At 55.1% G+C, this 68,792-nt stretch overlaps 2 protein-coding genes and 2 long non-coding RNA genes across 13 annotated transcripts; 2 read left to right on the forward strand and 2 right to left on the reverse strand.

The window, feature by feature from the left end:
• Nucleotides 1-4,422: 4,422 nt before the first annotated feature.
• Nucleotides 4,423-42,904, forward strand: ASB2 (ankyrin repeat and SOCS box containing 2). Of its 6 annotated transcripts, none has more exons than XM_027570630.2 (10): nucleotides 4,423-4,729; nucleotides 14,033-14,311; nucleotides 21,673-21,762; nucleotides 25,248-25,414; nucleotides 26,242-26,397; nucleotides 28,445-28,690; nucleotides 31,666-31,837; nucleotides 37,726-38,290; nucleotides 39,029-39,182; nucleotides 42,202-42,904. In XM_027570630.2, the coding sequence occupies exons 2-10, from the start codon at nucleotides 14,106-14,108 to the stop codon at nucleotides 42,336-42,338; spliced, it is 1,893 nt and encodes a 630-aa protein (XP_027426431.2). In that variant the 5' UTR covers nucleotides 4,423-4,729; nucleotides 14,033-14,105; the 3' UTR covers nucleotides 42,339-42,904. The 6 variants fall into 6 exon arrangements, with proteins under 6 accessions (XP_027426431.2, XP_027426432.2, XP_027426430.2 ...); XM_027570631.2 differs by having other exon boundaries at nucleotides 4,429-4,729; nucleotides 14,069-14,311; XM_027570629.2 differs by having other exon boundaries at nucleotides 4,429-4,729; nucleotides 14,082-14,311.
• Nucleotides 8,353-24,161, reverse strand: LOC113909463. Its single transcript, XR_003515747.2, has 4 exons — nucleotides 22,908-24,161; nucleotides 16,070-16,193; nucleotides 9,741-9,803; nucleotides 8,353-8,987 (listed from the first exon to the last, which is right to left on the reverse strand). It is a non-coding gene; the product is annotated as an uncharacterized LOC113909463 (long non-coding RNA).
• Nucleotides 42,905-46,930: 4,026 nt separating the features above from the next.
• Nucleotides 46,931-54,922, reverse strand: FAM181A (family with sequence similarity 181 member A). Of its 5 annotated transcripts, none has more exons than XM_027572911.2 (3): nucleotides 54,774-54,847; nucleotides 53,829-53,965; nucleotides 46,931-48,345 (listed from the first exon to the last, which is right to left on the reverse strand). In XM_027572911.2, exon 3 carries the CDS (start codon nucleotides 48,256-48,258, stop codon nucleotides 47,380-47,382), a length of 879 nt encoding a protein of 292 aa, XP_027428712.2. In that variant the 5' UTR covers nucleotides 48,259-48,345; nucleotides 53,829-53,965; nucleotides 54,774-54,847; the 3' UTR covers nucleotides 46,931-47,379. The 5 variants fall into 5 exon arrangements, with proteins under 5 accessions (XP_027428712.2, XP_027428713.2, XP_027428709.2 ...); XM_027572912.2 differs by lacking the exon at nucleotides 53,829-53,965 and adding an exon at nucleotides 49,066-49,182 and having other exon boundaries at nucleotides 54,774-54,843; XM_027572908.2 differs by lacking the exons at nucleotides 53,829-53,965; nucleotides 54,774-54,847 and adding exons at nucleotides 49,066-49,182; nucleotides 52,462-52,679.
• Nucleotides 49,500-60,069, forward strand: LOC113910581. Its single transcript, XR_003516098.1, has 3 exons — nucleotides 49,500-49,634; nucleotides 53,713-53,840; nucleotides 59,718-60,069. It is a non-coding gene; the product is annotated as an uncharacterized LOC113910581 (long non-coding RNA).
• The last annotated feature ends 8,723 nt before the right edge of the window (nucleotides 60,070-68,792 follow it).

Here is a 68,792-nt window from a genome sequence, read left to right on the forward strand (position 1 = left end):
ACTTAGCTGGCGTTTCCTCTCCTCCTCTCTCTCTCTCCTTCCTGGAAGAGGTATCACTGTCATAGGAAAATGTGCTGGTGTTGGCATCCTCTTTGGGCCCTGCTAGGTGTAGGGCTCTATTAACTACCTCTCCATCACATGCACGCATGCACATGCATGCACGCACACCTCTATTTATGGGAATTCAGATTAAAATAAACAAGGAGGGAAGACTGGAAGAGATGGGCCAGGTGTGTGTGTGTGTGTGTGTGTGTGTGTGTGGCCAAGAGTAAGGCTGAGGCTGGCAGGCCGGGCTCCAGCCCTCCCCAACTCAGACCTAGAAGCTGTGTGGCTTGAATGTTAGCACAGACATTCAACACCTAATGAGCATTTACTATGTGCCAGGCACTGTTGTAGGCACTGACAACAGCAAGACTATTCTACATGGGAGAGACAGGCAATAAAGAAATGATGTAAATCTGTAATTAGTAAGGAGGGGTGGTAAGTGTTATAGAGAAAAATAAAACAGGACAGGGGACTAGAGAGGGAGGGAGGGAGGGTTCTTTTTACCATCAGAAAGTAGAAGCTTCCTGGTGCCATGTGTGAGCCCTGGGGGCTTTTTTTTGCAGGTCACATTCTTCTTCTTGCTTCCCTGTAGGTTGACCGGTTGTTTGCTTTCGGCTCCAGCATCTACCCATCCCTCTTTTACCCCTTTCTGTCCTCATAAAAACGCTCCCTGGAGGGCTGTTCCACGGGCCCACCTCTGGGGTCTTAAACAAAGTTGGAGACCCTGGGAGGGCTCCAGAGATCACAGAGGCCAGGGATTCTCCAATGCTCAGTGCCATTTGTCATCAGGGACATGCAAATTAAAGCTGCAACAAGATGTCACCAAAGCCCATCAGAATGGATAATATGAAAAAAGTCGGAGCGACTGGAACTCTTATACATGGCTGACAGGAATGCAAATTGGTACAACTTTGGAAAACTGATAGTTTTACTAAAGTTGAACACAGGCCCATCCATAACCCAGGGACTCCCATCTGAGGTGCATACCCAACAGAAATGGGCACATGCATGCACCAAAAGATGTGTATTGGAATGTTCATAGCCCTGTATTCCTAACTGTCCCAAACTGCCCAGATGCCCACCAGCAGTAGAACAGATAAGCTGTGGTATATTCAGCAGGGAATATCACATGGCCGTGAGAAGGAACAACCCAGAACATGGACGCATCTCACAATACACCATTGAATGAAAGAAGGCACCGCTGTGATGACATTCATATGACATTCAGAACAACCTTTACTGTTAGAGGTCAGGGGAGTGGTCACCCACCCTTGGCAGGAGGAGATGGGTGGTGGTGTCGAGGCGGGGCAGAGGAGGGGTGCGAAATGGGGGGCTTCTGAGGTGCTGTTAATATCCTCTCTTTGATGCAAATCCTGGGGGTCTTCCATTTGTGAAATTCCATTGAGCTGTACACGTGTGTGCACTTTTCATGTGCATATAATGTGTTAATAAAAACTTGTAAGAAATCAGTGCTGTTCAGGCCTCAACTCAGATGAATTCATAAGGATGTCTGGGGTAGAGGGGCGCCTGGGTGGCCCAGTTGGTTAAGAGTCTGACTCTTGATTTCAGCTCAGGTCATGATCTCAGGGTCATGAGATCGAGCCCCACGTCAGGCTCCATGCTGGGTGCAGAGTCTGCTTAAGATTCTCTCTCTCCCTCTGCCTCTGTTCCTCCCCCCCTCACTCTCTCTCTCTCCTTTCTAAATAATAATAATAATAATAACAATAAAGAATCTATGGGGTAGGGACACCTGGGTGGCTCAGTCCTTAAGCATCTGCCTTCGGCTCAGGTCACGATCCTGGGGTCCTGGGATCGAGCCCCACATCGGGCTCCCTGCTCAGCAGGAAGCCTGCTTCTCCCTCTCCCACTCCCCCTGCTTGACTTCCCTCTCTCACTGTCTTCCCTGTCAAATAAACAAATAAAATCTTAAAAAAAAAAAAAAAAAGAATCTCTGGGGTAGAGTCAGCCCAGCCTGTTTGTTCTGGAGGGAGCTGCCTATGATGTCAATAGACAGGCCAACCTGTCTTTGGCCTGGGCTTTGTGGACTTAACTGCAACGTCAAGCCTCCCAACTGGGATGAGTAAGGACCAGGGGAAAAGCAAACGTTCACCAATTGACTTTCATAACCTTGTGGGGTTCCTTGTTCTGCCCCAATATTTGGATTCCCTGTTGCGTGGGGGGAGAGGGCAGGGGGGTGGTGGGCAGAGCCGTGGCTGAAAGCACTGCTTTTTATGTTAGGCAGTTGTGGTTCAGATCTAAACAATCACTTATACATCGTGGGATGATGGACAAGTTCCCCAACCCCCTGAGCCTCAGTTTCCTCATCTGTGAAGCAGGGGTGATGACAGCACCTGCCAGGAAGGTTGTATGAATACAGCAGGATGATGCCATTTATTTTTTTTAATTTTATTTTATTTACATTCAAATTGCTAACATAGAGTGTGTCATTATTGTCAGCGGTAGAGGTCAGGGATTCAGTGGTTGCACGCAATACCCAGGGCTCATTCCATCCGTGCCCTCCTTAATGCCCGTCACCCAGTTACTCCAGCCCCCCCTCCAATGATGCCATTTATTCGTGGAAATATGTCCGGCCAGCCCCTCCCCCTGCTGGCCACCCCCAGCGCACTTTCTGTTCCCTGTGACCCTTTACCCACAATTTAGGATCTGGATTTTCAAAAGCTGAGTGAAGACATAAGGCAACAGGATTTGGAGAGTGAGTTTCTCCAGCTCACTCCACTATGAGAGGTTTGTCTGGATTGGGAGGGAGAGGTAAGGCAGAAGGCCACTTGAGAGGGGACGTGGTGCCTGCCCATGGCCCACCCCTCCCAGGGCACATCTGGGGAGGGGGTCTGGACAGTTAGAGAGCAGAAGGACCTGTGCCCCACCCCTTGCTGGGAGCCCATGGAAGCATCAAGACCCCAGGGATGCACTCCACGGGACCCACTAGAAATTCCTCCGGCGGAGGACAACCCCCAAACAGTAAAGAGAACTGGATGGCCCCTCAATGCCCTTCCCTCGTCGCCCCCCCCCTCACTGTGGCATAGGGGCCTGGGAGGGGCCGGGCATGAGCTAATTTTGAGGGGCCACCAACAATAGTAGCCTGGGGGGTGGGGCAGCCCCAGCTGGGGCGATACAGGTGCCAGAGCCGAGCAGCTGGGAGACAGCCTGGGACTGACGGTGTCCTCCAGTCCCCAGCACCAGATCAGACGTCCAGAACTTCAACCAGAACCCAGGGTACCCTGCGTTCACTGAAATTTAGAATGTTCACTGAGGGGGAATGTTCTAAGAGACTGTAAAGGCATCCTGCCTTTGACTCTGTAGGAAATCATGCTAGGGGGTCGTAAATCCAGTATCCTCCAAGGGGAATGGGCCTTTGAAATTGAATTTTTTTCCATTTAGAAGAATAGACGAAGTGACATTTCCAGCCCCCTCCCTCACTCCAGCAGGTGGGGATGTAAGTGTCTGGCAGCGTGCCAGGAGCATCCTGGATACTCAGTGCATGTGGCTGAGCATGTTGTCTCTGCCACTGCATGCTGACATTTTGTGCCATTCGATCTATTCCAGAAAACAGGGTCTTCCTTCCCTGGCCGTGTGCTGGCAGAAGGGTTCCCTCTGCTTTGTGCTGCTACTAAGGCCGGTGCACGCACTAGTTTGTTTGTTTGCTTGTTTGTTCCCCTGCCTTTTGCAACCCAGCCCCACCCCATGCATGACAGCCCGCTGGATCCCTGAACCTCCAAGGCAGGCTCTGCCTCTGGAGCATGCTCAGCGGTGTTTGCCAAGCCCGCTTACCCCAAACCCAAACACCCTTCCCTCCCGCTCTCTTCTCTCTGCTCCTGTTCATCTTCTGCCTCCCTGCCTTCCCTCCATCCACCCTTCTCCCTGCCCTCTTCCCAGCCTCCCTGCCTCCCCCACCTTCCCCTCTGCTCCCCCTTCTGTCCCCGAGCCCCTGCTGCTCTCTCCCTCTTGCTTGTCTGTCTTCCACGATCCCCTTTTCATCCCTGGATTATCTCAGGGTCCCTCTCCCCTTGCTTCTCTGTTTTCCCCAATTACTTCTCCTTTCTCCTCTCCTGTATGCCTTCTCCCCTCTCCTCCTGCACGGCTTCCTTTCCTTCTTCCTCTCCATCACCTTTTTGCAATTCCTTCCCTTCTCCTGTCCCCTAGTGTCTCCCCCCCCGCCTCCGCTCTGTCTCCTAATCTCCCAGCTCTGGCTCCCCACCCTCTTTCCCTCTCTCTCTGTCTCTCACCCTCCCTATCTCTCTCCTCTCTCACTCCCTCCTGGGGAGTTCCAGAAACATACCCATATATGGCCTCCATGTCAAGGATCACAAATGACGACGTCACGTGAGGGCCAGTGCTCTGAGATGCTCTCTGCCGCGAGGTCCGTAATTGACGCACCGTGGATGGACGGAAGGCGGCAGGGCGGCCTCCTCCGGGCGATCTTCAAATAGGACATCTGAGAGGCACAACATCTTATAGTTTGGCTGGCCATCACTGGTCATGCGGTGGGCCCAAAATAAACTCCCTGCTTCAAAGGAAAGCGTTTCAGAACTGCCTGGCAGAGCGGCCAGGAGCTCAGGGCCAGGGCAGAAGGAAAACTCAGGGAGCATGTTCTGAATTAAGACACTCTCAAGAAAACCCTTTTTAGTACCCCTGAATTGTGTGCCCCTGTTTCAGAGCCTAACAGGTAATGCATGCTTTCTACTTTCTTACACAGACTTCGAGAAAGATTGTTTGGCTGGGACTTAACCACTGTGTTGCTTGTTGGTGACTTCTTATTGTCAAGACTCCTTGCCTGCGTCTCTCTCTCCTGTCTCTTGTGTAGAAAGCATGCCGGGGACTTTCACTTTGGACCTGGGGGCCAGAGAATCGGCCATATGCATGCACTTATGCATTCTCCTGAGGACGCTCGCTCAGAATATCACACTGCTGTGCACTTCTAAACATGGAAATGGAATGGGGTTATCAGTGGTGCTATTGTGGGTGCCGTGGACCTAGGGCAGTATCTGTGGGGGACAGATGGCTTTCAGAAAGGCTTTTAGGTCAGGTGGATAGATAGCTATGTTTATGCCTGTGGCCATCAATGTCCCATGGCACTTAGGGAGTGCCTCTGTGGGCACAGTTTCGTGGGGTGATAGAAGCCAGGTGCCGGGAGCTGTACCTGCAACTGTTTGGGCTCGGGGGGTTGGGGGATGTCCATTCTGCAAACAGAGACTGTGACACAATGTAAAGAATGAGATGTTCCATGAGATTTAACAGAGCGCCATGGGATTGCAGAGATGCAAGAGTACCTCGTGTCTGTGTGTGCGTGCGTGTGTGCGTGTGTGTGTGCGTGCGTGTGCGTGTGTGCGTGTGCGTGTGTGTGTGTGTGTGTGTGTGTGTGTGACCATGAGGACATATCCAGGGACGAGAGAGCTTTTAAAAAAGCTGGGTGGATGTCACCAGGCAGAGGGGCAGGGAGAGGGACCTCCAGGCGGAGAGGCAGCTCCGGCAAAGGCCGACACTTCAGGGTGGGTCGGGGGTGTCAGTGGGAAATGCAGAGTGGCTACAGCAAAGGGTCATGAAGGGGAGAGGTGGGGACAAAACTGGCGGGGAGGGGAGGGAAGCCAGAGGGAGATGCAGCTCCCACCAGGCCAGGCAAGAGGATGGAATATTTTCCAAATGTTTTTAAGCAAAGGGGGTGCAGGTGGGATCTGATTTCAGGTAGCTCCTCAGTAGCCAGGGGAATGGCCTGGAATGAGGGGGAAGAGAGACGGCGCCAAGTAGGGAGGCCAGGTAAGTGACGGAGACACGGGGCAGGCCAGAGGCCAAGCCGCCCGCACAGGAAGGACAGCAAGGCTCTCCTCAAGGAAGGAAAACTCAAGGGGCGTGAGGCAGGGGTGGGGACAGCTCTGGGGCCCAGGCAGAGGCAGCTGGGGCCAGCCTAGCAGCCACAGTCCCTGCCCTCTGCAGCGGAGGCCGGGGGCAAGGGGGGGTGGGGTGGACGGGAGCGGGGCAGAACACAGGGATGAGGCAGATGCTCCTGTCCCTTCCAAAACAGTTGGATGGGTCCCGACAGCTGGTGGCAGGCCTGTTTACAGCTCAGCCTCCTCCGGGAGCTGGCATCGGCCCCTACCTGGTGCTGTTCTCGTTTGCATCATCCATTCTTGCACAAACAGACCGGCTGTGTGTGCCCGGGATCCTCCGCCCCCTGGTGACCTTACAATGAATAACACAGTGATTGATACCCGTGGGCGTTCATGGAGCACTGACTGTGAGCCAGGCACTGGCCCAGGGCTTCAGGTGATTTCTCTTCTTGACTCTTCTCAAGGGCATCCTGACTTAGAGGTGATGGTTACTCCCATTTGCTAGATGGGAAAACTGAGTTTCTGAGAGGTTCAGGGTCTTGCCTGGAGCCAGACAGCTAAGACGTGTTGGAGTCGGGGATCCCATCCCGGCCTGTTGGCCTCTGGTGTCCGCATTCGACGCCACGGCCTCCCTGGGGCCCAGCACAGCAGTAAACAGCCCCGTCCCTGGCACAGTCGGAGTGTAACAAAGTTCCCGTACATTGTGGACAGGCTAGATCCAAGAGTGTTTTCCCGAAGGAGGCACAAAAATATCTCTGGACCCGCCCAGTGTCCTCCCACTTCTGAGCCGCAGAGGGTCAGGCTGCCCAGAGGAGATGGTTGTCCCAGGACTGGTTTGTATCATTTTTATCCTTAGCACCATCTCTTGGACTAATGAATACCCAGGAATATCAAGGAAGCCTTAAGAGCTTTGCAGCGGAGGGAGAGGTTTCCGGGGGGGGGGCGGGGGGTGACGTCAAAGTGAACTGAGTCCCAGTTTGCTCGATTTTTTAAAGAAAGGGACACAAAGCAGAGGGGTAGACAAAGAGTGAGGAAACGCAGGCAAGCCGAGAGGAGGAGAAGATTGAAATAAAGGCAGGAGAGGAGGGAAAAAACAGAAGGGAAAAAGATTTTGGTGAGATCCCAATTTAAAGATGTCCAGCCAGCCCTGCAGCCGGGCCCAGGTGAGCGGAGCAGGGCTGGGAGGGCCCTCTTGTCCTCACGGCACCTTGCCACTGTGTGGCCTGGAGTTAGAGCTTCCAGAACCTCCTGCTCCCCGGGGGCCGCGCTCTCCCGGCGCCCAGGACAGGGCTGGGCAAGGCTGCGCTTGGGCTGCCGAGGCTCAGAGCGGCACCAGAAGCCCTGCCCCTCTCACCCCTACCCCAGGCTTCCCGCACCGGTGCAGAGCCCCGCATTCACTGAGCCTTGGGCGGAAACTGGGTTGGGGTCTGGAATCCGGCACCTAGACCTATAGGTGGCCGAGCGCCGCTGAAGGGCCTGGCTGCCGCAGGAGAAGCACAGGGAGTTGGGCCAGGAGGGGTGTGGAGGGCCGGGCTGGGCAGGAGGTGAGAGAAGAGCCTTCCATTTGGGAGGCTGAGGCAAAGGCTTGCTGCCGGGGTCCCGGGACCACTGGGAGCGCCTCACGCAGATTCAGGGCGGCAAGGAGCACTCACCTCCCCTCAGATGGAGCCTCAGTCTCCCCTGACCCATCATCCACTGGGCAGAGTCCCACCTGGGTGACCGTGGCCACTCCCGAACCCTCTCCCGGGGGGCCTCAGCTTTCCCTCCATACAATGGGGAGAGTGCCTGTGTTGGGGGGTGGGTTGGCTTAAGTGTGCTGCCGGGAGCAGTTCCCCTCCGTAACTTCCAGCAATCCTGGCCCAACCTTGGAAGCTGAACGCGGGCCTGAGGAAAGCCAGGAGCTTGAAACCAGCAGCAAGGGCTCTGGGATTAGCAGAGTTGGGCGGGCCTTCTTAGAATCTTTAGAGTCTGAACAAAAGGCCCGAACTCCCAGCAGCTGTGAGGCCTGTCAGCACGGCCCCACAGCAAATACCCACCCTGGGGCTTTGACCTGAGCCCCTCCGGGGGGTGGGGAGGGGGCAAGCAAGGTGGCCTGGATTCCATCCCGCATCTCCCCAAGGCTGCTCACCTCTTATCCAGAGCAGAAACTTCCAGAGTGAGTGACCCCTGGCCACTGCCCTAAATACTCATTGTCAGAGGGTCCAAAGAAAAGAAGGGCAGGCAGGCCCGTTCTCAACCCATGTGCCAGTTACAACTCAGTCTTCCCGTCCGCACAATGGGAAGAGTCCTACCCCACCCACACCAGGTACTGAGAGGGTCAAAGGGTGCAGTGCATGAAAAAGACCAAGAGCACCAGCTGTTTTTATGATTGGGATTTTATTTATTTTTAAATTTTATTTACTTATTTGAGAGAGAGAGCACGAGTGGGGGGGAGGCAGAGGCAGAGGGAGAAGCAGACTCCCCGCTGAGCAGGGAGCCCGATGCGGGGCTCCATCCCAGGACCCTGGGATCATGACCTGAGCCGAAGGCAGATGCTCAACCAAGCCACCCAGGCGCCCCATGATGGGGATTTTAAAGCAGTAAGACCCAGGAAGGGGAGAGAACATTTTAATTGTTCACAGCCACGAGCCCTCAAGCTGGAAGAGTTTCCATAGATTTTCTGGGACCCCTCTGCAGCCTGGGGGAACGACAGATCAGAGAGAGAAGTTTTGACAGAAGGTATTGAGCACTGCAAGGAGTAGGGTCAAGGACCCTGGGGGCCGAGTCCCCACTTGCAGCTGGCTGTCAGGATCGCGTGGGGCCGAGGAGAGAGGGGAACTGTTTGAAGTTGGCAGATGGACGGAGCGCGTATTACATATATGCATATGTAAGGTAGATGTGCCTGTATCCCCAAATGCCCAGATACACCAAGTCCTTCTGAATACACACCGTCTGTCTCCAGTGGGACTCCAGGCCTTTCCTCAAACCCACAGAACCACAGGCCTCTGCTGTTGTTTACACGGGGTGAAGATAAGGGTCAAGTCAGATGCGGCAGCCTCTAGTCTCTTTCTTGTCAGTTTTTCCCTGGTGTGCCTCGGTTTCTTCATCTGTAGAGTGGGACTAATAATACCACAGACTTATCTCGTGGCTCAAACTAACAACGCATGTGAGACCATAAATGAACCACAAGGGAAGGCAGTATGGTGTTCGGCAAATACCCGCTGTGATCTGTGGTGACAGACGGGTCTGACTACGGTGTGTCGTGTAAGAGCTAAACTGAAAAGTCCACGCTCCCCTCTCGCCCCTGAGAGTCACATGTGACCCTAACCGGAATACTTACGTGGCACCTACCACATGGCCGGCCCTCGTAAATGAACTAAGTGCTCACTAAATACCCACAACGGTCACTTGTAGGCGGCCCCTTCATTCATAAACTTGAGCCCGGGACTGAGAGGAGAGTGGAGGGGTTGTAACTCCTTCCACAGCCCGGAGGACAGCAGGTGGTGTGAGCAGGAAGGGAGGAGGCGGCAGGAGGGGCCCTGGGGAGCGGACGATGTGGAATTAGTGGGCAGAATCCATCCTGCACCCCGGCTGCTTTGGGGAACGCCTGGAGACCTCCCTCCCTCCCCGGCGCTGACCCCATTACTGGCCCCTGCACCCACTCAGCAGGGCTCTGCAGGGGTCCCAGGGGGCCCCCCAAGACAGCCCGGGGTGGGAGTAACCGGCTCCCCGTCGCCCAGCCAGTAGGGGGCAGAGCCAGGGTCGAACCCAGGCGGTGGGACACCGGCGGCTGCCCCACCTGCCAGGCACAGTAATCTTCTCGATAATAGCTGTGCTATTCATTCATTCATTCAGCCAACATTTCATACATACCTACTGTGTATCTGGCCTTGGGTTATGTCCTGGGGTCATGACACGAATGTGACACACACAGTCCTGCAATTTAGAAGTTTCTAGATTCAGTGGGAGGATAGGTCCAGAGCAGGCCGTTAGAGCAATGGGACGCAGCTCCGGATGCCTCCGACATCAGATCAGGGGGCTTCCTGGTGGAGGAGATGCTTGAACTGCATCTGGAAGAATGACTAGCCAGGCGACAGGCAAGAGGGACGGGAAGGTGGATGAGCAGGGCTCCATCTACAAACAGCCTGAGGACGGGAAGGAGACTGTCCAGGCTCACGCTCCTCTCCCAGGTCCCCAGCTGAAGGGGAGCCTGGTGTGCCAGAGGATGGCTGTCGGTCCCCCTCCTTGTCCCTTGCCTTCCTGGCCATGCCCCTACCATCAGTTTTCCAGTAAGACATTCCAGGAGCCACTCCTCCCACTGTAACCCCCCAAACAGCCCCAGAGACCCCACCCCACGCACAGGAGCCCAGACCCCACTGCCATTTCCCAGACAGACCCTGGCTGTCAGCCAGCCGGGACTTGTGGGGAGGGAAAGAACTGGTGGTGGGGGGTGGGGAAGAAGCCACTTTTCCAATGCTAATCCTCAGCACAGCCCTGAAAGGGCCATGTTTCTATGCCCATTTCACAGATGTAGAAACAGAGGCCCAGCTTAGAGGAGCATTGACTACGGATGGACTGGGTACTGCTCTGAGTGCTTTGCATGTGCTAACTCAAGGAACGGTCACAGTCACTGTTGTCCCATTTTACAGATGCCTCCTGGGGGGAGGGTTCCCCTGGAGGCAATGTTTGGGGCACTGCAAAGGGGGTAAGGGAGGAGCCCCTGGAGGCCCCAGGGGTTCCAAGCAGGCCTTGGACTGGGGCTGTCCAGAAGACGTTCTGGAAGAGGAGGCACTTGCTCTGGGTCTTGAGGAGCGAGGAGGGATTCTGAGAGTTTAGAAAGGGAGGAGACGGGTCAGCACAGGACGAGCAAGAGCCCTGGGGTGGGAGCCGCAGGTGGGTTGGGGGAAAAGTGTGTCTTTGCCTTACCTGGAAGATCAGGTGTGCGGAGGTAGAGGCTGAAGGGAGAGTGAGAACTAGATTCGACGGGCCGGGAGGCCCGGGCCATGGGTGCAGGTAGAGGAAGGACTTGGTGAGGCCTGCGGTGTGGGACACGGAGGGGACGATGGGTGGGTGGGGCTGGGACACCACATGAAGGCCACCGCTGGGGTGGGCAGGAGGAAGTCCGCGCCTGAGCCCGCCAGAATGGGTGCAGAGAAGCAGACAGAGGGCAATGATTGATAACCAGGCAGACTGCGGCAGGGCACAGAATCTTCGGTCCCGGATGCCGTCGTGTTGCTAATCCACTGTCTTCACACCCACAGTCTCCTCTCGCTGTGCTTGGAAAGCCCAGATCTGCTTAATAATAACCTTGCCGCTGTTTTATAGAGCAAGACTTGCTGCTCTTAGGGCTGTTACCAGAGTTAGAAGAGTATCTATCAAGGGCTTAGCCTGGTGTCAGGTCGCGCCCCTTGCCCCACCCCCACACAACAGGAGTCCCATCTCTACTCCTGCTTTATGATTGATCCTTCTCCAAAGTGGTGGTTCCTGGGCACCCGAGGAGCTTTTCAAAGAGGGGTAATAGCTGGGCCACACTCCCAGAGATTCTGACTTAATTGGTCTGAGGCGGGGTCCAAGCACCAATACCCTTTAGAACCTATTTTATATACTTTTTAATTATTATTTTTCTTTTTAAAATTCTTCTTCTTCTTTTTATGTAGGCACCACACCCAATGTGGGGCTTGAACTCACAACCCGGAGATCAAGAGTCACTTGCTCTTCTGACAGAGTCAGCCAGGTGTCCCTACCTTTTAAGTAGATGTGTTATTGCAGGATAATGGGCTCACAGAGGAGTGTACAAATCATACTTGAACAGGTTCCTTACAAAGGGAGCCAACCAATCATGGAGCCACTTAGATCAGGAAATACGGAGTGACTGGCTTCCCAGAAGTCTCCCTCATGTCTCCTCCCAGTTAGTAACCACCAAAGGTCCACCATAGTTTAGTCTGCCTGAAACTTTACATAAATGGAATTATGTACATATATTCTTCATTATCTGACTTCTTTTGCTCACTACGGTTGTGTGAGCTTCATCCTGCGATGAGCAGTGGTACTTTATCTGTTTCACTGGTGCACACTCTCGTGGTAGTATACCAAAACGCAGTAATCCATTCAAATGCTGATAGACATTTGGGTAGTTTCCACTTGGTTTTATTATGAGTAGTGCTGCAATGAATATTTTTGAACTTGTCTTATGGTGAACACATGTACATGGTTCTCTTGGCCAGGGAGCTAGGAGTGGAATTTTGGGGTCACAGGTTGTGTTGGTTCAGCTTTAGCAAACACCGTCAATTTTCCAAAGTGGTTTTACCACCTGACACTCCTACCAGTGGTGGTGAGCGTTCCCGATGCCCCACATCCTCCCCAACACTTCTTAGTGCTCATCTTTTCCACTTGAGCCATTCTTTTTTTTTTTTTAGAGAGAGAGAGTGTGTGCAAGTGGGGCGGGGGAGGGGCAGAGGGAGAGGGTGAGAGAGAATCTCAGGCAGGGGCCACGCCCAGCCAGGAGCCCAATGTGGGGCTCAATTTCATGATCCCGAGATCATGAGTTGAGCCAAAATCAAGAGTCAGACACTTAACTGACTGAGCCACCCAGGTGCCCCCTCCACTTGAGCCATGCTGTTGGGTAGACAGTAGTACTGTATTAGGATCTTAATTTGAGTGTTCTCCCAAATGCTTAGAAAGTCAAGCATCCTTATGTTTGGTTATTGGCCACTTGGGTATCCTCTTTGTGAAGTGCCTGGCCTAGCCTTTTGGGGGTCAATTAACTAGAGCCACAAGAATGCTGGGTAGCAGAGCACCCCAAATAAGCCCTGATTCTCATGATCTGAGGCTGCAGGTCACCGCAGAGGGGCTGACGTAGGCTTCAGGGTGCTGGGTCTGCTGGGTGGGGCTCCCCTGTGCAGGTTGGGCTCAGGCTGCCCCAGGTCGGTTCACTCTGGGGCCCAGCTAACGGGCGGTGCCTCCAGTGGGGAGCTCTTCTGGCGATGCAGAGGGGCAAGCCCCACACCCAAGCCCCTGTTAAGGGGCTGCTTTATCGTGCCCCCAACATTCATTGGCCAGAGCAAGTCACATGGCCAAGCCCACTCTCAGTGGGAAAGGGAGGGGAGATACCCTGCCGCCAAGGAGAGGGGAGTGAATATTTGCCAAACAAACCAAATTATAGCACTGGTATTTTGGGTATTTTTTAAATGGCCTCATGTGGTTCTCATGTCCTGCTAGGGCTATGAACCATTGACCTACAGTCACACTGCATGTCAGCCAGTCAAAACAAAAAGCAGGCTTAGTTGAGGTTACTTCATTTCCTAAAATCAGTTGATTCAACCAAAGTTCATTTCTCCCTGAGGCACTTTTTTGTAAGGAAGGGAGTCCTTGGAATTCACATGGCAAGTTACTGTCATGATTGATTTTAACTAGATCATGCATACTGAAGCGGCAGGCCCATGTCTGATTTATCTCCAACATTCTCAGCCCTAGCACAGCACAGAGATGAGGCGAGATGCTAGCATAGGATGTTGTTGGATAACTGGAAGGAAGGAGTGTAAGCACTGTTGTGTAAGCCCCCTGAAGTCAGGGATATTTGTCCCTTGGTATCATTGTTGTGTCCCCAGTGCTTAGAGGAGTGCAGGACACAAAGTGGGTGCTCACTAAGTAATCTCTCGGTTAATGAAGCATGCATGCATGTGTAGACAAGCTGTCTGGAATGGAAAAATGAATGGTGGATGAGTGGATGGTAAGTTGGGTAGGTAGAGGTATGAATGGATGGATGGATGGATGGGGGGGGTGGATGGATAAATGGACAGGTAGGTGGGCAGATAGATCAGGAGATGGATAATGGTTGGATGGATGGATGATCAGGTCATTGGGTAAATGGACAGATGTGGATGGGTAAATGGGTGGATAGTAGACAAGTGGACACATGGGAGAATGAATAAATGGAGAGGAGGGTGAATGATTGGCTGGATAGTGAGAGAGTTGGGTAGATTGGTGAGTAGATGAGTGGATGGATAGATGTGTAGATGAATGGGTGGCTGGGTGGTTCAAATGACAACATGAATGGATAAAAACTGATTGTGAGCTTGCCAGAGGAAAGCACAGCATTCCCTGTTGCTAAACATAACTCTCTTGCAAAACTGTTAGTGACCAGGATGGTTTTGGTCTCCTCACAGGGCTTTCTGATTTGCCACTTCCTCCTCCTCATGGAGTGTCTCTTCTCAGGGCCAAGGTGAGAGGCGAGAGAGGATGACCACGGAGATCAGTGCTCGGGGCAGACAGCGTGCCATTGGGCATGAGGAATACAGTCTGTATAGCAGCCTGAGTGAGGATGAGCTGGTCCAGATGGCCATCGAGCAGAGCCTGGCTGACAAGACTCGGGGCCCAACCACTGCTGAGGCCACTGCGTCCACGCGTGTCAACCGCCAACCCGCCCATTTCTACCCATGGACCAGGTGAGCGAGGAGAGGCCAACTGGGGCCCCTGTAAGGTGCAGCTCCCAAACACTGTTAACCCAAGACCAAAGTCTCCTGGTCTGTAAGGTACATTTTTACACCTTAATGACTTACATTTCTTATCTAAACCCTTCCGAGCTTTGGTGGTGCCAAGCACCGCGGTAGGTGCTCTACCCACTTGACCTCGTTTAACTCTCTTGAGGACCTTCCAGGAGGCTCTGTGCTATATTCCCATTTTATAGACGAGGAAACTGAAGCTCAGGGGTAGTAACTAGTCAGCAGCTGCACAGCTGGTAGATGGTGTTGCAGAGACTGGAACGATCTGGTTGCCAAGGGCATGGCTTGGCTTTGTACCACTGGCTTTATGTTTGAATGCTGTGGAGCTGATGTTCCGAGTCCAAGCAGAGCTCCCAATCCTATCTATGCAGCCTCCCTGGGAAAACATGTCTGAGAAGCAAGTGACATCTGCCTGGCAAAGCCACCCTATCTCCTCGCTCTGGCTCCCCCATCTCAGCGTGACCTCATCATTCCGGTGGCAGGACCACCTAGGGCAGCCCCGTGTTGTGCCCATAGAAATAGGACGCGAGCCACACCTGCAGTAACATATGCAATTTTGAATATCCTAATAGCCATGCTAAAAAGTAAAGGCAAACAGGTGAAATTAATTTAGGTCTCAAATATTATCATTTCCACATGTCATCAACATCAAGTCTTTGGAATCCAGTGTGTATTCTGCACTCTCAGAACATCTCAATTCAGACTAGACGCATCTCAACAGCTCACTAGCCACATGTGGCCAGTGGCTACCGTCCTGGACAGTGCAGATCCAGAGGGTACCTTCTTTGTAGGAGGTGGGAGCCCAGAGAGGTAATTAAGCATTGGATCTTAAAATGCTTTTAGAAAGGAAATAGATACCTTTAAAAACGCTTTTGTTCATCACTGAGTCCAAGTCAAGTATGTATTTGGGGGTGGGTGGCTGAGGGAAGGGAGTTGCTGGATGATTGTGTTCTGTGGCCTTGGGACCTGGGCCTCAAATCTCATCATCTCCAGCCACCAGCTGACTTGCTATGTGGCCTTGGGCAAGTCCCTTAAGCTCTCTCAGCAACACACAGACCATCTCTAATGTCCAGTCCCAGCTGACAGTGATGCAGGTGGGTGGCTGTGCATCCCAGCCCTGTCCCCTGATGGTACCCACCGGGAGTTCCCCAAGTGACTTTAGCCCTTGCTGAGGCTGGACCTCCTCTGCCAGGCAGACGGGGCAAAAGCCTGGGATGCCCCACACCGAGCAGCCCCTCCTAAAGGGGAAGGCAGGTAGCCTCCTTGGGCGGCTGGAGGAAGTAGGAAGGCTCCAGGTTACTGAGTTGCCCCTGAGGGGGTCCCATTCTGGAACCCAGCCTGAGAAACAGAAGCGAGGATGCAGAGCCAAGGACTCTTCATGGCCAGTGCTCTGGGAGGCCCTGGTTCCTCTTCTGGCTGCTTCAGCCTCAGTCAGACCACAAGTTCCTCTTTCTCAGGAGGGGATCAGATAGAGAGAAGAGCATCCCCCTCACCCTGGGGCATCTGCAGCCTTCTCCCCAGTGTGGGAGCCTCCCGGGGAATCCTGGGGACACTTACATTAGCACTGAGTTGAGCTCATGAGGTCCGGGTCCTGACCTCTTCCTTCCTCTGGTGGGTGAGGAAGCAGAGACCCAACATGGGACGCAAACTCTTACCAGCCTCCTGAGAAAAAAGCTCTCACAGAGAAGGAAAATGACTTACCCAGGGTCGTGCAGCCCTCACCTAAATTCCAGGCACAAGTAATGTAGGGTACAGGGTTCAACGTGCATCTTCTCACTCTGGATGTGCGCTGAAACCTCCCCGATTCAGTTCTGCCCTTCCATCTCTGGAAGAAGATGGGTCCTGCTGGGGGAGCCGATCCCTCCTCCCCCAGATGCACACCGAGGGCTTCCCATATGCCCAGCATACAGCCACTCAGTTAATCCTTAAGCCATGCAGCGAGGCCATTTCTGTGCCCGTTTTATGCACGTGCACTCCACGGGGCCAGAAACAGAAGCAATGTCTGCCCCCAGCTCTGAAGTTCAGACACATAACCGGCTCTGCCCATACTGCAAAGGCCTCTTTCTGTTCCTCTTCCCTCTCCATGTGGAAGTGGGTTTGGGTCTCATTTCGGCCACCTCGTAGCCACAGAGATTCAGGGTCCCCAGCAACAAGAGACACCCTGGCTCGTGCTCACGTTCCCAGATGCGGCATTTCAGAAAGTACAGGACCCGATAGAGTTCTTTGTCCCTTTTACCCCCACATATCACAGTTTCCATCCAAAGGCCCCGGAGCAGGTTTAGGAACAGGACATCATACACATCCCAGGGGCTGTCTCGGATTTCATGTCACCTCCTCGGCAAATCCTGCCTGACCACCATCCCAGGTCAGGCAGGTCGCCCCCTTTCTCGCTCTCTTGGCGGGGCGGTTTCCTTCATCACCCCAACTTACAGTTTCTATGTCTTTGTTTTGGCGCCGAGAGCAGAGGCCTTACCCATCTTCCTTCCTGTGAAGGCTCCTGCCTACCAGACAGCGCCTGGCCCGCAGCAAACACCAAATAGCTCTCAGTGAGGGAATAATGCATGAATAAAGGAATGTGAATGAAGAGGCAGCAGAGAGGCAGAGGATAGAGGACTTGGAGGTTGGAGGCCTTCCTCTGTCACTTACTGCTGTGTGACCTCAGGCACGTTATTTAACCTTTCTGAGCCCTAACAGGCTTTTCCTTAAAATGGCAACAACAAAAGCTTGCCTAGCCCAACCTGCAGGGTTCTTAGGCAAAGCAAGTAGAATGTGGGTGCCTCCCTCACACCCCACAGCTTCAATCGACCTCCCTCTACCTCCTCCCCGAGCACCCCGAGTGCCCACACCATGACTGCCTCTGTTTCGTGGACAAGCTTTCGTGTCACTCTAGGAAGGCATTATTTGGCCTCTTGAGAGTGTCCCCAATTATACTATATGACTTCTCTGGGGACAGGAAGCAGATATTTCTCACTTTTTTATCCCTAGTGCCTGGCAAAGAGCCTGGATCACTGTAGGTGCCCAAGAAATGTTTTTTAGGCAAATAAATGCATTTTGAAACCAATAAAATGCTCTACAAATATAATTTATTGTTATCTTATGACCAAAATGGTGGCTGTAGACATAAAGGTCAACTGAGCCTTGGGGGTCCTAGACATGAAAGCCAGATCAGCATCCCAGAGGAAATATAATGTGCCCTTCTAAAGCCATTATTTCCAACTTGCTTCTCTCCCACCACAATGTAAGAGATGAAGTCAGAAACATGCGTAGGGATCATCTGCCAAGCCTTGGCGCACTAAGAGAGAGCTGCCTGAAAGGCAGACCCAATTTTCCATCCCAGAGAGAAGGAGGGTTCATGCAGTCAGGAAATAGGGAGCCCAAGGTTACACTGATGGACCAGCCAGAGTGGGCCCAGGAAGCTGGGTCTTCCCAGTCTTTAAACTTCTGAATTTTTTTAAGGTTACATTTCTAAGAAGACAAAGGAGGAAAGCATGAAGTAAGGACTTGTTTGGGTTGATGTGTGCACAGCTGCAAATAATTCAAGTTGAGCCGCCCACACCTACCATGTTCTTGTGATGAGCAAGTTGCCTTCCTGGCACCTGGATGTGAATCAGGCCTCACCCCTACCCTCCCCAAGTTTGCTGTCTAATGAGGGTCCCAGATGTACATAATGACCCAACAGGAAGGCCTCAGCAAAGAGGCTTGCCTCAGTTTCAGAGGGACACAGAGCAGGTCGATTCACTTAGTTGAGCAGGTGGGCTTTGCAGGGTGAAAAGGATTTCGCTAAGCAGGTTAGAGGAAGCAAACCTCTGAGCCTCAGTTTCCTCTTCTGCAAAAGGGAGCCAATTATGTCTCCTTCACAGAGTGGACCAGAGGATGAAAGGAAATGCTTTGTGCCATGTACCTCTGTCACTAGGCTGGGCACATGGCAAGCACCCAACAAATCCCAGCCTATGGACAGGGAGCAGAAGTTGCTGCAGTCTGGAATTCACATTCTCCTCTACATGGGACTCCTCTCTGGCTGGCCCAGAAAGAGTGGTTTGGCCAGCAGGTAGGAGGCCGATTCCAGAGACCCGCGGGAATGGGGGTGGAGGCGGCTGGACCACGTGCGGCTCTTCCTCTCTTCACCTGGGAGGGCCGGGTGCTCCTTCTCCGGGCATCTGAGGTCCTGCCACGGCGCCACACAAAACCGAGTTTACCATTTGGGCTATTACCCCTTGGAAGGCTTTGTTTGTTTTGTTTCATTTGTTTAAATGTATCAAGTGCCTGTTGTGTGCCAGGTGCTGTACTTGAGTCCTGTATTGTTGTAGGCTTGGCATGAGGACCGGAGGAGGGGACAAATAGAGGGTGGCAGGCGAGGGGCAGACTCTTGTATTCCTTAGCTGTCTCCCCCTTTAAGAGGCCTGCTTGCCTCCGGTGTTCAGCCAGGTCCAGCCCAATTCTATGCCCTTCCTGAGGCTGGCGGCTCACTGAGAAGTTAGGGGGCTTTGTCTTCATAGCCCCTCTCCCCACTGGCACCGAGCTTGACCCGTGTCTGGAGTAGGGGCCAGCTGAACTCCAGGACAGGGCTGTTGGGAGCTGGGTGACAGTGATGCTCTCTCAACAGCCCCCACCCCGGACATGCCCGCCCACATGAAGGACCGGGGCCCTACCTGGGCCTCTTCTAGGGCATGACCCGCGCCCACATCCTGCCAGGTTCCTCTCACCTCTGATGACTCAGCCGCGGTGGTTTTCTCTGCTGGGAATGCCCCTGCTCAGGGCCGAGGTGGAGTGGGGCCTTGCAGCCTGGACGGGATTAGGACTCGCTCCCCCTCCAGCATGAGGCTCTGCACTCGGGGCTCTAGGCACCTGCCCTACCTGCCCCTAAAGCCAAGTTAACACCCACTGCAGGGCTCCCAGGGGAGCTCTTGCTCTCTCCCCACCGCCTATCCTGCGGCCTATGGCTGTCTGTGTCCTTGTTTCCCACCCCATTGGCCTCTGGACATCTGAGATTTGCATCTCAGGCGCTAGCACAAGTCTTGGGACACCCCCGCTGCCCCCAGCAGGGACTGGGGAGTTCTCGTTGCACGGAACTCGGTCTGTCTGCTTCCTTCTCTGCAAAGCGGGAACAACACAGCCTCTGCCTGCCTCCAGCTGGTGGGGAGGCTGGAAGTGAGGCCGTGCCCTGCACGGTGGGGAGGGACGTGACCATCACCGCTGCTGTCACCCCCCACCCTTGCCGGCACCGTCTTGTTGTTGTTATTTGGTCATTAGAGACAGACCTGGTTTTAGGGTGGTGTGATGCGTTTTTATGGGAGCTTATCGCCATGCTAGAAACATCCTAACAACAGTAAGTGACAGGAGGCCACACACGGGCCATGGCGCAGTGGCCGGGACCCCGGGATCCTGTGCGGCCTGAGACCCGGGGCTTCGTCAAGACCACGGGGCGAGGGACTGTGAGCTGGGCCTGGCCCCAGGCTGCCTTCCACCACCTCCAGCACGCTCTCCGTTCCGGGGGGGGATGGAGAGGGGCCTTGGCGGGGCCAGGCTTTGCGCCCCCCTTCCCAGGATGTGGTCTCTTAGATCTGCCTGACACACAGTTCCCACGTGAGCTCATTTCGACAAAGGCTTCACAACTACCACAGCGGTGAGGAAAACCCCGTTCTGGTCCCCCCTGCGCACCTTGCAAATGGGGAAACCAAGGCACAACGTGGGGCAGGGGCTTGTTCTAAGTCGCAGGGCCTGTCAGAATGGAGGCCTTAAAGCAGAAGGGAGGATGAAGAGGCAGCAAGACCCCAGGCCTGTGGGGCAGGGGTGGCGTCAGGAGCTCTGCGGACGGACACGTAGGCCTCTGCTCGGCTCACTTCCCAGCTGCGGCTTCGTGTGAGCCCGGGGCCGTGACCCACCTCTCGGGGCCTCAGTTTCCCCATCTCTAAAGGGCGGGGATGTTGGCACCCACTCTAGAGGACTAATGAGTAAGCGCACGCAGGTGTCGTGCTCAGGCTAGTGATGCTCAGGAGGAGGTGGCTGGTCGCGAGGGGACGGAGAGGGGCACAGAGGAAGGCAAAGACAAGATGAAGGCGGTGAAGGGGGCCGGCCTGCGGCCCCCCCGCCCCCAGGTGGCTGAGGCAAAGGAGAGCGTGTTCTTTCCTTCTCTGCTCACTCACCCCTTCCCCCATGCCCTGGCCCTTGCCGAGGGTATCCACAAAATCGGTAAGTTCTGCTCCGTCTTGGAAGAGCATGGGGTCCTTGTCAGGGTCACAGTTCTGGCACCTCCAAACACCACCGGTAGCAGTGTCCTGCTCAATCCCATGGGGCACCCCTGCAGGGTGCAGGACACCAGGCCAGGCCTGCTGCGGTGTCCGTGGCACCAGGGCCTGAGCTGCCACGAGTGTGGTCGGCACGGGCCACATGCCCCATCCTCACAGTCACCCCCATCAGTCAGATATGTGGAGTGGCCACCACACCTCCCTTCACCCCTCCCATCCTCACCAGAGCCCAAGGGGGTGGGAAACTGAGGCTCAGAGAAGCAAAATAATGAGACAATTAACGGTGGACGCGTGCCGAGCAGCCCTGTGCCCGGACGCCAGCTGAGCTCACCGGCTCCAGCCTCCTCGGTCTTCCCACACCGGGCTCTACAGGGAAGGAACTAAAGCCTAGAAAAGTTCAACCTGTCTGATGTAACCACGGCCAGGATATGCCAGAGCCTAGATTTGAACCCGTGTCCGTCTGACTCCTGCCCTGGCCGTGACGGCCGTTTGCTCTAACTTCCCTACCGTTAGTTCCTGCCCCTGGGACGGCAGGACCCTCCAACGGGGACCTGGCCAGGAGGAGGTGCGAGTATAGACCTGGTCTGGCTTCCCCAGTTATGCTCCCCTGTCCCCCGCACCTCCAAGAACCTCTTGCCCATCCCCGTTGGGACCCAGCCTGGCCGGCCCAAGACTGAGCCCCTTTCATCCTGGGACCTGCTGCTGACCCCTTCTCACATCCTCCCGGGTGAAGAATGTCACCTTGCTTCCTATCTGCCTCCCGCGTAGTTGGCTGGGGAGGGGGCCTAGGGGTGGGGATGAGGTTAACCTCATTGTTGTCTTATATGGTCATTTAAATCTCCCAGGGCTTCCTCCAAGGGCCAAAAATAATCCAGAGACACAGCAGCTGTGTCCAGCACACAAGAGACGACCGGCCATCTGCTTTGGTTCAGAGCCCTGTGTCTGTCCGTCAGTCTCTCCCCTCGCCAGCCCTCCATCCCTGATCCTGCCTCCGACCATGACCCGCTTCTCATATGCAGAGTATTTTTCCCTCTTTCACGCCTGCCCTGCACCCTCCAGGTCGACTGTGCCTCCAGAGAACCCGCCCGCCTCGGCCCCTAAGGGCCTGTTCCAAGGGGTCATGCAGAAATACAAGAACTCCCAGCTGGCGTAAGTGACCCCCGGCCCGGGCCCCGAGACTGCCCAAGTTCACCCTTCCAACTAGGGTTAGTGGGGAGTGGGGAGTGGGAAGCAGGCCCGCAAGCCCCAAGAAGGGGAGCATTCTGGAGGGACCTCCCAGGCACGCCCCTCCCAGGTGTGTCCCCCTGAGCCCCAGCTGCTCCTGCTGAGCTGGGCTTTGCGCTCACAGACTCATCTCCTCAAGGAACTGTCAGCCAGGCCTGTGCCTGTGATTTACACCTCCATGCCCCCAGAGTGGGCCCCGGGGGATGGCGCAGCCCCCTGGGAGAAGGCCCCAGGACCCCAGAGGCCCAGAGGAGCTCAGAGCTGAAGCTGATGAGTCGGCCACGCATTCTATTTACCTCAGTTTCCCCCATGTGTCACCGTGGGGATATCGGAGCATATCCACAACGCTCACACCCATGGGTTTTGTTTTGCCTCATTGCCTTTATTTGCTCCGTGCCAGGTGGTAAAATCCAGAATTAATCCGAGCTGCAGGAGGGGTTCTGTTTGCTTGGCCCCAGGGTGCCGGGCTAGCTGCATCCCCCTTCTCTGCTCCCCTGTATTAACCCCAGAAGCAGCCAAAAGCAAAAGAGGGGCCCCATCGCAGGAACCCCTATTTCCTCGCTCCAGTCATGTTGCAGAGAGGGGAGGAGGCAATTAGCCAGTGTTCTGCGTCTCTTCCCAGCCCTTTCAAACCCTGTCACCCCCACTTCCTTGGTGCTGTGGGTGGAATTCTGACAGTCTGGAAAAGGGGGACCCAGGCTCTGCTCTCAGCGCTGCTGCCCCTTCCTGTGTGGCTGCCTGGGAGTCGCTGTCCCTCTCTGAATCTCCCTTCTCTGTGAGACAAGGTTGGAGAGGACAGAGTGGCCTCTCGGGTCCCGTCCAGCTCCTTAGTCTTGGACGGTGTGACACCCCCAGCAGCTTCCCCCACCCTCGGGGCGGGGCTTGGGCTGAACTCACAGAGCTTCAGGGTCTGTTCACCAGAGCTGGACGAGACCCAAGGTGAGCGGCAGGTCCCGGGAGCGTTCTCACGCACTGGACACCCCCCCAGGCCACAAAAGCAGCCAGCCCTCCGCTCTTCCTCTTCAGCCGGGGCCCCACAGGAGACCTTCCGGGGGAGACGGGATACATACCCACTGGGGCTTCTCCTGACACCAGCAGGGGCTGCTCTGGCCGCTTGTAAGAAGACCCCCATCAAGGTGGTAGGGATGGTGTTGATGGGGACTTCAGGGCTTATCTGGTCAGTTACCCATCATGCTCGCGGGTCTGTAACTTAACCAGCATCTGTGCTCTGAAGCTATTAATAACCAGAGAGGCTGAGAGTCAGGAGGAAGTGCCGCTCACCACGGAGGAAGCAGCTGGGAGGGTAAAGGGGCTGGCCCGTAGACCCTCGGGGCCTAGCCCGGCCCCTGACGTGGGTGAGGGCCCTGGGAACAAGACCTGCCTCCAGTCTCACCTCCATCTGGAAAATGGGACCACTTATGCAGAACATTCCCCAGGAGTAGATCTAGGAATCACAGAGGTCCTGGTCCTCACTGATTCCAGGATGGAGGGAAGGGAGCTCAGTGCACGCATGCATGAATGAATGAATGAACAAAGTAGCAAAGAAGTTTTCATTTGCATTAGCCCTGAAATCTTTTTGATATTCAGAAGTTTTAAATTGTGAAGGCTTCAAATTTATTAATCCTTCAAGTATATAAGTCTTTCAGCAGCTAAACGTTCTGGGGGTGAAGATAAAGGGTGAGGAGCAAAGGGGGGGGCGGTTTGGGAAGACCCCAGAGAGATGCTTGCTGGAAAGAGCGCCCCTCTGAGGGACTCTGGTCTCCGAGCTGCTTGAAGGGCAAACTGGTCGAGGTTCTTGGTAAACGCTGGAGCACTGTGCTGAAACCTGCCGCAGGGTTAGCTATCCATCCCTTTGGAGGTTGGCACTGCATGCCTGCGTCCTCGTCGTAGACATGGTCTTGGTGTAACCTTAGATGCAGCCCTGCAATCCGCAGGGACAGAGGGGTTCCCTAATTCTCTTTTGGCCACCAAGGAGCTCTGTCTAAAAGAGACCCCCGGTTTCCATCTGTGGAAGTGAACGAGCTTGCCATGTTTCAGCCCGTTTCTTATAGACCTTCCCTGCAGGGTACCCACTTGGAGCTAAGGGCATGGAAGTGCCCCAGATCTAGGAATGCTCACGGGGGGACCAAACCCTGGCAAGGCTTGATCAGAGCCCCCACAGTGACTTTTATAGGCCAGTATGTCCTCCAAATGCTCAAAGGAGGCAAACGCAAAGAATGTTTTGAGCAAGATATTTTATTTCATTTTTTAAAAGATTTTATTTATTTATTTGAGAGAGAGAAAGAGATTATGAGCAGGGGGAGGGGTAGAGGGAGAAGCAGGCTCCCCCCGGAGCAGGGAGCCCAATGCGGGGCTCGATCCCAGGACCCTGAGATCATGACCTGAGCTGAAGGCAGGCACTTAAAGGACTGAGCCACCAGGTGCCCCTGAGCAAGATTTTTTTTTAAATTTTTTTAAAGATTTCATTTATTTATTTATTTGAGACAGAGAGAATGAGAGAGAGAGAGAGCACATGAGAGGGGGTAGGGTCAGAGGGAGAAGCAGACTCTCTGCCGAGCAGGGAGCCCGCTGCGGGACTCGATCCAGGGACTCCAGGATCATGACCTGAGCCGAAGGCAGTCGCTTAACCAACTGAGCCACCCAGGCGCCCCTGAGCAAGATATTTTAAAAATTCCCAAAGAAACAAGCAAAAAGCTCACAGGGGAGAGGCCATCATTTTGGGAATAGAAGGAAATAAAAGAAATGAAGGAGTGAAGTAATTGTTGGGGTTCCTAGGTTCTGAATTTTTCCGTCCCTCCCATTCCCCTTCCCTCCTTCCTTCCTCCCTCCGTCTCTCCCTTTTCCACTTTCTCTTTCTTTCCACAAATATTTATTGAGCACTTCTTATGGACCAGACACCGAGCTGGGCCTTGAGCGTGGAATCATGAGAGAAGAAAGAAAGAAAGACACTGTTCCTGTCTTCTTGGAATTCAGTCCAGCGGGGGACAGACAGGAGTCAAACAACCATTCAGAGACTTGTAAAGGCCAGCAGTCACATGAGGGCTTCTGACGAGAGCCAGGGAGAGGCCGACCTGGGCCCCCAGGCTGAGGTTGACAGGCCTGAGGAAGCTGTGATGGATAGATGATGGACGGATAAGCTGGAGGGGCCAAGGTCAGGGCCAAGGTCGGGGCCGAGTTCCAGGGCACACCCATATGGGTTAGGAAGGATTACTGTCCTTACTGAGGAGGCGGCTGGCTGCAGGGGGCCTGAGCACCTGTTCCAGACCAGCAGGGGCAAGAAGGACCGAGGGGTCCTACGGCTAGCCCTGCCCCCAGCCGCCGGTCGTCCTGCGTCTCTGGGAGACTGGCTGCCTGGCCCCACCTCTGCCCTGCTCTGGTCCTGAGGAGTGACCCGCCCCTTGCTGTCGCAGGCCTGTGGACCCCGTGCTGAAGGCCATCAAGGAAGGGGACGAAGAGGCCTTGAAGGCTATGATCAAGGCGGGGAAGAATCTCGCAGAGCCCAACAAGGAGGGCTGGCTGCCACTGCACGAGGCGGCCTATTACGGCCAGCTGAGCTGCCTGAAGGCGCTGCAGCAAGGTGAGGCGGCAGCTCTGGGAGCAGCCAGAAGCGGGAACCGGACCCAGGGCAGAGGCTCCTTCCTCCTGGAGCTTCGTGTTCTTTGCCCCACAAATCTTGGTGGGGGTGGTGGAGCACGGCAAGGTTATCACCCCCACGGCAGAGTTAAAATCACCAAGCTGGGAGAAGAAAGTGACTTGTCCCCACCCACCCGGCTGCCACCTCTCTAGGCCTCTCGGGGACAGGAGAGCCTAATTCCTAGAAAAGGAATGAGGGAGGGCTGACTTTTTGGGAGAGCCACTGCCAGCTTGCTCCAGAATGTTCCAGGGACTGATGTGGTGTGGAAAATACCACAGCTGCGCCTATGCCCTGCCAAGGCCATCCCCCACAGCTGTGGGAACCTGGGCAAACCCTCTCTGAGCCTCGGCTTCCCCCCAAGACAGATGTATATGGATAACACCTGCAGACAGGAGTGAGCTCTGCCCTGAGGCAGCATGAACCCCAGACAGCCCACCACCATGTGCTGGGGCAGAAACAGCTGTATGAGACAGAGCTTTTGGCTGTGGCTGGTGGGAATGTAAGGGAAGGACAGGGTCATTCAGAGAGGGAGGGGCTCAACCAAGGGAAGGCTTCCCGGAGGAGGCAGAATCTGAGCTGAGTTAATAAGACTGGGAAGCTGAAACAGCCCTGTGAAAGCAACTGAGACCAGGGCCGAGAGGATGGGTGGTAAATTTAGGTGGATGCCACACATGTCTGTCGTTGGAATTGGGTGGAAATTGGGGTTACCTTTGTGTTGGGGAGGAGGGGGTATCTTCCCCCTTCATGAACTTCCCGTCTGTTCTTCCCAGCATACCCAGGAGTCATCGACCAGCGCACCTTGCAGGAGGAAACGGCCCTTTACCTGGCGACGTGCAGGGGACACCTGGACTGCCTCCGATCTCTGCTCCAGGCTGGGGCTGAGCCTGACATCTCCAACAAGTCCCGAGAGACACCGCTCTACAAAGGTGAGCCCCCCAGGGTGGGCTTCTCTGGGGAAGGCTCCAGAGAGTAGGTGGGCAATTGGGAGCATTGACCCCAGCCAGGGGTCTCCTTTGAAGGGGCAGCCTCGTGCAGGTGTATAACTTGTATAATTGAGTCGTTCATTCATGCACCTACTCGGGCCATACATCCCAAGTCCTCCCATGGGCCAGGCACCCTGAGGAGCGCTGAGGGCCTTAGAAACAAAAAGATATGACCTGTGCCCATGCACTCTCCCGGCCCAGTGAGCATTGACACACAGACAACATAACAACCAGCTAATAGCAGCAGAGAGCTCAGCATGATGCACGTGGGAGCATGGGGGAGGACTCTAATGCTGGGGGTGAGCCCCCACAAAAGGGGGTGCTTGAGCTGAGCTGGAACAGGAGGGAGTTAGCAGCTGAACAAGCAGAGGGAACAGCAGAGGCAGAGGCAAAGAGGTATGAAAGAAAATGTGTACCTCTGGGATGTTTCAAAAACCTGGAAACTCCTAGCTCATTCAATACATCATCCAAGGACATTGGCATCTCTAGCAAGTGCCCAGAGTCAAAATCTGAATGATCATAATAGCTGGCATTTACTGAGTGTTTACTATGTGCCAGGCACTGTTCTTTAACTTAACCCTCATATCCATCTATGTATGAGACAGGCACTACACGGGAGGTATCCCCATTTTACGGATGAGGACCCAAGGCATAGAGACATGGAACGAGGCACCCAGGATTCCACATATTCCAACAAGGGGCAGACCTGGGCTTTAAACTCAGGGAGCTCTTTGTCAGCAACACACGCTGAACTATGACATTATGAAGCATTCAGATCATGCATACACGCTTAAGCAATCAGCCTTGGGACTTCCAAATATGATAGGACCTTTGCACCTTGAAACACTACAGAAATCCCTGATTTACCCATGTGCCTGGTATCCAGTACCTGGAACATTCCAGGGGAAGCAGGAACTGCGTATCTGGTAACTGGGTCCACTGCACACCCGAAGTGGAAGTGTCTCTCAGAAGCCACATCTACCTGGACACCAGAGCCATCACCTGGAGACGCAGTTGTCCCGGAGAGAGCTTCCGAACACTGGGCAATTCTCAGCCACAGCTTAGGCCCTTGGTGCTGCGTGCAATCCTCCCATGTGCCAAGCACTGTGCTAGAGCGTTCCACACACCGCCTCACCCGGTACTCCCACAGGGTCCTCTCAGGAAGGTTTCGTGATCTCTGGTTTACAAGGCTTTGAGGGTAGGGAGCTTTGCCTGGGGTCCCTTCTCGCACTCACCCCTGACCGACTCAAAGAAGTGGTTAATTTGGACGAGAGCCCAGCCCCCCTGGTGATAACCCCGGCCCAGGGCCAACAGTGCATTTAGGTTCTAGGAAGCAATGAGGCTTAACAGGCAGGTTTGAGGAGCTTGAGAAGACTTGATGAGCTGTACTCAGAAGACATATGTTACTTCAATTTAAGTGAGTCGCCTTCGAGGAAGGGTTTCGAGCGGGAGTATGACAGCACTCTTCCCCGTCTTCTGACCCTGTCAATGTGCAGGACTCCAGTAGGTAGCATTGAAGAGGGAAACGAGTTAGGGACACCCTGGAACCCCCCAAGGGAAGAGACCCTGGACCTGACTGCCTGAGCTTGAATCCCTGTTCTGTCACTATCTGTGTGACCTTGGGCAAGTCGCTTAACTTCTCTGTGCCTCATCTTCTTCCTCTGTGAAAAGGAATAATAACACGATATCCTTCGAGGGTGATTGGGAGAATTCTATTAGCTGGTTGTGTAAGGTGCTTGGAACAGAGCGCCTGGCCCATAATCAGTGCTATATACGTCAGCAAATCTTATTGCTATTAGGATTGCTATTATTTTAGGTGTATTTCCTGGGTAAAACACAGGGACTGGACCTCAGTACAGACCCAGTGGGTATTTGTCAAATGAACGGCTGATGGGAATGAATGGGTGAATGGACAAATAAGTGAGTGAAGTCTCGGCCGGCCAGGTCCTGCCCGGGCCCTGCTGACCCTCTGGCTTCTCCCTGGGCACAGCCTGTGAGCGCAAGAACGTGGAGGCAGTGCGGATCCTGGTGCAGCACAACGCGGACACCAACCACCGCTGTAACCGAGGCTGGACAGCACTGCATGAGTCTGTTTCTCGCAACGACCTGGAGGTCATGGAGATCCTGGTGAGCAGAGGCGCCAAGGTGGAATCCAAGAATGCCTACGGCATCACCCCCTTGTTCGTGGCGGCCCAGAGTGGGCAGCTGGAGGCCCTGAGGTTCCTGGCCAAGTACGGTGAGTGCTAAGGGCCCCTGGGTCACGCAGCACAGCTGGAAGGGGCACAGCTGGGTAGGACCTCAGACGTCCAAGGGGAGGCAAGTTTAGGTGTCACCTTGTAAATACGCTCCGATCGAGTGATAATACCTTCTCGGAGCACTGTGTTGAGAAGGATTCAGAGGCTGTCTCTGGGCTCCGTGGGAGACGTGTAGTGATCCACCAGTGATGCCTGCAATTAGACACAAACCTGGGGTGGGGGTGGGGAATGGCCCACGTGCCACCTGTTTGTCATCTCTAATCTAGCCCAACATCCTCATTTTACAAATGAGGAATCTGAAGCCCAGAAAGGGGAAGTGACTCACTGACAGTCACGTAGCGAATTAGTGGTGGAACGAGCCAGGCTCTTGGTCTCCTGACACCTCAACCACTTCTCTCTCTACCATGTCATACTTCAAGGCCACAAGGAACCTCAGACAACATTTAGGTCACCTTCTCGTGTTACAGGTGACGAAACCAGGGACCGGGATGGGAAAGTGATTTGTCCCAGTTCACACCACAAAGTAGTGGAAGAGGTGGGATTTGAACCCGGGTCTTGGCACTCTTTGCCTGGGGAAAAATCTTAGTCACTCAACAGGAGAAAATAAAATACCATTGCCTGCATTATGAACAGAATACACCCCGAGACATTTTTTTTGACTAAAGAGCATCGTTATTCTGTTCTTCCCCGAGAACACCTTTGATTTCTTTTCTCTCTCTCCATGGGGAGTGAGCCTCCCTCTCTAGCCACAGAGGGACCAGGAGTAAAGCCCGACAGACCCCCGGGCTGAGCTGAAGTGATTTGTTGAGGACTTGCTGTGTGCTAGACACTGTTGAACAGGAACACGGATCCAATGGGGTTTTCCCACAGCCGTATGAGGTGGGCAGCGTCCTCATCCCATTCAGCAGATGAGGAGACTGAGGCTCAGAGAGGTTAGATGATTGGTCACAATCAGAGCCTGGATTCCGGCCACATGCCCCTGACGCCAAACGCCTCTTGCGCTCCGCCACGCCACTGCGGGCCTCGAAAATTACCAGCGTGGGACTCTGCTTGGATAAACACCCGCTTCCCCAGCACATGCCTAAGCAGTTGGGAAAACAAATCCAGGGCATGTCCTTGCAGCCGGGGACAACTCTGGACTGACCAGCTTGAGAACAAAGGGGCCCAGGCAGTGTCCTGGGAGCCCAGGCAAGGAGGCTGGGCAGAGGGCAGGGTGCTCAGCTGGCAAGGGGAACAAGCCAACTCCAAACATCTGTCCAGCTCTCCTGCCGACGGTCTGAGTCAGGGTCTGCTCCCTTTGTGGGCTGAGTCCACTTTCAAGTCCAAATATTTTTCTGGTGAGAGCGGGCGGCTTTGCTCGCGGGGTCCAGGCTTCCAGGGAGCCTGACTTCAAGAGCCTGGACCTATTGGCCAACTTTCCCGCAGGGTGGAGAGTGAAGCCAGCCTCTGTGCCCAGGTCCCTCCATCCTGGAGGACTGGCCTTTGAGGAGCACCTTGTCTGTGCCAGGCACTGTGCTGGGAGATTGTCTTAGTCCGTCCGGGCTGCTATAAGAGAACACTGTGGACTGGGGGGCTTCCAGAACACAGATAGTTATTTCTCACAGTTCCAGAGGCTGGGAAGTCTAAGATCAAGGTGCCGGCAGATCTGTTGTCTGGTGAGAGCCTGTCTCTAGATCATAGACAGCCTGGGTCTCCTACTGGGTCTTCACATGGTGAAAGGGGCCACGCAGCTCCTGGGGATCCCTTTGGAAAGGGCACTAATCCCATTCAGGAGCACAACTGCACCCTCATAACCTTCGCACCGCCCAAAGGCCCCACCTCCTAACACCATCTCACGGGGGATTTGGTTTCAACATATGAATTTTGAGGGGACACAAACAACCAGCCCATAGCAGATATTTACATATTTTATCTTATTTATGCCTCAAAGTAACCCTGATTAGTAGGTACTATTATTCCCAGTCAACAGATGGGAAAACTGAGGCCCCGAAGGCTGCCTTTGCAAGCCACAAAACAGAAATTTCCGCTGGTGCTTGTTGCTCACAAAAGCCTGTGCTCTTTCCACTAGACCAGAAGTCAGTTATCACAATTGAAAATTACCAGAAAGCCCGAGATAAGCAGAATGCCCAGGCAGAGCGCAGCTGTGGTTAACAGATGCTTGTGATTTCAGCCCCTACTGACACTGCACTGCTGTCTCAGCTCTATCTCCTTCCAGAATAAGGAGAGACTGGTGAAGAGACTGTACCTCTTTTTGCAGAGAAACCCATGGGTCTCTCCCTCACCAGCAAGAGATGAAGAAGATGTAGGGGATGAGGCTGATGAAGCCTGTCGCTGGCTCGATTCTTCTCCTCCCAGCATGCTCTCGTGCCCTCTGCAGAGGGGATCAGAAGCAATCCCTCCCTTACTCCTTGCCATGGAAGGCAGAGAAGAACAAATCCCAATTATTAAAGTTCTTGGGGCCTTTCCTTATTAGGGGGCTCTGCACGCTCCTCGAGCCAGGGGGCTTCCTCAGGACAGGGCCTGGGTCACTTTCACATGGAGCAAGGGTGAAGAGCATGGCCTCTGCCATCAGATCATCTGTCGGGGCTTCCACTGTCAGACCATCTGGGTTCAAGTTTGGGTCTGCACTTATGAGCCAGGTGGTCTGGGCCACGTGGTATAGGTGCTCTGTGCCTTGGTGTCCTTGTTTGCCACATGCCGGTGAGAGCTGTGACCGATGGCACAAGCTATGTTGTGGATTCAAAGAGAGGGCACCCGTCATGCAGGGTGCTTGGCACATAGTAAGTGCTCAGTAAACACCAGCATCATCGAGGCAGGCTTTTGCCTCTAAGAGGCCCCCTGGGTCTCACTGTTGCAGACAGGAGTTGCTGGTGAATGACCCCGTGTGTCACGGTGGCTGGCGCAGCGCATGACAGTGACCGCCCGCTCACTCCTCGATCTGTCTCTCCTTGGCCAGGTGCCGACATCAACACGCAGGCCAGTGACAACGCATCCGCCCTCTACGAGGCTTGCAAGAATGAGCACGAGGATGTGGTAGAGTTTCTGCTCTCGCAAGGTGCCGACGCCAACAAGGCCAACAAGGATGGCATGCTCCCGCTGCACATCGCCTCCAAGAAGGGCAACTACAGGTCAGCCCGGGCCCTGCCACCCGTGCTCCGTGGCTCCCCGCTGCTGGAACGGGGCCTGCAAGTGTCCCGCCCGCGGGACTCGGGAGGCCCAGGAGGGGTCGGGGTGGAGGGCACCTTCCAGGTAGAGAGGAGGAGACTCTCCAGCAGTTGGCAAGCTAGAGCACGTTTCATTATCAACTTACTTCACCCTCCTGACTACTGTTAACAAGCCTTTTACCAAATCTCTGGAGGTAGATCCTATTATCTACATTTCTTCAAATGAGGAAGCTAAGACACAGAGTGGTTGAGTGACTTGCCCAACGTCACACATCTCGTAGATGGCAAGAGCTCAGCGGCTACAAATGTCCCATCTACAGGCACTGCACTCGGGGGGCCAGATATGAGTCTGGCCTCCTGCCTATTTCTGTTGGGGATGCAAAGATAACCTCTCAGGCAATTAGGAAGCAGGCAGAGGATGCACAGAGTAATACGAATAGTACCAACGATACAATAACATAAAGAGGGCCAAGGCTCATAGCTAGCCTTTCCTGAGCACTTACTATGTGCTGGGCGCTTTGAGCAAAACAGGAGAAGCTTAAGTTCTCAGGGAGCGATCTGGTGGGCAGGACACACACACACATGCACACACACACACACGCACACACACACACATGATCGCATAACGTAATGACAGAGCATGAAGGCTGAGCTCCATGGCAGTCCTGGAGGAGAGACACTAGCAGGGGCTGGAAGCTTAGGTGTGCTAGAGTTGGCTTGTACCAGCTCGCGGGAGCCAACTATTCACAAGGGCGGCCTGAAATTGGCCACAGTGAGAGAGTATTTACACCACGGAAATTGGTGAATGCATTTCAGGGCTCCCTTTGCCCCCCCGAGGAGCCAGCGGTTAAACATGCATCAGCACTACCGCTAGCTGGTGGGCTCAGGGAAGGCTCCCCCAGGAGGGCAGAATCCCGAACCCCAGCTGCTCTCGAAGGATGACAGGGCTCCGTGAAATCCACTCAACCCACGTTTTCCAAACTTTGACCGTTCACAGACCTCCTTCCTGATGGTAGGCATCTATAACTCTCACTGTGGAGTATATTTTCTTTTGAAGACATGTTTATTTAAAATGAACTTGTTTTCAAAAGGAAACATTCATCACACTATCTCACTGAAATTGCCAATTTACAATTAATAAAGAAAACATTTCACATAAAATTCCATCAAGTGTACCCCAGATGACACACTTTGGGCAACACGGCCTGCCATCAGGCAGAGAGAAGAGAGAAGAACACAGATTGAGCACGTTGGGGGTGTTGGCTGTGTTTGCGAAGGCAGAGGGAAATGGGGATGAGAGTGACATCCCGGGGAGTGGAATGGAGACAAAGAGACAGACCCCCGAAGCCCCAGGCTCCGCACATATGGCCAACCAAAGATGCCCCCCACTCCCCACGGATATATGCACGGAGGAGACCCCTCCTTCCCTGAACCCCAGAGCAGGCTGCAAGGCACACGGACCTGGGTTTGCATTCCTGCTGAAGCCATTGGTCACGTTGCTTAACCCTTTTGAGCCTCAGTTTCCTTTTCTGTAAAATGGGGGACAGTTACACCTGCTTTACGGGGTTGTTGTTAGGACTAGTGAGGTGGATATACATGGCTACGGAATGGAAGTAAAGCACCCCACAGAATTCCAGGCACAGGTACCCCACAGGTCGGCGCTCACGCTCTCCTAGGTAGGAAGAGCACGTTCCATCATTTTTCAGTTCTGCCGGTAGAGGGAAGAAAGCACCAAGTCAGGCAGTGGTGACGGGCAAGATGGATGCTTTATCTTTGGCCCCAGAAAGACCCAGCATCAGTCAACAAACATGGTTTATCTCAGGCGTGACCCTGAGGGAGAGATCCAAAGAATGAAGGAGACAGCCCTTGGAAGTCTCCAGGCCCACTGGATCCCCACACTTGCCTGTGCACAGCACCATCTCTCTGGGCTATTTGCTAAATGACACATCCCAGAACCACTACACCAGAACCTCCAGGAGGGAGGGGGCCTAAGCCTCTACCTTTGAAAAGCTCCCCGAGCCAACCAACCAGATACAGCCCATCCACACCCTTAGGGGAATCACTGATCTAATACAAGCCCTGATTTTGCAGAGGAAGCGGCTTGCCACAGAGTGGCATCCTTCCATCACACCCGGATGTCTCAAGTGGACCCCGACGTTGGCAGTCTGGCCCCAGCTGGAGGGGCAGCTGAAGGAGCACTGGGTGGGCCTAAGGATGACCAGGGAGCAAGGCTGGTCCCCTCTGGAACCACCTGTATGAACAGCTTGTGTTCCCCCAAATCTGCTTTGGATTCATGACTCTCAAAGCGATTTCCCTGGTCATTCCCCTTCCATTCCCAGGCCCCATTTCCCTCTGCTCCCCAAGACTGAGAGGGGCCAGGCCACTTTTGAGGGCTGCCCGACAAAGGATTGAAGCCGGGTTCCCAGCAGCTTCTGCCACCTGGCAGGGTCCACGGCCAGGCAAGCCCTGGGCCCTTCACTCCTCAGACATGTGGCATTAATGGCCCTCTCCACGCCAACCTCCCATAGGCTGCTTGGGAACTTGATGTGACATTCCATAGGCATTCCGCACTCAGCCACCTGCCAAAACACGCTGCCCGTCTATAGTGTGGAAAGTGGCACTCCGGGTTCACCAGATGGTGCCATCTCTACAGCACCTTTAACCAGAGGTTGTGACATTCGGGTATGGCTGAGAAAGGAGACCACAGGACACCGAAGTCACCTCCAAGGCACGCTTTACCTTGTACTTCATTTCCAGTTTAGCAAGGCACCTTATGAGATTAAAACTCAACACCACACATAGATTTATTGAGAAACGGTTTGTGTTGGACAAGACCAGATGCCCCACACATCCTTTAACCTGAATTTAGAGAAACACCAAGAAAGCCAAGTCTCAGCCTTGGCTACACGCTGGAAGCCCCCCAGGGCTCTAAAACCCCTGATGTCTGGGCCTCACTCATCCTCAGAGATTCTGATGTAAGCAGTCTGGGCTGGGGCTGGGGCTTCAGGGTTTCTAAAACCTGCCCAGATGATTTCACCCACAGCCCGACAGAGAACCAGGATCTTAGAGTCTATTTTGTGGCTGGCATATAACAGAGGCTGGCCTTTTGGGACCCGCTTCTGATGCCCTTGTTTTTAACTATTCTTTCTCTTTTACTTCTTATTTATATTACCTTTGCAAGCCACTTAACACTTTTTTGGGGAGGCCTCCCTGAAACAGCCTTGAGCTGGGTCTGTTCTGGTCTCGGGGCTTGGGCTGGTGGGTGTGGCCCTTCACTGGGGAAGGGAGAGAGGGGAGCAGGGAACCCGGCCTCCCAGACACCAAAGGTTCGACTGGGCAGTGGGCACCTTTGTTCTTCTTCATGAGGTACATGTTGAGCCCAGTGGGCCCAGGACCTGCCAGTGGAAGAAGTAGGGAGGCCCCAGCCCTTCTCGTGGGGTGCCCCCCTTCTCCAGCCCTGAGTCCCACAACATGGGCTGGGGGAAAGAAGTGATGATTTGTGGCAGGACGGCCAACACGGCCACTCCCTGGGGCCAGTGGGGTGGGGCAGCACGGCAAGGTCTTGCCCTGGGCCCTCTGGACACCTACATCCTGCCCTGGCTTTGTCATCCACCTCCAATCCGACCTCACTCTCTTCCCCACCCCATGGCCGGGCCTCAGTTTCACCCCCTGTAAAATGGGAGTCCTGCACGGGCTGCTCTGCAGACCCTGTCCTGCAGGGCACATTTACTTTCAGATTGGCAGAGTCTACAGAGGGGCACAAATGAGATAATTTTCCTGCGTTAGCAAGAGGATGCTTCTGGGACCATAGGCAGCGTCATCATGTTCCCATATTCCTGCCACTTTCCCCTGGTTGGGCAGGGGATCGCTGGAGGCCATCTGTGACCTGCCTGGGCTACCAGCCCCATCTGGCCAGCGGCCCCAGGACAGTCTCTGTCGCTGTTCTTTCCCGGGCTCAGGCCTGCCACGGCTGTTAGGGAGCATTTGTTGGCGATGGCTGTGGTCCAGGGTGAGGCCCCGGCCCTGCCTTTGACCAGCACCTCTACAGAGTGAGGTCAGGCCTCCTGTGCCGGCACAAATAGAAATTAGGAGGCAATTAGCCCCCCTGGGTGTGTGAATTTCCTTTTGAGGTTTTAGAGGCAGATTTTAGGCAAACAGAGCGTCACTAACAATAATAAGACTTTCCACTGAGATCCTAGCAGGAGGTCACTGGCATAAGATTTCCAGGAAGCCGCGAAGCCAGCATGCCAGAGAGGCGTGGGAACAGGCCTGGTGGCACCTGCTTGCCCCACCACAGCCACCTCCTTGGAGCCCACATGGGGGTGAGAGGTCACCTGTCAGCAAGGACTGGAAGGATTAGGGTCTGGAATCATGTCAGTGGTAGGAGCTTGTTCTTTCTTGTGGGAGGGGGCTAGGGGAAGAGAGCAAAGACAAGGGGTCAAGAGCCCCTGGAATTGAGCCCCTAGAATTGCTAAGTACCTTTGATGAGTTGCTGTCTCTCTCTGAGTCATGTCTGTTAAAAGGAAGGCCACAAAGCTGCTTTGGCTAACCCCACAGGGCTGCAGTGAAGGTAAAATGGGGCAGGCAAGTCAAAGCATCGTGATGCAAAACCCTGACTGCTACAAAGATGTAGGGCAGTGATTGAGAGTGTGGCCTGGAGAATCAGACTGCCGAGGTTCAAATCCTGGCCCCATCACTTACTGGCGGTGTGTCCTCGTGCAAGTCACATACCGTCTCTGGGCTTCATGTTTTCTCATCTGTAAACGAGGACAGTATAAGTCCTACCTCATAGGGTTACTGGGAGTTTATAATAGATCAATGTAGATTAAGTACCAAGAGCAGGGCCTGATGCAGCAAAAGCGAACAGAACCAGGGTTCCCAGGAATCTCCAGCTTCAGCAATGGCTGATCAACCCTCTCCAGGCCACAGGCAAGGCGGGGAGCCTGGGGGAGGCTCGAGTCAGCCTTCAGGGAAAGAGGCATTGAGACTCACAGGAGAGGGGAGGGGACTTCGTGGTCACCAAGGGCTGACTGGGGCCTAGAGCAGGAGTGGTTGGGACCAGATACATTCGTCCCCTCCTATCCCCCCCGGACTTGACAGCTCCACAGAGATGTAGGACGGCTCAGCCCTGGAGTAGGAGCAGGGTACATTCCTTGGTTTGCCTCTCCCAACATGTGGCCTGGACAAGTGCCTCCACCTCTCTGAGCCTTGATCTTTCTCATCTGCAAAATGGGAATGATGAGACATACTTGATGGGCTGTTGAAAAGATTAAACCAAAATGTGTTTGTAAATTCTTTAGAGGTCTCCTGGCACATAGTGAGTCCTCAGCTATGACTGTTGCTGCCCCCTGCCCACCCCTACCCCACCTAGGCAGGGCGGGTGCCAAACTTCTAGCTCCAAACATCACCATGGGCATTAGGTGCCTCCTGCATTAGCCTTGCGGGCCTTCCGGTCAATTCCCTCAGATCACTGAGCTGGGAATGGGGAACACTCCTTAGCCTGAAATGAGTCTTGAAACCACAGTTCCGACGGGCTGAGGTTTGCAAGAACTAGGACTTTGGAGGCCACGGGTTCTGAGTCTGAAGCCCCGCTCCACCCCTTACTGGCTATGTGACTTTGGAAAGGTGGTTGAAGCTCTCTGAGCCTCAGTTTTCCTGATCTGTAATGTGGGGGAGAGCAGCGACCCATCCTCCCCAAGGCGGTCCTGGTGAGGATGGCTGGCTCCCCCGCGCCCCCTGCCGGTGGGCCCCTGCCTCCGCACACGGTAGTCCTGGGCGGCCGGGCCCGGGCCCTCAGCGCCCCCTGCCGGCGGGACCACCCCGTGACCCGCGCTTGCCCGCCCCGCCCGCAGGATCGTGCAGATGCTGCTGCCCGTGACCAGCCGCACGCGCGTGCGCCGTAGCGGCATCAGCCCGCTGCACCTGGCCGCCGAGCGCAACCACGACGGGGTGCTCGAGGCGCTGCTGGGCGCGCGCTTCGACGTGAACGCGCCGCTGGCGCCCGAGCGCGCGCGCCTCTACGAGGACCGCCGCAGCTCGGCCCTCTACTTCGCCGTGGTCAACAACAACGTGTACGCCACCGAGCTGCTGCTGCTCGCCGGCGCCGACCCCAACCGCGACCTCATCAGCCCCCTGCTCGTGGCCATCCGCCACGGCTGCCTGCGCACCATGCAGCTGCTGCTGGACCACGGCGCCGACATCGACGCCTATATCGCTACGCACCCCACCGCCTTCCCCGCCACCATCATGTTCGCCATGAAGTACCTGTCGCTGCTCAAGTTCCTCATGGACCTCGGCTGCGACGGCGAGCCCTGCTTCTCGTGCCTGTACGGCAACGGCCCGCACCCGCCCGCCCCGCCGCGCTCCAACCGGTTCAGCGACACGCCCGCCACCGACAAGGAGCCCGCGGTGGTCCAGGTAGGCGGGGGCGCGCCTGGCGGGCGGGGTGGTTCGCGCGCTCAGCGCGCGCTGGTATGGACGGATGACTGATGCCCTCCCGCAGCCGAGGGGCACCGTAGGGGGCGCACTCTGGAGGCAGTGGAAGCCCGTGGCTTTAGAGGCAGCAGAACTGAGTGGTTCATGGGAACCGTTACATCCTTTTTTTTGGCTTCTCGGTCTTGGGGATTGCTGGGGAATGTGTAAAACTGAGGCGTCCATCACTCGCAGCAAACCTACACCTGGGATATGATGTTGCATGACCAGGATGGGGATGGACGTGAGGGCGGACTGGCCAAGGTCAGATGAGGGGCAGGGTGGCCCGGTGTTGACTTAACAAGTCAGAAGTATAATGGCTAATGGGAATCATTTATGGGCCACTTGCTGTGTGCCAAGAAGCTTACGTTCATATATTACCTTAATTCTCATTAAAACAAAACAAAACAAAAAAAGCTCCAGGTGTCAGATTCCCATTTTCTAGACCAGGAAGTGGAGGCTTAGAGAGGTGATGGCCAAGCAGCCCACCTCCAGTTTTCGGTTGGATGTTGTTGATGAGGGGGCAGTGGGTCTGTGGAGGTGGATCCTGCCAGGAGTGCGCCCAGTGTCTGTCCTCGGATCCCTCTCCTGCCCTGCCCAGCTTCGGGTTCCCGGACAGACGTGTTCGCTGAGGCACTGCCTTTGGTCCTGGGAGCCCCAGCCCCAATGCGTGATCTCTTCCAGTTCTGCGAGATCCTGTCTGCCCCAGAGGTGAGCCGCTGGGCAGGGCCCATCATCGACATCCTCCTGGACTATGTGGGCAACGTGCAGCTCTGCTCGCGGCTGAAGGAACACATCGACAGCTTCGAGGACTGGGCTGTCATCAAGGAGAAGGCAGGTAGGGGCTGTCACTGCTGCTACTGGCAGGTCACCCTGTCTGGTTCAGGCCCAGGGCTCGGGGCATGTGACTGCTACTAACATCTGATGAGCACCTACTGAGTGCAGAGCTCTGTGCGCAGGTAACATATGGTGTCTCCATGACTCTGTTCTGTAAATGAGAAGACCCACCCTCCGAGAGATGATGTCGCCTGAGCCAAGGTCTCACGGCTAGTTAGTGGCAGAGTGGGGATTCAAACCTAGGTCTGACCAACCCCGGAGTCTCGCCACCAGATCTTTCTAGGATGCTTTAAACAGTTCCAGCTCACTGAGGGGTATTGGGACTTTTGGAGTACATTGCCCATGTTTGTGGGGCACTGAGAGGTAGTGTGGCGGGGTAGAGGAGAGATGGTGGTCTTAGGCATTTCAAATTGCAAAGTACATACAAAGCACCTGGGCATTTTGTTAAAAATGCAGATTCTGACTCAGCAGGCCTGGGGCAGGGCCTGAGAGTCTGCATTTCAGCACGCTCCCAGGTGATGCCCATGCTGCGGGCCCCCAGCCCACACACGGGGAGCAGTACTGGGTCTGGGCGGCAGGCCCCTGGAGCCAGGGGCTTGCTGGGTGACCATCCATGGGCCTCAGCATCCCCAACTGAACCGAGAAGGTTGGGCAGGCTCCTTGTCTAGCCCCCTCCAGCTCTGCCAGCATGAGATGTTTGCAGGTGGGTGTGCTTGGCGGTGTGGATGGGGCAGCCTGGCTAAGTCAGGCCGAGGACCCGTCTTGGGCATGATGGAGCCCACCTGGGCAGGTAGTGCCAGAAGTAGTCGAACTGTGTGCTGCCGCTGGTACTGAGAAATAGGCGTCTGCCCAGAGGAGTCCCATTTACCCCAGGGCTTTCTCACACTCTCAGGGGCACAGACCCGTCTCTGGCCAAGTGTTTGTCAATCACAGAGCAGAGAGGCTGACCCGCAGCAAGTTTCTATTATGTCCCCAGATGAGATTGTGCTGCCCTGTTGCCTGTCCACTGACTGGCCAGGTGCCCCGGGCCCCAGTGCCCCAGCTCTGACTTGCCACCTTCTTCCTTGATCCCCGAGCCCTGTGGGACCCAGATCTACTGTAGGATTTTTCATTCGCACAAATGCCTGGGAAGCATTTGAATTCGACCCTTGATAAAGGTATCAGGGCAGCGATGGGGGAGGGTGGTGGTAACTTGCCCACTCCCCGGGGCTCAGCGCGAGAGGTTCGATGAACATTCACTGTGTTTGTGAATAACTGCTTGCTATCCCTGTGACCCTTGGCCACTAGAGGACCCCAGAGCGGTCCATGCTTAGATGTGGGCCCTGCCCCTCGCTGTCCCCTTCTGCCCCCCTAGAGAAGGACAATCCCTCCGGAGACCTAGTCCGAAGGAAAAACATGCAGACCCTTCGGTGTGCTATAAACATTTACTAATGGAACAAAATAGTTCTTACCCAATACCTATGTTGCTGACTTTAAAGCCCACGCCGCATCTGCAGAACATGGTCCACAGGCTTTTTCATCTAATGCTGGGACGTGGACCTCATGACTCCGGGACAGTGGGCTCCAAGAGGTGGCAGGTCTCCCAGAACTAGCCCAGGCCACCAGCCCAGCCCCTGTGGGCCTGTGTCCTCTGCTCACCAGGGGCGTTTGGCCTTCCTCCCCACAAGTTCAGTCTTCACTTGGCCGAGAAAAGGGGCTGAGGTTTCCAGACGGGAGGCTCTGTCCGAAGCGAGACCAAGGAGCCAGAAATGCAGCCATCTGCCATTACCTCCACATTCCCTCTGCACCCCAATACCCCTGCATCTCCATGGCCCCCTTGGCGTGGCACTGCTGCTTCACCCCTGCCTCCCTTCTTCACCTGGCAAATCCCTACCTGCCCACCTGTCAGGACCCTGCTCAGATGACACCATCTGGTGTGGAAGGCTTCCCCGAAGTCCTGGGCAGGCCACTCTGCATCTCTGGCCCGAACACAGGGCCATGCCATGAAGAGGTCAGCATGTGTTTGTTGAATGAATGAAAGCCATGCTCTGATTCAACAAGCACCTTCCCCGTGCCAGGGCTGGGCCCAGGGCTGAAATAAATTGCCCTCTTACTAGACACATCAATCCCTGTTCCTACCGCATCCCCTTGCCCTCAGCTGAGAACACTTTACTGTATGAGGTATTCCAGGAGGGCTCCTTGGGGCGAGGCAGCCAAGTGGGATCTTAGGACGTGTGGGGAGGTGTCCCCCGTCCCTGCCCGCACCCTGGCCTCTCTGCACCACCAGAACTCAGGGCTGAATTCCATTCATGGGGGCACTTCACAGGTGGAACTCTCTGACCCCTCTGCTAAGGCTGTGCTGGGGGTCCGGGCTGTGTATATAGAGGAAGGAGCACAAGACAAGGGGGATGGCAGCTCTGGTTCCAGGTGCGGTCCTTGCTATGTCCTCACCTGTGAAATGGGTTTGTACCTGCCCCAGCTACTTCCTTGGGCTGCGCCTATTAATGAGGGGCGACAAGGGGGAAGCTACTTTGCCAAATCTTTTCAGTTGGCAGGGGCTGGGGTTACGGAGCTCCCCCTCTTTTTTTTTTTTTTTAAATTGGCTACATGCTTAGCGTGGAGCCCAATGCAGGTCTTGAACTCACGATCCTGAGATCAAGACCTGAGCCGAGATCAAGAGTCAGACACTTGAAGTGCCTGGGGGACTCAGTCAGTTAAGCGTCTGCCTCTGGCTCAGGTCATGATCCCAGGATCCTGGGATCGAGTTCCACATGGGGCTCCCTGCTCAGTGGGAAGCCTGCTTCCCCCTCTCCCTGCTGCTTCCCCCTGCTTGTGCTCTCTCTCTCAAATAAATAAATAAATAATCTTAAAAAAAAAAAGTCAGACACTTAACTCCCTGAGCCCCCCAGGCGCCCTTCAGCACCCCGCTCCTCTCTGTCTACATCGACTAGGTGTCTCCTAGCAGCCCGCGGTCACAGATGCAAACTCTTTGCTGGTTGCGAGCAACACGTCAGCGGTTCTCTTTCCTCTCCTTTCCCCAGAACTTCCCAGACCTCTGGCTCACCTGTGCCGGCTGCGCGTGAGAAAGGCCGTGGGGAAGCACCGCATCAAGCTCCTGGACGCCCTGCCGCTCCCAGGCAGGCTGATCAGGTACTTGAAGTACGAGAGCACCCAGTAACCAAGGCTGCAAGGAGGAGCGGCTCCTCAGACTGTTTCATTAAAGCCTCAGGATGGAGGCGGCGGCCCCAAGCCCCAGGGGAGGGGAGCTGGTGGTAGACGGAGGCTGTGGGCTGCCGGCCGCTCAGCTGGGGCAGCTGCTGCCAGGTCCTCGCCAGGTCTCTGGGCCCGAGCTTTGCCCAGACCAGAGAACAGAATGTGTCAAGTAGAAGAAAAACCGCGTTTGTTTTCAAACTGCTGAGTAGACCCCGGACCTTCTCTGCCATTGGGAATGGTGGAGCCTCCATCCCTGGGCCCGGGAGGGGCGTGCAGGGCAGAACTTGGGGTGACCTGGGAGAAGGTGGGAGCCAGCAGGGAAGCCCCGGCCCCAACACTGGGCTGTGGCTGGAGCGCTTTCAGGGATGAGTCTGCCTTTCCAAGACGACCTCCCCGCGGGGCTGTCCCCGTCCCCTCCCACTTTGCTCCGCAAAACTCTCCACTTGACTTCTGAGCTTTCTTCTTGGAGGTGTGGTCTGGTGGGGGTGGCTGGGAGGCCCACCTCAAGTACAATAAATGTTGCAGAGATGACACCTTGCCCAGCGAAGTCCCTCTCCCCCCCGCCGGCCCCCAGGGCCTAGGGTCCTCAGCACTGCTCCTGGAGGGAGTGGGAGTGGGGCAGGTGCTGAGACAGGGCGCACAGACCCCTAGATGTGTCCCCTTTGGTCTTCTGAAAGCCAGAGTGGAGCTGGCGGTGCAAGGAGAGGGGCAGCTTCCTGCCCTGTGAGCAGAGCGGTCTGGGTTGGTTTCTCTCTCCTGCTTCAATCACCACGGAAACGGGAGCTCCATCACAAACAGGGCTCGGTGTCTACAAGTCTCCCGACACCTGGGATTGCCTTGCACACACATGTTTCCTGGCACTCTGTCTTCACATGCTGCCCACCCCTATTTTGCTACAGAAGTTGAGATACTAGGGAGGAGAAGAAATCTAAATGCTGGCCATCTGAGCCACGGCGCTAAGGCGGTGGCTGCCGTCAACCCCTGCAAAGGCACCAAACTGGGGGCACGAGGCCCTGTTCCCTCCACTGTCTCCGTGGGTCCTTGTGTGGCTCTGTGGGGCGTGCCAGGCATTTTCCGGACCTGCCAGCCCATGTTCAGGCGGGCGTGATAATAGCACCTTCTTGGGTGCTGAGGCCAGCTTGCCCTGTTTCCACGATGCTGCAGTGGAAAGCATGATGAAAGCCACGGGAGTCCAGGCCAGTCTGCGGTGACACCTGACGGAGCAGGTGACCTTGCCTGGAGCCAGCACCCACCCTGCCCCAGAATCCGGAAGTGTGTTAAGTGCGGTCAAATGTCATTTCTGGGTTTGGCAAAATGAGCAGCTAGGCGGTGGGGGAGCACAGCTTTGAGGTCCAGCTCTGCCCTCGGCTTGCTCCTCTGGGGCCTCAAATTCCCCATCATTGTGGTTCCCGGCGTCCTTGCCGACTCCTCCATACTGGCTCTCTGTGGAACCTCAAGACCCAGTGTCTTCCTGAAGAGGAAAAGTCTGCCAAGCAGCACTTTCCAGCCACAGGTCAGAGGGGACTCAGCCACATCTGGCACACTCCTTCGTGGTCCTGATGGGAAAACAGGCCCAAAGAGGGGAGGGGACTTGCCCGGGCACACCTAGCAAATCCCTGAGGTTTTAACCCAACAGTGCCTGGCCAGGGTCCCCTGTGGCCTTGCTGCAAGAGATCCTAAAGAAATCCCCACGGAAACCGGCATCCTCTCACACTGGAGATGTTCTGCCGACGGGCCCCCGGGGGAAGTGGCCAGAGAGGGCTCAGCGCACAGTCAGGGGAAAACCCTGACCGAAAATTGCCTTTGCCCATCTGGCAGCCAGAGGGAGAGCCTTTAATCTCGGATGGGGGGTCGGCAGTCCTCCGTGATGAGCCAGAGCAGAAAGATGTTTGGGTGCATTTAGGATGGGGCTGGGCCTCTGGCAAACTATAGCGTTTCTCAGGTCCCCTGTACATCCTAAGGAGTCCTAACAGGCAGTGGCCGCGGACCCTGGGCTGGGTGGGGACTCCGGTCTGAGGGAGGTGCACCCCCGGAGGAGGGGAGGCCGGGAAGGTAGGTGGGAGGGGTGGGGCAGGAGGGTTCAGCCTGTGCAGTCAACATTGGCACCACCGACTGTAGGATGTGGGGTACCTCTGGGGTACCTGTAGGATGTGGGGTACCTGGGGCTGGGATGCATCAGCACCGCACTGCATTCTTAGAGGACTGATCTCGTCCATACTGGGCCCACAGGCACTGGTCAGGGCCCCTCCTCCCCAAGCGGCTTTCCCAACCTTGGCCTTCTCAGGTCCTGGCAGCCCCCACCTCCCCACAACCCAGAAGCTGAAGGGTTAACGCTTGGCCAGCGAGGGGGGGCGGGGAGGGTGTGGCGCAGCGCTGTTCCCAAGGGTCTGTTCTGATGGGTCAGTGCTCAGGCTGGGCTGGTGGTTCCATTTCTTGACCACCACTGCTCCCCAGAGGACTTTAGAGCCAAGACCCTCTGCAGAAACCCCCTCCCCCACCCCCAAACTTTGGCCCCAGAGGTGTCTCAACAGCGTCACCAAACACTTAAAATCCTGAAAGTGGTTCCATTTCATTTCACAGGCAAGAGCACGTGCGAGCTAGTGCTGGGGATCTGAGGTAGGGGGTGAGTTCCCATGTTCCCCTTTGAGCCAGCCCCACTCACGACTCACTTGTCGGTCAGGAGAGTCATCTGCTATTACGGCAGCTGCTTTTTTTTTTTCTTTTTTTAACCACAGCTTTCCTAGATGTGTTTTTCCCCACCTTGTTTCTGCATAGGGAGTCGGTGCGGTGTGCTTCTGTCTAGCTGCTTCCTAGCAAAGGTTTCTGCTTGCAGAGGAAGCCTCCCTGCATTTGAATTCATGTATCACTAGGTGTCTCCTGCGAAAGGAGCCCAAGAGGAGCTGCAGGGTGGGGGGGTGGGGGGTGGGCAGAGCATGGTGCGCTGGCGCAGCACTCTGAGAAAACATGCCCCCCACCCCGGAGCTCGGCTCCTCCAGGGAGTACAGTCAGGTGGCCCAGATAACCAGGAGAGGCAACTTTTGATTGGCAAGGCTCTCCCTTTGGGCGTGTCATAGCACCTTCTATGCCAGGTGCCCTCTTCATCATCCCCACGACAACCTGTGAAAGTCTATTTTCAACCACATTTTTCTGATGAGGACATTTTGGCACAGAGAATTAAGTAACTTGCCCAAGGTCACACAGCTGGTAGGTGGCAAAGCCTGGATTGGAGCTTTTAACACCCTCCTGTACAGTGGGGGAGGGGCTGAGCCTCATTGGAGTTGATCTGGAAGGGTCTTCCTGAGTGCAGGGGGAGAGAAGGGGACATAGAGGGCAGACCAGAGCAGCCTGGGGTGAGGGTCCTGAGGCCCTATCCTGGGTGCTACTTAATTACTCTGAACAACCCTGCTGGTGTCACATGGTTTCCGTGGCTCTCAAGTCTTGCAAGACCAGAAGCCTTAAACTACCAGAAATCCACCGGCTTCCCAGTGAGCAAGCTGCCCTCCCATGGAGATGCTCCACCCTACGGGAATCCTAGAGTAAAAACAGGCAGGAAGGAGAAGGACCCTTAATCACCAATCCTGGAGCCTTGGGTTAAGAAGGATTCTGAGGCCATATCTGGCCCCTGAAGGAGACAGTTTGTGACTAGTTGAAGAACTGGTAGGTGCAACTGTTTGCTATTGCTGGCCTAGTCCCCCACTTTACAGAGGGGGAAACCAAGGCGCAGAGGGAGATTAACTTTCCAACATTGTGCTAATTAAGGTACAGTAGCCCCCAGCCAGGGCTGGCCCTGCATCAGTCCCAGCTGTGAGAACAGGGCTTTGATGGAATGAGCAGCTCGATGCAAGTCCGTGCGCTCTCAGCCTTGGAGCCACGTCTGCACGTGGCAGGGCAAATCCCGCGCCAGGATGGAGGTGCATGCCTCTCCAATGGCTGTGCCAGTTGGACACCATGAGAGCAAAACCCAGGGCCAATCCCTGCCACCAGCACTCCCCCACCCCCATGCATTGTCACAGACAGAGGCCCTCATCGTTCCATTGATGGGGCCCCTGATGTGTGCCAGGCACTGCACCAGGCCTGGGAAGAGGGCCATCGGCAGGTCACCCAGGAATCTGACTTCACTAGAGATTTTTTTTTCCGGCTTGTCCACAAGGAGCCAAGCTCCAGTTTGTCCTGATTTTCCCTCTGACCAGGCTCGGGCAGGACTGCCTTGGCCCAGCCTCTGCTCTGAGGCCATAATCAGAGTGGAAGGCACAGCAGAGGGGGACTATTCTTGCCCTGCCCCTCGCCCTGCAGGTGGGGCAAGGAGGCCCCAGGAGGAAGGGTCCAGCACCACATCCCATTGCGGAGCCAGGACTGGTACTCCCCTGGTACTGGCTTCCTTATTCTCTAGAGCACTTCGGATCATCTGGAGATCCAGCCTCCCCCATCCTCTGCTCTTGGACACAGGCAAGCAGAGCATCCTTCCCCAGTGACTCCTCCCACCCCCCCTTCCTTTGAATTGAGCTGCTGGCCCGCAATTCTTAGCTTGGGGACCATTCAACTCCATGACATCCCAGATGTGGAAACTGCAAAAGAAACGTCTTTATTCTTTTAACCTTCTTAATATTTACAAAAAACAAAAAGAACAGAACTGAGATTGGCTTACACAGTGGGTGGCAGATGAACAGATGTGTAACTCTGGCTTCTGGAGGGGCAGGCAGGCCAGGGCAAAGCCCCACCACCCAAGACCGGCCCAAAGACAGTGGGACAATCGGTCTCGGGCTCTGGTCTGGTTGGAGAGGGGCCAACGGAGCCCAGCCCCATAGCTCCCAAGGCTGCAGGGGCTGACTTGGCAACTGCCTGAGAAGCCCCTGCCCCAAACCCGTCCTCCCCCTCCCAGACACACACAAAGGAAAGGCTCCCAAGTGGCCACACCACTGCCCAGCTCACTCTGCACAAGGAGCGCTCCCAGGGGCCCCAAACACCCCTGCAGGCCAGAGGTGGGAGCCGAGGCCCTCCCAGCCCAGCTAGAGGTAGCCAAAAACATTGAAGATGGGCGGGGGCACAGCCGGCTTGGTAGGGATGGGCTTCAGAACCACGGGTCTGTACACTTTCTGCCCCGGCCCGTCCACATCCTTGCAGAAGTGGGCCAGCTCCCCAGGGGAAGCCGGGCTTTTCCTCCACAGGCTCAGGCTGGGGACAGGGCTCTGAGGCAAGACCCCTGGATGACCAGCATAGATGGGCTGTCCATGGTACTGGAAGGGGCAGCAGCTCCAGGCATTGACGCGGCCCACCAGGGAGACCCCAGACATCTTGAGTGGCTCCTTTTCAGCCAGTGCCCTTGGAGACGCGGGCACGGGGGCCGTCTCAGGATCCAAGGGCTCCAAGCCTTTGCAATGTTTCTTACCCTCATAGGGAGGTCCCTCCCTGGGGCCCAGTCCCCCCTCCAGCCCTAGGGGGTAGCTGTGTGTGGGCCGAGGTTCTTCCCAGAAGGAAGCGGGCAGCTGTCTTTTCCTCATGGGCACCTGGCCAGGCCTGGCAGCTTCTGGATTCTGCCTCTGTAGGGTCTGCTCCCTAGAGAGACATTCCTCCCCGTAGGGGTTCCCCAGAGCCTTCTCCTTGTAGCACCCACCCCCGCTGGGACTGGAATCCTGGCCAGAATCGAGGGGCAGCCTCCCGGGCCCGTCCTCAGGTCCCCTTTTCAGGTGAGGCTCGGCCCCTCTGCCGGGGAGGCCCCGAGGAAGCCGGGAATACTTCTGGGAGAAGCGTTTGAGCTGCTTCTGCAGGTACTTGCGGTGGTCCACTGAACGGCGGCACGGCGCGGACTTGTCCAGGGCTGCCTTGATGTCGCTGGACGCCAGATTCACAAAGTTCAGGAGCATCTTCACGTCACTGTCGGATGCCATCACCAGGGGACCACTGCATGGGGCTTTCCATGAAGAGCGTGGGCTCTGCTGGTGGCTGGCAGCTCCAGGGAAGGGCACAGAGCTGACCTGGGTTGGGGGTGGGGGGACATGCAGGTCGTTGGCCGTCTCTCCAAGCACCTGCGCCCGGCCCTCCCCAAAGGCCCTAGAACCCCTCCACAGAAAACAAGAGTCCCAGGTCGCCGGCCACCCGTCCAGGCCGCTGAGGGTCTCCTCCGCATCTGTGAGGGCACAGGCCAACAGGCAGTCTGCCTGAGTCTGTGGCCCTCTACTTGCAGCTGAGGCTCAGAGAGGTTGGGCCACCCGCCCAAGGTGACCCAGCTACAGGTGGCATTGCTGGGCCCAGAGCGCAAGTCTCGTTGGGCCAGCCCACCGCGTCTCCCACACACCACGCTGCCAACGTGCACAACTTGCCAGCAAGGTTTTTATTTTCTGGGCTGAGGCGACTGCCCACTTTCAAGCAAGGCCAAGCCCCCTCTCTCCCTGGCGGTGGCCTCCTCCTCCCACCCCCGCCCCCAGCCCAGCTCGCACCAGCCCCCCTCGCTGGGTCCCCACGCTCCACCCACAGCGCTCACGCAGGACGGGCAGGACCCCTGTCTGGCACTCGAGCCTCGGCCTGCCTGGCGGGCTGATCTCAGACCGCGGGCAGCGGGACGCCCCCGTAGAAGCATCTGCAGCAATTTCATGCCTCCTGGGCCACCACCCGAGGCACCTCGCCCCTCCCCCAGGCCCCAGCCGGCCCCACGCCCCCACCCGGTCGGCTGGAGCCGCCCGAGCTGCCACACTGACCGAGGGTGCAGGCCGGCCCCGGGCCCCCCGCCGCCGCCGCCGCCGACGTGGCCTGGCAGGTTCCCCGCTGCAGACCTGGGCCAGGCCCGGCGTGGCCAGCGAGATCCGTGCGTCCGGCTGGAAAACAGTAGTGCAGCCCTCGAGTGGGCTGGATGGAGGACGAGTCCCCGGAGCTGGGGGGCCCCTCAGGCCAATCAGGAGCGCCTCTCCAGATACAAAGCATCCCAATCAGGCGGCAGCGCCCCGTTCCCACATTCTTTGCCGTCACAAATTGTCACCATGGGGACCATCACAAAAAAGACAGCTCCCAAATGCAATCATTTCCCGGTAAATTTCTACCCTTCAGCCCCTCCTCCCCTTGACCTCGGTTCCCTGGTTTCTCGAGGGGGCAGTGTGTGTGTGTGTGTGTGTGTGTGTGTGTGTGTGTGTGTGTGTGTGTGTGTGTTTAAAAAGTCCAGGGTTGAGAAGGGGCTGGGCCCAGAAGAGATGGGCTTGCATGCCTCCCCCAAAGACTCCAGGCCTACAGCCTACAGCTGCCATGCTCCAGTGCAGAGAGACAATCAGACGGGGTAAGCCGAGGAGGGCTGCTTCCCCCTCTGTCCTTGAGGGTTGAGTGTCTCTCCCTCTCTCTCCTTCTCTCTCTGCCCCTCTCTGCTCCACTCTCCGTCTCTGTCCCTGTCCATCTGTCTCTCCCTCTTCCCAGCCCCCTGGCCCCGAGGCACCGGGCCACGGGCAGCCTGGGAGGGCCAGCAGCACGCTGATGTCGGGAAAGGTAGCGGGGAAGGGCTCTCTAACGAGGTGCTGGGATATCCATGGGAAGGGAGCTGGAGTTCTCAGGAATCTTGTCTTTATGTTTGCTTCCTCAATTGAGCTGCACAAAGCCTGAATTGCCCATTCAGCGCAGCCGGACAAAAGGCTGGCGTTGCACGGTCCCCTCGCATTTGTAGTCAAACAGTTAGGGACTTAAATCGAGTCGTCATGATGGAGAAAGAGGTGGACAAAGCCCATAGAATTGCCATCAGCAAACATTTTCCTGTGTCATATTAGCCAGTCTCCATGGCTCCCCTGGCCTGGGGACAATGGCACAAGTTTGCACACTTGGCTACTGTCACCGTGCCAACGCCGGCGGGGCCGCAAGCGGGCCGCTCGGAGCAAGCAAGGGAGCCCCGAGTCGGCCGCTGGCCCTGCCCACTGACTGGCCGCAGGGAAGGTGAGGCCGCCGGTGGAGGGAGGGAGGGAGGCTGCCTGGGGAATGCTGATGGGCGTGACCTCCGTGCCAGCCGCTGGTGGCCCACACCTCCTGCCTTTGCCCGAATGCTCAGCCTCCTCTTCCCCGCCCCCCCGCTCCCCCCCCCCGCTCTCCCCCCCACCGCCAGCTTGTTCTCCTGTCCTGCGGTCAGCTGACCGGCCGGCCGCCTATACCCCAACCGCACCTCTGCACCACAATCTAAAATGCCAAGGACTCCTCTCCAAGGTCCCCCGCCCACATGGGCGCAGTAGCAGGGCAGGCCCAGGGGACTTACCCGGGAGGATGGTCCCACCCCCTCCTGCTGACCAATAGGCAGCTGCTGCCGGCACACAGCGGCCTGGCTTCAAGCCACCTCCTTCTCTGGCCTGAGGGTCCCTACGGGCACAACGAAGGGTTTGGAGGAGAGGGCCCTGTGCCCACCAGCTGTAACTCAATTTAGGCATTTAGGATCCGGAGCAGGATTCTCCACTGAGGGGGCTGGGGAAGTATGGGCTGACACGGAAGTGTCCTTGGGCCAGAGCATCCTGGATCATTGGCCATCCCAGGCCCTGGAGCCTGATCCTTGTCTGCAGCAGCGGGACAGCTAAATCACTGTGGCTTTCAGCGCCTGAGATCTGGGGGCTGTCTCTGCAGCAGAACCTAGCCTAGCCTGATTGTGAGGGGCAGGAACCGTCTTTTTGCTCCAAGCCAGCCCTTACACAAGGTTGCCCCGAGGTCACCAGTTTGGGCTCCCTGCTGCCTAGTGCTTGCGGGCCAGGGCGCACAGCTTGCCATGTGTGCGAATCCCTCCATAACCCAGCACCGGCCCGCTCAGCCACCTTCTGCATCATTCTCTGCTGGGGCACTGGCCTCATGCCAGCCGGTTCCCACCTCGGCCTCCTGTGCACTCTGTGTCTGGTCGCATGCTGCAGCCCTCCTGGCCATGCTTGCTGGTAACATCATCCCCTTGCTGCTCAGACAATAGCAAACCCCCATGGTCGGTGAGCTCTGTGGGGTCCAAGTCCATGTCGTAAAAATTCATTCCATAGCTCTTAATATGGGCTGTTCTTCCTGTGTGTTCTTCCCACTTATTGAGGAAAGAGGGAGGGAGGGAAGGAAACTGGTACTTGGTGGGCACCTCATACGTGCCAAGAGCTGCAATCACTGATCACATGTGGAAGATCCCACCTGACCCTGTGACAGCTCAATGCAGGTACTATGGCTGCCATTTACACATGAGGAGTGTGAGGTTGAGCTACTTTCCCAAGGCCTCATGGCCAGTAAGTGGCGAAACCGAACTTGAAGCCGGGCCAGTCTGTATGCAAAGTCCGCGTCAGTCCCCCCATGCGTTGCTTCCCCGAGCGCCTACCCAGCACCAGGCACTGATTAAGTGCTGTCGGGTTTGAAAGCATCGGAAACCAGGTTTTATATGTAAGTCCTGCGTTCATCTCTTCTGTCCATCTGTCAGAATGTTGACTCTCGACATCCGCTTTGGGAGTATGGAAGCAGCAGCTCTGGGACATCTTTCGAGGGGTGGCCGCCGTCAAGAACTGTGGCCTGAGATCCAGATCCGTGGCCCTACAGTGACCCAGCCGCACCCGGGCCCCTGGGGGACTGCCACCCAGGCTGGGGAAGGCTCCTTCGGGTTTTTCTGTCTGTAGCTCATACGGACAGGTGGAAGACATCTGTAATACCGACTCTGCCTTATTCTAGAAAGACTTCCTTTCACAGTGCTTCTCCCATATGGTCCTGCGTCTGGACAGGGAGGAACTGTTTTCCCTGTGTACATTTGGTGACACACCCAGAGACAAGCTGCTCAACTCAGGACTGACTGAGAGGACCCTGTCCTCTAGACATTCTTCAAGGCCCAGCTCAAGCATCCCCTCCTCCAGGAAGCCTTCCACCCACTCCCAGCATTACCAGTGACACCTTCTCCCCTCCCTATGTGTATAGATTCAAAATGAAGTCTAACCTCCTTGGCCTAACACAGAAAGCCCTTAGTAATCTGACCTTCAAACGGGGCCTGGCACAGAGTAGTTTCTCACTAAATGTTTCATGAGTTAAACATTTTGCCCATTCCACTGAATAGAATTTATCCTGTGGACTGGAAACACTGCTTCCTGCAACTGTTTGATTACTGTCTGCCCCACCCACCCCTCCACCTTCACCTGGGTGAGTTCCATGAGAGCAGGGCACAACGGTTCCTTCATCTCCGTATCTCCATGGACTAGAATGGTCTCAGCACAGAGCAGGACTCATTCAAGGACCCTTGTGATCACTGTGGTTGAACTTGACGACGAATCCTCTGCGTTCCTTTGGGACTGTGGGTGCCTTGAAAGCAGGAAGCCTCAGTTCACCATCACATCTCCCCCAAGTGTCTGCTAAAGGCAAGCAAGTGGTACTGGCTGGACCCTGAGAGTCCTTCCTGATCCTCTGCTGTCACGGGTGCCAGTCTCTGACCTTCTGGCTGTGCAAACCCCTCCTCAAGATTATTTACATGGCCCAGGGTCAGGGACTCCCAGCTTCGAGCGACTCCATTCAGCACCTACCGCGGTGCAGGGACCAGAGGGCACGCTTGTTCCTGTCCCTGATGCAACTCGCTACAGGGGAGATCAACTCTGTTGTGACGACTGAACAGCCATCTTCCGTCCCCCCATCACTGAGAGGCACACCCTAACTTCCCCTGGTTTCCCAAACAAACTGCCGGAAGCCACCGTCCAGAACAACTGGATGTCATTTGACACAACCCACTTCTAGAATTTAGCTAACACAGCTGCGGATTGTAATGGAAAGTGAGAGGGGACAGTTGACAATGACACGCACCGACCCAGAGGGGCCCCGGGACGTCATCTGGGGCAGTGGGCTTTCAAGCTGTACTTACGCAGAGAAGCCCAATACCTAGAATAGCGCCAGTGACGGGCTAGTTCAGATTTATTAGGTGCACGTGAACGCATACTTCCTGCTTATTTGGCAAACAGTGGATTCAGATGAGGAGGATGTTTTGATGACCTACAACTCTGAAATAAAGGGTTGTGGATTGCGGGTCTGCCATCCGCCATATTTTGCTTTGGTTGCAGAACCTATAGAAATCTTGACTTAGATAAGCAGCTAAAATGGTAACTTTTTCAGTCTACCTAGCAATCTCAGGATCGTCATCCGATGAAAACTGTTCACCCAAGAAGCTTCATCATCTCGTCCCCTGAGGCGTTGTTAACCAGTTAACTGCCTAGGTTAACCAGTCGCCAGTCTCGTGTGTTAGTTAGCTTGTGAGCTCTAACTCATTTGAGTGCGTGTTTATTAGTACGGTTTTTAGAACGTAGTATTTTAAGTTGCCAAAAATAACTTTGAAAGGAAACTTTACCTTTCCACACCTCGGTAGAAAGTTTGGTTCCAAAAGATGGGTCATCTTCCCATTTTAGAGGCAGAGTCAACGAGGCCCAGACAGGGGAGCTGGTTCGCCCAAAGCAGGACGAAGATGGCAGCTCTGTCCTGAAGCCCGCCACCCAGTGAGAGCCCAGCCCTAACCAGCACTCACCACTCGATCAAGGTATGTAACACGTATTAAGCCATTTGTTCAATGGATGAGGAGACTGACCCAACGTCCTCTGGTCAGTAATCGAGCAGAGCAGGGACTGGGATGCGGGCAGCCAGGTCCAGACGCTTGGTGGCGACCTTTGTATGATACCGTTCCCTAATGACCCTAGGGTCTTTGCTGACCCAGAGACCCAGATGTGCCCCTCCTGATGCTGGAGAGTTAGGTCTGACCACCTCAACCCAGAAGACATACAAATGCCACCTCAGGGGCCCAATGGTGGGGCCAGCACTCCCCGGACATGTGACAGACGTCACAGGATGATTTATGTAACCCCCTTACATAAGGGGAGCCTTTCTGTCAAAGAGGCTGGAGGCAAGCTGTCAGCTGTAATCAGAACAGGCAGGTTCTCCACTGTCTCGGGACGGGAGGCATCGGGTTGAAAGAAGCCCCTTTGGCTGCCAGGCCGGGGGCTTCCTGCCCTGGCGACCTCCCCTCCCACCCCAGGCTGAGCACCAGTACGGCGGAGCCCTCAGAGCGGCCGGAGACCTCACGATGCCCCCGAAGAGGTCACAGCTCAGCTCGTCAGTCCCTGCGCCCCCGGTCGCGGCCGGGCCGCAGTGACAGTGACAAGTGTCAGAGAGACCATCTTGAAGGCTGAGCTAACCGTAGCTTGCTGGCAGAGTGGACCATGAGAATTAAGAGAGAGCGTCTGTGACAAAGACTAGTACAGCGCCTGGCTCAGAGTCGATGCCCTTCCCCCAGCTCTTCCCCTCTGGGCAGGGGCCACAGCTGCCTGGGGCAGCCCAGCCTGGGCGCATCTCACCCATAAAGAGGGGCTGGTGTGACCGGAGTGACACAGCAGTCGTGCCTTTGTGCCCCTGTCAGGCGACCCCCATGGACCACCGCCCCCCGCTGATCCCTGCTACCGTGCCATGCGTCCCTCACCTGGACTGTATCTCCGGGAGCCTCTCTGGTGTGTCTCTTCACCCCACCCAGGGCACAGCCGGAGTGAAAAGTCCGTTTAATCTCAACTGCCAACTCGGAATCGACTGGTGATGGCTGGCAGGTGCCTTGTGGAAAGATTCTGAGCACCCCCGCCCCCGCCCTGCCCCGGGCTCAGCAGTTAGAATGCCCTGATCAGCTAGTCATGTCTTCCATGGGCCTGGATGGAAATGCGCTGGGGGCCTGCCCCCAGCTCCCAACCACAGGCTGCAAAGCCGGGGCGCAAAGCTTGGTGTTCTGGTAACCCAACCCCTGGAATTTTAATCAAGGGAACAGAGTCCTAGTGAAGGACAGTGACTCCTCCAAGTCCTCAAGTGCTCCCATTTCCCGGACCAGAGCTCCCGGATTCAGTTCAACAAACCGTGACCAGAGAATGGAGAATTTTGGAGAATGGAGGCAGTGAGAAGTTTGGGACAATGGAGAGGAGAGGTCGCCGCAGGGAAGGGCCAGGTGAAGTTAGGAAGAAAGGCTGAATTTCCCATGGATGTTTGCATGCAGGAGGCACATGATACGCTTGTTGAACAGATGAATGAACCAACCACAACATGGAGCAAAATGAACTTCCCTGGGGGCTCCAGTAGCCAGTCACACAGCGTCCTGGGGACAGCAGATGCTGCTTGGCCCTCCTGGCCACCACTGTCCCTCGGCTACTCTGCATACACTATAGGCTCTATCATCAGGGAGGAGAGTCTCGAGCCCTTACCTCCCCAAGCTAGGATTTCATAAGAGAAAGGTGACAGGGCAGGGCCCCTCGAATATCATGATATGCGGAGAGATTTATATCTGCTATCTCATTTACTCATCAGTAAGAAATCAATGACTGAATAAGTAAGACTTTCTGGGGGGGGGGCATCATCCTTCCCCTTGGATGGATTAGGAAACCGAGGCAAGGGGAGGTAGAAAAGCTCTCCCCTGACCACTGCAAGGTGGCAGAGGACCTGGGGCTTGGACTCAGTCTGTGCCTACACCACAGCGCCCCTCAGAGGAGGCAGGGGACACATGGTCCCTTCTGGTGTGTCCCCTCTGGCCCCACGGCCCAGTCCTCTGCCCACTCCCTGGGTCACCCGTCCCCGTTTGGTAAGATACAGGGCACTCCCTTTTGTCATCTAATTTTTATTTCCTGACCTCTGATCACAAATCTGTCTGTAGCCCAAATCCAGTCCAAAACACACATTTTAAAAATTCTCTGAATAAAGTCTTGCCAAGAGAGAGGGACATTTGTACAATCAGCAATTCCCAGGCTCCCCCACATGGTCCTGGTCAGACAAGAAGAGTTAGTTACTACAGTGAATTCGCCTCCGCCTGTGAGCAGAGAGGCTGAACTCCACAGGCCAACATTGTCAAATGTCACCCCCTTGGATGGCCTTTTGGTGCTTGGCATATGGTATGTACTCCCTGGAGCCCACATGTCCCCTGGAAGCAGAGGTAATGAATGTATCTTAAGAGACAGGCAACCGCATTCCAGTCCTGCCTCTGCTAATCTGGGCAAATAACTTCACCTCTCTGGACCTCACTTTTCTCATCCGTAAGATGGGGGCAATTCTACTTACTCTGATGGTTTGCTGGGACCATGGAGAAAGACTTGGGTCTGACTGGGCTATAAGATGTGCCAGGGGTGCTAGATGGGGAGAAAGAACCCCACATAGCACCCAAGGGCTTGGCCACATCTAGTTCCAAGTTCAAACACATCTGTGAGGGGCTGGCAATGACAGTCCCCATCAGACTCTGAATGAGGACCAGTGGTTCTGGATGATAAGGGTGATGGAAACAGGGCCCCAGCTCCACAGGCTAAAGGATGAGTGGGGGTGGGCTTTAGCTCTGCTGAGATGGAGTGGAGAAGATTCTAGTGGGGGGGGAGTGTAGGTAGAGGAGGGAGGTAAAAAGCATCAGACGTGGGCTTTCGCGCAGGTCCCAGCTAATCCTGTCTGGATCGGGAAGCGAGGCAGCGGATGTGGGCTCAGCATGTGTCCAGTGAAGCCTGGAGTTGGGTCCTTGGCCACAGCTCCAGGATCAAGGGTCCCTTCTCGCCTCTTCTGCACTCACTGCCCAGAAAACCCGATGGATCGCATGAACTTCCAGTGCCAGTCATGAGCCGATTAGTTCCTATCTCAATCTCCAGCCCGGACCTCTCCCCTCAACTCCAGGGTCCTATCCGGGAGCTCCCTTGCCCTCTCCCCGGGGACCTTCAAGATTCCCCAGCTTTCCGTGTCCAAAACTGAGCTCTGGGGTTTCTCCCCAGGCCTGTTCCTCCCACAGCTTTTCCATCTCAAATAATGGCGGCTCTATCCTTCCAGGTGCTCAGGCCAGACTCAGAGTCATCCCTGAGCCCACTGTCATACTCCTCCATCAGCACACCCTCCGGGCTCTGCCTGCAAACTACCTCCAGAATCCGACCACTCCTCACCAGCTCCTCTGCTCTATCTACCCTGGGCCCAACACCCACCATCTCTCACCTCGCCTGGATGGTTTCAGGGCCTCCTAACTGGGCTCTTTGTTCCCCTTCCCACACACAGAAAAGTTTCCCAACCTTTGCCCTGGATATAACGTCAACTTAAATATTAATAAACAGGGGCACCTGGATGGTTCAGTCGGTTAAGCATCCGACTCTTGGTTTCGGCTCAGGTCATGATCACAGGGTCAGGAGATCAAGCCCCGTGTCAGGCTCCACACTCAGTGCAGAGTCTGCTTGAGATTCTCTCGCCCTCTCCCTCTGCGCCTCCCCCTGCTTGCACGCTCTTGCTCTCTAAAATAAATAAATAAAATTTTTAAGGATAAAGAAATAAATCTTAATGAACAGCGCCCAGGAGGACCCAAGTAAAATTGAAGAGTCACTCTTCCCCCCGCCCCCCCACTTTTAATTCTGTGAAATTATCATCTCGCTTGGAAGGAATGTCCAAAGTCTGGTCCGCAAAACAAAAAAAACAAAAAAGAGCACAAAACTTCGGTTGTGGGGCAGGCTTGTAACTCACGGAGAGCACCCTGGAGCGGGGCAGGAAAGCGTCAGCCACAGCCTCGTCCTCCCCTCCCCACTGCCCCCAGGCCCCGCCCCGGCAGCCCCTGGGAGCTCCTGCCCAAAAGCCCACATCAGGAGCTGATGCTGTCTGAGACCAGTAAGCACCGGCCAGGGCTTTATGTGCTGCAAAGAGACACACAGGGGCTTCAGCCCACTCTCCTAATCCTCCAACCGTACTGTGGGGCTCCTCTGAGTGACCCTGTTTCATAGAGGAGGAAACTGAAGCACACAACGATTTGCCCAGGATCACTCAGCCAGGAACTGGCAGACCTGAGGTCTGAACCCAGGCCCGTCTGAGTTGGGAGGCTCCTTACCTCTTCTCGTTGGTTTCTTCCTGAGGACTAGTCCTACAGAGATGCGCCAGCCCAAGGAACAAGGGACAGCATCGTATATGAACTTCTCAGACATGTCCAAATCACCCCACAAGGGCCCCATCACCTCAGCCAGACCCCTGAGAGGTAGGTGTGCCAGGTAAACTGAGGCAGCATGAGGCCCTGGATAAGAGCTGAGCTCTGGGGTCAGCCTTCTGCTCCTGCTTAGACAGTTCATCCAGAGAACACTGTTTTGATGCCAGATTGAGTGGTGGTCTAATTGTTTCCCCTACAAAGACCACATCTTGTATATGGGGTCACTCTCGGCCTGTATGCCGGTCAGCTGACTGCTTCCGTCCAGTCTTGGCTGTCTGCAAGGATCTTAATGGCTCCTGTGAATCTCTTCTCTCCATCAGGCCCCCTGAACCACAGGAGAGGTGGCAGGGATCTTGGAAACCCTGAGAAACAGCAGGAAGTTGGAGGAGGGGACACACTTTGGGGTCACAGACCTGGCTTCAGGTCCCAGTGCTGACACTTACCAGCTGAGTGACCAAGGACAGGTCACTTAACCTCCCTGAGCTCCCATTTCCCCCCATATCAGGCAGGACCCACCTGCCAAATCCTTAGAGGAGGCCGAGGTAGCCCACGAGACTTCTCCCCACCAACCCACCCCTCACCTATGGTCAGCATTTCCCTTTGTGAGCGCCGTTCATTCCATTGATTCCCTTATTACCAAATGAAGAAACTGAGGTTGCCCAAGCAACCTGGTGAATTAGTGGTACGGTCGGGGAAAAAAGTCCTGACTCCAAGGCCAGGGCTCCCACCCTCTCTTCCCATATGCGCCCTTGACTCAGAGGAAAAAGCAGAATTCTCTGAGCCCTCAGCCTTGGCCTCAAGTGGCCACCAGAGGGCGCCCTGGGAGTTGCTCAGGGTCTCCTCTGTTTCCCAGGGAAGGAGGCCTTCAGTCTTTCTCAACCTTCCTGGCCTCCCGGCCTGCAGCCCATGCTCCTGCCCCTTAAGAACGCTGACCGGAGCCCCCCTCCCCACCCCGGCACCTGGAAGGTATTCCAGAACCCCTGCTTTTTCTCCTCCCTGTCTCTGCCATCCAAGCCCCATCTCAGGATTATCTGTCCTCCCTTTCCTGAGTAGATGTGGGATTCTTGGAAATGCCATGTTGTTTTTGTCAAGCAGGTGGTTCACCCTGGGCTTCAGGATCTACCCACACTGGCATCCATCTGTCCACAAACATCTTCTCAGCACCTGCCAGGTGGGGGGAAGGCAGAGGGGACCATCAGAGAACCCCTGACTCGTGGAGGGCACGGTCTAGTAGGGAGACGGTGTTAGTTATGTTAGTATGTTAGCTGGGAACCAAGGAGAAGGGGCTAGGCGTAGGACCCCAGGGCTGGCTGCTGGAGGGTGTCGACCCTGACTCGGGTCCTCAGGGAAGCAAAGGAGTTGACCAAAGAAAGCCTACAGTTCCAAAGAAGGGACCCGCCCCAGTGCTGGACACAGTCTCCGCATCTATAAAATGGGAATAACCCCTGCTCTTTCATTGCCTCGTAGAATGAAAGAAGAGACAAGTGAGTACAAATGGAAACAGGTGGGAAACTGGGACACCACGTGGGCACAAGGCTTCCTCGTCTTATCCAGGCCTTGCTTGGCCCTGGGCTCCATCCAGTGAGCTTGCAGCTCATATTCTCCAGCACGGATGCTCCCTCACCTGACCCGCTTGCGGGCGCATCTGCAAGACCCCTCAGGCGCCTGGGTTGCTAATGAGAGTCCCCAGAGGGCTCCCGCTGCTCACCCTGCCAGGGCCACCCTCCCCTTGTCCTTACCTTGGTTTGCCTTCATTTTAAGGTCCTGGTATAAGGCTCGTAGAGTCAAAGCCAGAGGGAAGGCAAGCCAGGCAGCCCTGGAGGCCATCTTGGACAGAGCTCCTAGAAGGTGAAAGTCTATGGAAGTGACCCCAGGTGGCCATGGCTCCCAGAGGGTGCTGGCCAGGAAGATCTCTGAGTCTGGGGTGAAATGGATGTTGGCACTGCCAGGTCGCTCCTTCTCCATCTTTTTAGACAACACAAGTGACAAGCTCTTTCCAAGTTTCATTCTCCGATCAGGGTCCTTCCGGTCTGGGGTGAGGGTGGAATGCGAGGCAGGTCCCCCGTGTGCTCCAGCAGCCCCCCTCCACAGCCCCAGTGGATGGCTCTAAACATCGCAGACAGCACACTGATGTTCCAAAACCTGTGGTTCCTGTAGGACATACACTCTGTTGTATAGTCCCTGCTCGCCTCGCTGTGCAGAGCCAGATTTGTCACTCTGGTTCTCCCAAACACACTCTTCCTCCAGAGAGCGTTCTCCCAGAGCAGGACGGAGCTGAAGCTGCTTCCTAAACACAAATCAGCTTCTGAAGCCTCTCTGGGGGGCTCTGGTTGGCCCAGGAGCCCCCCTGTCCCCATGCCTGGGCTGTGGGTCCAAGATCAAGGGCTCAGAGGGTTTGGCCCGGGGTGAGTGGAACTTTCCCTCCTCAGCCAAGGAGAAGGAGTGGTGCAGCCAGCTACAGCTATGAGGCTGGAGGCTCATGCGCCTACCAAGCTCCATTTCCAGACCGCTTTCCTCTGCGAGGCTGCCCTAAAGACGCATTTTAGCCCGATTCCAGCTGGATTTGAAGGTTGAGATGATCAGGCATGTCAGAATTGTCTAATAACACCCAGGGCTGTCACAGATGTGGAGAGATACACTTAAGCACTGTTGGTAGGAGTGTACATTGGTATCAACTTTTTGCAGAGTGTTTTGGCAAAGATCTATTGTTTTGGCAAAGATCTATTATAACATGAAACAGGTCTGCCTTAGACTCAGCCCACCCACTTCCAAGAGTCAATTCTACAGGAATTTGGCCACACAGGCGCAAAGCGTTGTGCCTGAGGATGTTTGCAGACCTGTTGTTTGCAACGGCAACAGACAAACAAAAAGACAAAGACCTGAAATGCACACAGTGTGGTAGATAGTACAGAATGTTCTGTAGCCACTAGAAAGACTGTCATGAGCCTGTGGGTGCTGATTTAGCAGGACCTCAAGACGGAGAAAAATAAAGTTCAGATTTAGGTGTATAGTCAGACCCCATTTATGTTAAAAAAAGAAGAAGAAGAAGAAGAAGAGAAAGAAGAGAAAAGAAGAAGAAGAAGAAGAAGAAGAAGAAGAAGAAGAGGAGGAGGAGGAGGAGGAAGAAGAAGACGGAGAAAGAAAAGGTAAAACAAAGTAAAAGGGAATGCTTGGGGAAAGCCTGGGAGGAAGGCACCCCAAGCAACTAACAGTAGTGATTTAGGAAAGGTTGTAGGATTGGCCAGTGTTGAAAGGGATTTCATTTTTTCGTTTATAAAAATTACACTTTTTGGAATATTTTCTCCATGAACATATATGTATGTATAATGTTTTTGTCTCAAATACATATACTTGGTTTTGCTCCAGGGTACCCACCTCAGAATAGTCCCGCTCAGAACCTCTGAAGTAGGTTGACAGTAAAAGCATTCGATCCACAAATATTTCCCACGTAAGCCTCTGCTCCACAGAGCTCTGAGCTGGGTCCCCGGGGCAGGACAAGGACCCCCCAGCACGACAGAAGCTGGGACGGGGTTTTCACAGGGACAGCAGGGACAGGAAGCAGGTGTGATCTGTCTCCCTGGGTGAAATCAAGGAAGGCTTCTTGGAGGAAGCGGTGCCTCGTAGTCTTAGAGATGATTGGGGTGTAGCGGATGCGTCAGTGGGAAGAGAGTGGGGGAGTCTTGTTGGGAAAAGCATTCCTGGAGGGGAGATGTGCATGTCTAGCGCATTTGAGGGTCACAGTAGGAAGGTGATGAGAAGAGAAGGGGCAGGACAAGGGCAGAGGAGGTGGGGCTGACCTCTCGGCGGTTTGTGGCTCTGATGTGCGGGGGCTCAGCCAGATGCCAGCAGGGGGCGCTCAAATCTCTTCAAACCACGGAATGTAGAGCCGATTGGAGTTGGTCCCAGGGCTTCCTGTGACCTGGGGTGGAGGACGCTGGGGTCTCAGGGCCCCAGGCTGGAGGCTGAAGGCAGGCGGGTGGACAGGAGACCCCACCGGAGACGGAGGAGGAGGGGTGGGAGGGCGCCTGCTGGGCCCCCATGGGGCCGCTGGCGGTGTCCTACAGGGACTGTAGCAGCCCACCGCGGTGATTTCAGGGATGATGTTGCTTTCCTTTCCAAATGTACGTGTTTGGGTTTAAAAAGAAAGTCCGCTTCCAGAAGAGTGTGAGTACACGGTGGCCCGTGGCCCTGGATGCTGTGGCCTCAGGCAATGAGTGACTGGAGTCAAGGACAGCGGAGACGGGCGCCTGGAGGGCTGGTGCGTCCGTCGTGCAGGTGAGCGCCGTCTGCGTGTCCGGACAGGACACCTCCCTGTCCCCTGTTCTCTCTCTCTCTCTCTCTCTGCTCTTTGCTCTGCTCCTCCCAAGCCCGCCCTCCTGGAGCCCGGGCTCCCAGTCCTGAGCACCCCGAGGTCTTTCCCCTGACCTCCCGCAGACCTCCCCGGAGCACTGCTCTGCGCCCGGTCTTCTCAGGGGCGCGGGGCCGCCGCAGGAGCCCAGGACCGCTGTGTGGGAGAGACGCTGAGCACAGCAGAGTTTCAGGCAGCGATGGCCCCCCTCGGGAAGTAAAACAGGGCCACGGGCAGGTCGGCAAAGGCCTTCCTGGGGAGGGGGCCTGACCTGAGACCTGAATGTCCAGGGAAGCCGGACGTGAGAGTAGGAATGTCCCAGAGAGAGCCCCTGAGGCGGGAATGGGTGTGGGGCTTTGGTGGCGGAAGAGGTGGGTTTGTAGGACACGCAGAGTTAGCCGTGCCGGTGGAGTGTCCTGCGGGCAGTTGGAAATAGGAGTTTGGTTCTCAGGGAGAGCTCACATGAGGGGGACTGTGGTGGGTGGGTTTGCAAGGCCTGGAACTAGGTGAGGTTGCTGCCTGGTCTGGGTATATAAAGGTGGCCGAGTGGCAACCCACCGGTGCCACTGAAGGAAAGTGTGAGCGTTGCTCCCTAGAAGCGGGAGGCCCTTTGTGCCATGCAGGGCCACGGCGGGCACCAGGCTGGGGAGGAGGTGGCGAGAAGCCAGGGGCCGGCTGGGCCACAGTCTTTATTGGTGTCTCCTCAGGAAAGGCAAGGTGAGCCGGGGAGCAGGTCAGGATCGGAGACTGAATACTTGGGGCAGGCTGGGGACGCAGGGTGGTCGCCAGCTGTCAGGTACCTGGCGCTGGGTGCTGAAGGCAGGCGGATTATCAGCGTGCTGCGGGGGAATCGTTGGGGTGTGGACCCTGGAGCGGTCGGGGGGTTTGTGCTGTGATGTCCTCGCACCCAGGAAGGCTGGACCGCAGAGAGTCATAAACAACCTTGCTGTTCGTTTGGCCCTGTGATTGATGGATGTCAGGCAGATACAGAATCTAAGAGAACGGGGACAGTTGCCCAGAAGACAAGGGATGAGAGGGGCTGACAACGTGAGGGAGAGGCGGAGGAAGGGAAGGAGAATGGAGAGCCCCCCATGGTGCCTTGGAGTCCAGGTGAGGAAGGTGTTCAGTTCAGAGGCGTGACCCCCAAAGATGCAAAAGAACAAATAGTAAGAAGTGACTCTCACCCCCTCCCGCTCCCCCGTTCCAGCCTCCGGGGTCCCTCCCTGGAGGCACCTGTCATTTCCAGTTCCTGGCGGCTCCTTCCAGAGATGGTGCAGACAACTAACTTCAGGCTGCTGGGTGTAAACACAGTCTCCAGCTCCCTCCACCGTGTGTACATTTGTACACAGATGGTAGCACGCTCCATCTGACCACAGGACCACGGGGATCAGTCCACGCCAGAGTGTAAATGAGCTCCTCATTCTCTTTATCACTTGCGTAAAGGCAGGCCCTTAACTGGTATCCCCGATTCTGGTCTCCCCCACCTGGAGCCAGACTGGTGTTTCCAGAGCAGTTGCTCGGTCATAGTCTTTAAATGCCCCCGCGAAACTCTACTCCCTGGGAGGTGTGTCATCAGTTAATTGTAGCTACCAGTACTTAAAGCACCAGAGTTTGTGAATGGTTTCATTCCTTTTCTGAAGGAATGACAGCAGTTGTAATGCTGTTGTTCTAATAATACCAAAGTAGGTTAGGAATCTTTTGGTTGCATGGAATAGAAATGGTGCCAATCTGTCTTAAATAAAAGGGGAAATTTATTGGCTCTGGGAAGCTGAGAAGTAGAGAGTAGTGTCAGCTGCAGGTATGGCTGGCTCCAGAATTCAGACAATGTCATCAGGACCAGGTTGGTCTCTAATTCTTCACCTCATCCCCTGTCCAGGCTTAAGCCCTAGGATTCACTTGTAATGGGACAGGCACCAGTTTGGTCCCCCTCCTTTCTGGTCTAGGAGGTAAGAATAAGAATCTCTTTCCCAGAAGTCTAAGTGAAAGTCTCACATTATCTCTGTAATAGTTAGACAAGGCTAAGCTGTGACCAGTAGACCCCCAAATTATGTTCTGTTATGTCCTGTTATATATATTGTTATTATATCATGTTACATATGTTATGTAATATAATTTTGTTATATAAACTATAAAACCATATTTCACTCTTGTGTAATTTCCATGGTGGACACTCCTGGTCTTTTCTCCCTCAGGTTTTCAAGGATTCTGACCCTTTCCATCCTGGGGTTCCACCATCCTCTTTAGGGCAGGAGTCTGTAACTTTTTCTGTAAAGGGCCAGATGGTAAATATTTTAGGCTTTGAGGGTCTCTGTCACACAGACATTGTCTTCTTCTCCTTCTCCTCCTTCTTCTTTACACCCCTTTAAAAATATAAAAATCAGGGGCACCTGGCTGGCTCAGTCAGAGGCATATGTGACTCTTGATCTCAGGGTCCTGAGTTCAAGCCCCACGTTGGGTGTAGATATTATGTAAATAAACAAATATTTTTTAAAAACCTATAAAACCCATTCTTAGCTTTTGGGTCAGGCAAAAACCATCCCACAGACCACACGTGGCCCACAGGCCTTCACTGGCTGCCCTCCCCCCTGAGCCTTGACCTCTGCACCTCGTCAGCAGAAGGGAAAAGGAAAACCAGTAGACAACACTCCCACTTCTAAGCCTCGTGTGGGCAGCTGCACGCATCTCTTCACCTGCTCCATTATGTAGCCCCAGGCACATGGCCATGCCAAGCTCAGAGTCTGCATGGGAAGAACAGGAGCCGGGTTCCTGGTCTTAATGAATCTGTGAGCGTATCAGTCAGTTTTTGCTGCGTAACAACCTGTCTCGGTCTCCCTAGGGCACTGTCACAAGGAACCACCTACTGGGTGGTTCAAAACCACAGAAATATATCCTCTCACCATTCTGGAGGCCACAAGTCTGACACCAAGGCACCAGCAGGAACTTGCTCCCTCCAAAAGCTTGGGAGGACACTCCATCTTCACCATCTCCTAGCTTCTGGGGGCCACCTACGGTGCTGGGTGTTCTTTAACTTGCGGCCACATCACTCTGCCTCTGTCTTCACGTGGCCTTTCTCCCTGTGCCTCCTCCTTGTGTCTGTATCCAGAGCTCCCTCTCCTTTCTCATGAGGACATCCGTCCCTGGACTTGAAGCCCCCCCCTCATCTGGTATGACCTCACCTGAGCTTGATCACATCCGCAAAGACCCTGTTTCCGAATAGGGTCGCATTCATAGGTGCCAAGGGTGAGAACTTCAACATAGCTTCTTGAGAGACACAATTCAACCCACTACACACACCACTGAGTCTTCTCACTCCAGAGTTGCACCCTGTCCACCGTCCCACAGTGTGGGCACCAGGCTGGCAGATCCCTGACCGCTGCAGGGAGCCACGTGGGTCTCAATGCCAGGGTCCACGGGTTGTACCTGATCCTAGGGAGTGAGCATTCTGTCCTGGGAAGTGTGAAAGCCAAACTGGGTTTGAAAGTGACTCAACTGAAGGAACTTAATTCACATCCAGTAACACACTGAGCACTCCTGGGCTGGGTGCCAGGAACAGAGGTGATCGCAGCCCACAGGGGAGATAAATGAAAAAACAGTTGCCTCAAAATATGGTGAGTGCAATCCTAGAAGGGGCTAAGCACAAAAGGCTAATACAAAGCCAGAGGTGGGAGAGAGTAGGGGGGTTGGAGAAGGCATTCTGGGTGGGTAGGTAGAGTGAGTGCATCAGATGGGGGAGCGGAGAGGCGGATCTGAGCAGTACGGACACAGATGGACACATTCATCACTCGGGGGCAGTAACAAAAGCCCAGGGAGTGGACAGGCCCTGAGGGAAGTGGGGGGAGATTGAGAGAGAGAGAGAGAGGCAGGAAAGATGGAAGGGGAGGAGATGGACAGGAGGGGGAAGGAAGGCAAAGGGAGGGAGGGGCAGAACGAGCTAAAGGAACAGAGTTCCAGACAGAACAAAGCAAGCTGAGAAGGACAGTACAGTATGATAGAAATAAAGCACAAATGATACCATGTGTTTCCAATGAATTCAGAATTATATGTAAATACATTTCATATGTACTCAGAGAACCCAGGACAAGCTGCCAACAGAAGGCGGGGGGAGGGGAGGTCCCAGGAGTAAAGAGGGGCGGTGGACAAGGGGGATTCTAACTGGAACTGCAACGTGACAGGCCTCTGATTTTTTAAAGGAGAATATATGTATACATTGTTTCGCTTCTTTGACATAACACAGAGCAAAAGGACTGAGAGCCAAATGCCAAAATGGCAGCAAGCGGCCAGTTCTGGGTTTCCATCTGGTGGTTGTTTAATCTTTATTTTTTAAATGAGCATGTATCATTTTTAATTAAAAAAAAAAGAGGGGCGCCTGGGTGGCTCAGTCGTCAAGCGTCTGCCTTCGGCTCAGGTCATGATCCCAGGGTCCTGGGATCGAGCCCCGCATCGGGCTCCCTGCTCCGCGGGAAGCTGGCTTCTCCCTCTTCCACTCCCCCTGCTTGTGTTCCCTCTCTCGCTGTGTCTCTCTCTGTCAAAATAAATAAATAAATAATCTTAAAAAAAAAAGAGTAGTTTTTCTTAAAAAAAAAACTGAAAGCAAAAATGCCAAAATGTCACATATTAACGGTGGTTCATTCAGAGTCGTGGGGCATGAGATGTTGTCATTTTCCTGAGTCCAATTTCCCCAAATTAAAATGAGGCACAGGACAGGGGCCAGAGCCCGAGGACCCCAGCATTTGGGATAAGGCCGAGCCCCCAGCAGTCCTACCACCCCGGCTTGGGAGCCCCTCAGGCAGAGTCTTGCTGAAGACACACCAACCCTTCTTCCCAGGTCCCACAGTGGTGCAGCTTTTTCCCTCTCGAGGCTTTTAGAAGAAAGAAGAAAAAGTCCATCTTCTTCCATATGTTTATCTCACTCCGGGAAATTCTCTGGAATGGAGAAAAGAACCCAAGTGGCATTTGTTTGCAGTGAAAAACAGAAGAAGAAAAGCCCTGTCAGCTGGAAAGTGTCCTCAACCAGGGGAAGGGCCCTCTCCCGCGCAGCCTGTTATTAATACGGATGTAATGACATTAGGCTGCCTGATTAAGTCAGCAGCCCTGGGCCCCGCCACCCCGTATCCTGCAGTTACAGCCTCATTTTTCAATTATGCTTTAATTTGAACATCTTCCAAAAATGCCTGGTGAACACAAGAGTCCAAGAGGAGAACCAAGCACGTTTCAGCCTGTCTTGTTTCTTTCCCCGTGAAGCCGACGAAGCATGTTGCCAGCTCAAGGAGTCTGGGATCGCTCTCCAAATCCTGACGCTCCGTCTCAAAAAAGAATTATGGGAGCCCTATCAACATGTCACTGGTTGTCCCTAGTAATAACACAGAAGACATTTAGAGCTGAGAGGATTCTCCAGAGATCTAGTCCCAGCCTCTTTACTGATGACTGGGGAAACTGAGGCCCAAAGGAGCCCTAAATTACTTGGAGCCCAGCCAGACCCAACTCAGAGATTCTGGATTTCTAAACCTGAATCAAAAGGAGCAAAGACCTTAAATGGATGTTGGTGCCTCTGTGGCGCCATCCTGTCACCATAATAAATGGAGGGGCCTTTGCCACTCAAGAGGCTGTACAGATGGGGAGGAGGAGGGGTCCCCCCCACCCGGGTACCTGCTTGCAGTTCCCAGAGCCGCCACCAGGTGGCCCCTGGCATCGCCAACCACAGTTTCCGTGTTCCAACAGTCTGGCTCCACAGGAGCAGTAACAGTGCAGAAAGCTCAGTGTTCCCCACCCTCCCCCCTCACTGTAAATCTGACCAGCTGAAAAGTCAGGTCTTCAAGTTTGGGGAGGCGCGGGAGCACAGGGGCTGGACGGAGAGGTCTACATGTGTCCTGAGCATCCCGTCTCCTATTTGTGAGCCTTGCCTTACTCACCTGTGAACAGGTGTGTTACTAGCCACCTTCTCCACAGAGTTATGATGATGATAATGGGTGTGAAGCCCCGCGGGAGTGGCTGTCCGGAAGTTTCCAAAGGCCAGACTGCAAAGCAGATCCCCTGGGAGCTTGTTAATAAGCATCACCTGGGCCAACCCCTACCGAGTCAGATGGAGAAGGTTCAGAGCAGGCAAGTCCATAGTGAGGCCCCTCGCCCCTCACAGGCAGGTGGCAGTGCGACTGTGTCTGCCATCTCCACACAGGATACTGGTGAGGGGAGCAGGT

This window comes from Zalophus californianus, chromosome 6, assembly GCF_009762305.2.
Source record: "Zalophus californianus isolate mZalCal1 chromosome 6, mZalCal1.pri.v2, whole genome shotgun sequence".
NCBI classification, from domain to species: Eukaryota; Metazoa; Chordata; class Mammalia; order Carnivora; family Otariidae; genus Zalophus; species Zalophus californianus.

Excerpts from the sequence above, each read along its gene's own strand:
- FAM181A (XM_027572907.2), bottom strand. The coding sequence starts at position 51,289 with ATGGGGGTTTGCTATTGTCTGAGCAGCAAGGGGATGATGTTACCAGCA. Across the intron at positions 49,183-51,184 it reads AGAGTGCACAGGAGGCCGAG|CCGGACGCACGGATCTCGCT; the intron begins GTGGGAACCGGC and ends ACTGTTTTCCAG. Across the intron at positions 48,346-49,065 it reads GGGGCCGGCCTGCACCCTCG|GTCAGCTCTGTGCCCTTCCC; the intron begins GTCAGTGTGGCA and ends CCCCCAACCCAG.
- ASB2 (XM_027570628.2), top strand. Across the intron at positions 14,312-21,672 it reads CATTTCTACCCATGGACCAG|GTCGACTGTGCCTCCAGAGA; the intron begins GTGAGCGAGGAG and ends TGCACCCTCCAG. Across the intron at positions 25,415-26,241 it reads CCTGAAGGCGCTGCAGCAAG|CATACCCAGGAGTCATCGAC; the intron begins GTGAGGCGGCAG and ends TGTTCTTCCCAG.